The 72,089-nt window shown below is 39.3% G+C and overlaps 2 protein-coding genes and 1 long non-coding RNA gene across 3 annotated transcripts; 1 reads left to right on the top strand and 2 right to left on the bottom strand.

Moving 5' to 3' along the window:
- Positions 1–13,908: 13,908 nt before the first annotated feature.
- Positions 13,909–15,936, bottom strand: ZNF146 (zinc finger protein 146). The gene has a single exon (XM_052656438.1). The coding sequence runs from the start codon at positions 15,775–15,777 to the stop codon at positions 14,899–14,901; it is 879 nt and encodes a 292-aa protein (XP_052512398.1). The 5' UTR covers positions 15,778–15,936; the 3' UTR covers positions 13,909–14,898.
- Positions 15,937–16,448: 512 nt separating this feature from the next.
- Positions 16,449–34,301, bottom strand: LOC128063637 (uncharacterized). Its single transcript, XR_008200907.1, has 3 exons — positions 34,249–34,301; positions 26,183–26,404; positions 16,449–16,542 (listed from the first exon to the last, which is right to left on the bottom strand). It is a non-coding gene; the product is annotated as an uncharacterized LOC128063637 (long non-coding RNA).
- Positions 34,302–34,795: 494 nt separating this feature from the next.
- On the top strand, positions 34,796–62,321 carry ZNF565 (zinc finger protein 565). The gene is made up of 8 exons (XM_052656437.1): positions 34,796–34,826; positions 36,129–36,154; positions 43,957–44,049; positions 44,645–44,735; positions 49,070–49,143; positions 53,760–53,886; positions 54,733–54,828; positions 61,069–62,321. Exons 5-8 carry the CDS (start codon positions 49,135–49,137, stop codon positions 62,319–62,321), a joined length of 1,485 nt encoding a protein of 494 aa, XP_052512397.1. The 5' UTR covers positions 34,796–34,826; positions 36,129–36,154; positions 43,957–44,049; positions 44,645–44,735; positions 49,070–49,134.
- Positions 62,322–72,089: the final 9,768 nt, after the last annotated feature.

Genomic DNA, 72,089 nt, shown 5'->3' with positions numbered 1-72,089 from the left:
ATTTGCAGAGTCAGAAATGCCCCAGACTCCAGGGCGGTTCAGCCTATAGAAGTGCGCATGCACAGCCAGGTGTAGCCTGTTGAATGATGATGCCATAGCCGGAGAGAGGCCTGCAAAAGCCAAGGAGGAAACTAGGAATGTCAAGCCTGTGTGTGCCAAGTACCCGACTTTCATTCCAGGTAGGAATGCTGATGTCAACCCTGGATGTGACCTGGATGAGGTCTGTAGTCCAGGGTTGTGAGTAGGATGGGTTTTTATCCCTGGGGAAACCCTAGGGTGTGAAACTGGACCTAGCACACAACTAGTGGTGTAGTGTGTTTGTGTTTAAGTGTGTAGGGGCGGTTCTCTGTGCCTGACCTGATGTGTCTGACCTTGAGCTACTCTGTGCAACGATTGTGGCAGTGGATGGAGGCATGTTGCCCTGTAGTGTTTACTCTGGTGTGTCTATTTTTTTGGATTAGGTGTGAGTTGTGTTTGCACTTTATGTGACTGGAGAAGTAACAAGAAGTGGTTTGTGGGTATTTTCTGACTATGGAATTACTTATATGAGGTAGAGAATGATGTGGTGCCATAGGCTTGTGGTTTTGTTGGCTGAATGAGCTAGTAGGTAACTGTGAATATATCAGTTATTATAGATGTGTTGGTATTTATATGATGGTTATGGAACACTTGTGGTTCTCTTGTGTATCTGTTGCATGCTGCTACTGCTGCTAAGTCGCTTCAGTCGTGTCCAACTCTGTGCGACCCCATAGACGGCAGCCCACCCGGCTCTCCCGTCCCTGGGATTCTCAGGCAAGAATACTGGAGTGGGTTGCCATTTCCTCCTATGCATGAAAGTGAAAAGTGAAAGTGAAGTCGTGTCCGACTCCTAGCGATCCCGTGGACTGCAGCCTACCAGGCTCCTCCATCCATGGGACCTTCCCGGCAAGAGTACTGGAGTGGGTTGCATGGTAGCAGACTATTGAGCAACTCATAAAATGTACCTGGCTGTGACTAGCTGGGTATCTGATTTGTTGTTTAGTTGTTGTCATGTCTGACCAGGGTTTGAACCCATGTCTCCTGTTTGGAAGGCAGATTCTTTACCACTGAGCCACCTGGGAAGCCTGGGAATCTGATATTGGCTTTTATTTGAGCCTACAGAATTGTGATTGGCAATTAGGTAAGTAAAATAATTATAGATGTAAGAATTGAAAAGGAGGTGGTAAGACTATTGTAATTTCCAAATGATAGCACTGTATAGCCAGAAACTCCATATCAACTAATAACAAATACAGTAAATTGAATAAGATGCCACACATTGCTTGCAAACTACCACTGTGAATACACCTGTGTGTTCTCTTTCTGCTCCTGGATGAAATCTTGGGGGTTCCTAGGTGGCACTAATGGTAAAGAATCTGCCTGCCAATGCAGGAGACTCAGGAGACACCGGTTCGATCCCTGGGTCAGGGAAGATCCCCTGGAGTAGGAAGTGGCAACCCACTCCACTATTCTTGCCTGGAAAATTCCATGGACAGAGGAGCCTGGAGGGCTACAATCCATGGGGTCACAAAGAGTCAGACACAACTGAGTACGGATGAAATCTTGGCAGGTTGAATAACTTCTTCAGTCACTGTAAGATAATAAATCTGAGATCATTGGAAGAAGTCACTACTTCATAGTTCTTCTAAATCAAAAACTTTCCACCTTCTGCAACTTGGAAAGAATAAAAAATGTTTATTTTCTGATATACCAGTCTGTTATTTGACTCCTTTACTTTATCCCTCTCTGTAGGTGGTCTCTGGCTCACCTGGAATTGAACCAGGGGAAGAGAAAAATAAGGAGCAAGAAAAATCTCACTTGATTGGGATTGCAGTAATATAACTAAAGTTATATCTTGCCTGGTGGCATTCAAAGATAACTTTTAAAAATCTCTTTGTTTTCCAATAGTTTAATGAGAAATTTCAAACATACAGCCAACTTGAGAGAGTTCTACACTGAACATATGCTCACCACCTATATCCTATCCTTCACATTTTATTACACTAGCTTTGTCGTATATCTGTCCATTTCTCTATGCACCCATTAATCCATCTAATTATTATATGCACTTCACAGTGAAATGTAGACATCAGTACAGTATCTCCTAAATGCTTTAGCAAGCATATTAATGAGTTCAATCTTTGCTGTTTCAATGTACATACAGGAAAAAGGCAGAAATTTTTGAGTGTACTTTCTTGGTTTTGACCAATGTGTATATGTAATCCAAACTTTCATCAAAATACAGAAGTTTACTATCTCCTTAAGAATTGCCTTCATGTCTCAGATGTCATAAAAACTCACACCCAGCCATCCAGAGGCAAATACCGTTCTTTTTTAGAGGGGGGCGGCTGGTTAATTTTGCCTCTTTAGTTTCATATAAATGAAATCACACAAAATATACTTGTTTGTGTAAGTGTTCTTTCAATGAGCATGTTTTTGAAATTTTATATATATATATAAATAAAATATTGTTGGAGCTATCAGAAATTCATTCCTTTTTATCACTGGGTAGTGTTTTATTGTATTACTAACCTATGGGCTTCCCTGGTGGCTTAGACGGTAAAGAATCCGCCTGCAATGCAGGAGACTTGGGTTCGATCCCTGGGTCAGGAAGATCCCCTGGAGGAGGGCATGGCAACCGACTCCAGTATTCTTGCCTGGAGAATCCCATGGACAGAGGAGCCTAACAAGCTATATAGTCCATGGGGTCGCAAAGAATCGGACATGACTGAGCAGCTAAGCACAGCATGCAACCTATGGTTTATCAGTTCTCATAAAGATGTATACTTGGGTTGTTTTGGCTAAAAACTTCAGTAGCATTCTTTTACAAGTCTGTGATTATGGTTTTCATTCATGTATGCTAAGTCGCTTCAGTGTGTCCAACTCTTTTGCGACCCCATGGACCCCTGGCTACATCCCACTAGGCTCCTCTGTCCATGAGACTCTCTAGGCAAGAGTGAGTTGCCATGCTCTCGTCTGGGGGATCTTCCAGACCCAGGGATAAAACCCACGTCTCTTACATCTTCTGCATTGGCAGGCAGATTGTTTACCACTTAGAGACACCTGGGAAGCCCCTGGTTTTCAGACTCTTGGGTAAAGAGCCAGGAGTGGCATTGTTGAGTCATAAAATGATGTATATTTATTTTTATAAGAAACTTTCCAGATCTTCCTCCATTTTACAGCCACACCAACAATATCTGAGAGTACCAGTTCTACAAAAATCCAATTTTAGGAGTTATTAGCCTTTTAAATTTTAACCATTCTGGTATGTGTGCAGTGGCATTTTAGTGGTTTTAATTTGCATCTGCCTGCTAATTAATGATGTTGCATTCTTTCATAAGATTTTTGGCTGTTTGCATATTTTTACAAAATATACAAATCTTTTGACCATTTTTTATTGGATTTTTAAATATTGAGTTGTAGAGTTCTTTATGTATCCTCTTTACCAGTCCTTTGTCATGTATCAATATATGTTTTGTGAATATTTTCTCCTAGTCTGTTCCTTGCCTATTCTCCTAAAGATGTCTTTTGGTGACAAGTTTTTAATTTTGATGAACTCTTTATCACTTTTAACCTTTAATGTTTTTTGTCTTCTGTGATCTAAGAAACACTTGCCTGTCCCTAAATCACAAAACTCTTATGTTTGCCAACAATCACTCTTTGGTTTTGGCGTTTATATTTAAGTGTATGACCAAACTTGTTTTCATTTTTTTTTTTTTTGGTTTGACAGATAAGGTAAATAATCAAATATCTCTGCAAAAAGATAGTTTTCCTTCTAATCTATATGCCTTTTATTTCTGTTTTTGTTTTATTACAATGGCTAAGACCTCTAATATAATTGCTCAATGTAAGTGATGACAGTGGGCATTGTTGCCTTGCTCCCAATCTTAAGAGGAAATTATTCAATATTTTACCATTAAGCATGATGTCAAGAGTGTATTTGTTTTGGTGGGGGTGGTCTGATGAAACAGTTTGAAGACGCTGTCTTCTATACCTAGATTCCTAGTTTGGTGGGAAAAAAAGTACTAATACAAGTGGTTTTAAACTTTGTGGGATGCTTTGTTTAAAAATATATTTATTTGGCTGCTCTAGCTGTCAGTTGGTGCACTCAGGATCTTTGATCTTCATTGCACTATGTGGATCTTTAGCTTCAGCTTGTGAACACTTAGTTGCAGCATGTGGGTTCTAGTTCCCTGACCACAGATTGAACCCGGGCCCCCTGCACTGGGAGTGTGGAATCGCAGCCACTGAACCACCAGGGAGGTCCCTCTTTCATAATTTCAATGTCATTTTTTTTGCAAACCTTATCAAGCTGTTATGATTAATTCATTTGGTACTCTGCCAGATCCATCTTGCTAATTATAGTTGCTGAGTCCAATTGCTTTATTGGCCTCTGTTCACTTAGAAAGGGATTGGAATAGCCTTTAGCTTCCCAATTTATCTCTAAAGATGCACTATTACAATAATGGTTTGAAAACTAATGGTTAATTCCTAACTATGTAAATTTCTATTTTCCATCTGTAAAAAAATTAATAAAAATGATTACTAGCTATGTAAATTGTTTCCTCATCTGTAAAATGGAAATAAGTATCTACACTTCATAAACTTGATGTGAACTTTGACATATAGAAGACTCAATTACTGGTAACCTATGATTTCTGAGAGAAAAAAGGCAGAGAGGACTAAGGCAGGCTCGATGGAACAGTGATAGCTGATCTCAGGCTTTGATGAATATATTTTGATAGCTGGTAACTGAGAATTATAATGGGTGGACATTCCAAAAACAGGAAAAGGCATGAGAAACATTGCTAACGTGGAAAACAGCAAAGCAAGTCCTGGGAATATTAAGCAATCTATGTTCAGTTGACATATAAAGTATATGCTCTAAGTTAGTGATAGATTAAACTTGAAAAGTAGAAAGTGAACAAAATATGAAAGACCTTGAATAATACAGTAAGAAGTTCAGACTGTTCAGGAACTGAAGAATGATAGACATTTATTCTTCATGCAACAATGAGATAACCAAAATTATCATTCAGATTTTTCTGGGAGATATAAATAGGGACTGCATGTTTATCCAAAGACCACATTCTGCATCACTCCATGATCTCAAAAAATTTGCTCTTTGGCAATCTCCTTACTGGATTATGTATCAGACTGGCATTTCCCAATTCACTCAGCAACCCAGGCAACCATTTAACTGTTCCCATTAAATGAAGTTAGGGAGAATAAAAACTGGTTCTTGTTGGGACTTCCCTGGTGGTGCAGAGGTGAAGAATCTGCCTCACAATGCAGGGGATGTAGGTTTGATCCCTGGTCAGGGAACTAAGATCCAATTGCATGACACAGAGCAACCAAGGCCGCGCGCTACACAGTCTGTGTGTGCATGATGCAATAAACATCCGATGTGCTGTGACTAAGACCTGATGCAGCCAGATACATTGTTTTTTTAGTGATTCTGGTTACATGTGAAACAGATGGATGTCTGCAAAGGGTAGATGACAGCCCTACTTTTCGGCCGTCAGTGCAACCACTGGTCAAACGTCCTAACCCGCTCTCTGCTCTACTTCTGTGCTTATATTTCATTTTGCCCTTGGAAATGGCAGATGTGTCACGAACACTGCAAATGTGTTAAACCCCAACTCTAAAGGTTCTGCCTCCATTTTTTGCCTTAATTTAACCATGCTTTTTCTAAGGATTTTTCTTCCTCTCTACGCCTCTAGAGTTGATGTTGCATATTTCCCATGCTTCACATCCATGGAGCCCAGAGAAATGGTGGGTGCTATTTTTTATTACCTACCTACACATTTGTATCCCTCATTCTTTTAAATTTATTTAATTGTAGGCTACTTTACAATATTGTAGTGGTTTTTGCCATACATTGACATAAATCAGCCATGGATGTACATGTGTTCCCCATCCTGAACCCCCCTCCCACCTCCATCCCCATCCCATCCCTCTGGGTCATCCCAGTGCAGCAGCCCTGAGCATCCTGTCTCATGCACTGAACCTGGACTGGTGGACTGTTTCACATATGATAATATACATGGTTCTATGCTATTCTCTCAGATCATCCCACCCTTGCCTGCTCCCACAGAGTCCAATAGACTGTTCTATACATCTGTGTCTCTTTTGCTGTCTCACATATAGGGTTATCATTACCATCGTTCCAAATTCCATATATATGCGTAAGTATACTGTATTGGTGTTTTTCTTTCTTACTTACTTCATTCTATATAATAGGCTCCAGTTTCATCCACCTCATTAGAACTGATTCAAATGTGTTCTTTTTAATGGCTGAGGAATTTTCATATATTAATAAGTCTTTCAGTGTGAGACCTATGTCATATGCTTATATCCCTTCCTGTACTTCAAACTACTGTAACCTGTTGAAAACTCATTTTGGGAATATAGTTTTGAAAAAATCTTACGGATCTAAGCTTTTTTTTTTTTTTTTAAAGAAACTTGCATTTCAGCTAGACTTACTCTAACTCGTGCTGGTAGTTTTAGGACATATGTATCTAAGATCATTTTCACAAAAACTGTTTCAACCAGGTTTACTGGTTTCCAGGTTGTGGGTTAGAGTATGCCTCTCCAAAAGATATGGTTTTTTTAATTAAAAAATATTTATTTTGGCTGCACTGGGTCATTGTTGACGCACACAGGCTTTTCTCTAGTTCTCTAGTGGTGCGTGGGGCTTGTTTTGTTGAGGAGCATGGGCTCAGTAGTTGTGGCATATGGGCTTAGTTGCCCTGCAGTGTGGGATCTTCCTGGGCAAGGGAAAGCACCTGTGTCCTCTGTGTTGGCAGATGGATTCCCAACCACTGGACCACCAGGGAAGCCCCTGAAAAGATATGTTTAAGTCCTGACCCAGTAGTTATGAGACTTTATTTGGAAACAGGAACAGGGTTTTTGCAGATATCATCAAGCTAAGCTGGGATCACACTGGATGAGGGTGGGCTCTCCATCTAGTAACTCCTGTCACATAGAGACAAAGGGCATAGGATCATGTGAAGAGACTGGCGTGATGCAACTACAAGTCAAGGAATGCCTGGGGCTACAAAAGCTGTATGAGGCAGGGATTCGTCCCTAGGACCCTCAGAGGGAGCAGGGTGCTGATCACACCTGTGGGTTTTGGACTTTCTAGCCTCCATAACTGTGAGAGAAGAGCAAAACACCAGACTTGGTGGCTTATCAAAATACTTGGTGGCCTAAGTTTTGTGGTGTTTTGCTATGGCATATCTAGGAAATAAACACAGTCCTCAGTCACTGAAAATTTCAACAGCAGTTTTTGAATTTTCTCTCTAGTTTCCATTATGGTTACCTGCATGGAAAACTTACCCAGTTGGCTGGTCCACCTCTTCTGTCATATACTGTTGCAATGGTAGAGAACAATGAAAGAACATATATCATGTGTGTTATAAACTTAAGTTGAAAAGGGAAAGTATGTCTTTTTCATTTACGCAGTCAGATTTGAAAGCTTAAATTCTACCAAACTTACTACAGTAGGACTCCAGCTAGGCCAAGCAGGAATTCTACAAGGAATGCAGTATGTGGACTTTCGTTGTTCACTTTTATTACACAGCACACCTACACTTCTTGAAAGAGAAAAGGTGAAGGGAAAAAAACCCAAACCATCCATAATCCCAGCTCTTCAGGATTATCCCTCTGACATTTGCTAACCATTCTTCATATTTTATTCTGAATTTGTACAAAAAGTGTATTTGTTTAGAAATGGTTACTTTACACCTTGTTTTGTTAGCTTCCCTATCACACTGTAGAAGATGATGTATTTTTATTGCACATAAAAACACCCAAAGGGCAGTGGAGAAAGTGACCTGAGGGTAATGAAATGTGCCATGTGCTTTCCCATCCCACTCTATTCATGCTTTTGGCACTCTCCAGAGTTATAGAGGACAGATTCCTACTTGAAAGTACTTCAGGTAAAAGGATTCTCAAAAGCCTTCCAGCTTACACTTAACACTACAAGGCGGCCAGGCCTGAATGGTTATCCGTAATTGATGGGTGAGGAAATAATTCCTAGAGTAGAAAGAGCCAGATCTAGGCCATGACACAGTTTGGGCCATCCCCCATCCCTTAGGCCATTCGATCATAAGGGATTTAAAAAATAACAAAAATGATTATTTCTCTCAAATTGACTTTGCTAATAGTTTTAAAATACCTGGTGAATGTGTCAGTTTCTCTGTAGTTCTTTATTAATAATCTCAGGCTATATTATTCAGCAAAATACAAAACTAGAATTTTATCTTCTTAGTGAACTGAAATGTTTATCACTCTCTGGTGACTTTATCTCTAGTAATGTTTTCCTTAAAGACTATTTTGTCTGGAATTTAAATAAAACAGCTTTCTTTTGGATAGTGGTTTGGTGATTTAGTCGCTAAGTCGTGTCCCACTCTTGCGAGCCCATGGACTGTAGCCTGAAGGCTTCTCTGTCCATGGTTCTCCAGCCAAGAATATTGGAGTCGGTTGCCATTTCCCATGTGCCTAATATATCTTTTTCTGTATTTTTCACTTTTCTGTCCTTATCTTTTTAGGTTTCCCTTGCAAATAGCCTATAGCTGCTTTTAAAAAAGAATCCTATTTCATGATCCTTAATTTTAACTGAAAAGTTGAGCCTTTTACATTTACTGGATTCTTAGATTTATTTCCACTCTGCATGATGTGATCTCTACTTACCTTCCATTTTGGTTTTGTTGTTTCCTCCTCACATTCCTGCCTTTCTTTGGATTGGGTTTTGTGTGTGTGTGTTTTCCTTACTCCCATTATCTTCCTCTAGTTTTTCCTCTCCCCCTGCCACCCATGCTTCCTTTTCTTAGTGGCTACCCTGGTTGTTTTCAGCATGTACACTTAAACATCTAGCATCTTCCTGAAATATAAGGATCTTACAGTGCTTTAACCCAATAACTCAGTCACAAAAGTTTGTCTCTCAAAATCTGAGTTCTTTTAACTCCACAAAGTAGACTATATCATGGTTTTCAGTCACTATTCCTTAATAAAAACATTTATATTAAACATCGTGTAAATGTTTAACCTTCAGTGTATTTTAGTTTGGTCTCTGGTGTTTTCTCCTGTTTTAGACATTTTCTAAAAGATTCTATTTTCTAAGATTCCTGGTGCAGCATTGCTAGGAACTCCCTGGCTGCCTATGCTAATTAATTAACTCTACCCAGCTAAAGCAGACGTGCCCTGGAGTTCACTCATTATATAGAACTTTTATAGGGCTTTCCTGGTGGCTCAGATGGTAAAGAATCTGCTTGCAATGCAGGACACCCAGGTTTGATCCCTGGGTCGGGAAGATCCCCTGGAGAAGGAAACAGCAACTCGCTGCAATTCTTGCCTGAATTCCACAGACAGAGGAGCTTGGTGGGTTACAGTCCATAACGTCACAGAAGAGTTGGACACAACTGAGCGACTAGCACTTTCTTACAGAACTTTCATTCAATAACACACACTCAAAATTCCCATTCATGTGGCAGGATATCTGAATAAAGTCTCTCCTGATCTTCTAAAGGTAGAAAAATAATTAGAGAAAAGCCATCCCCAGGGCATGCAGTGCAAACTGGACATATCTTAGGAATGTCTGAAATGAGGGGTGACTGTTGAGGGAAAAGGAATTTTTACTGAAATATTCCAGAGCATTAAGACAGTTTATTGGGGACCTATAAGCATGCTTCAGTTATTCAGTATGACAGACTTCCTTTGATCTCAAATCTTGCACATTCCCTCCTCTTTCATTCTAACCAGTTTCATCTGATATTCCACTGAGAAAATACAGTTAACCAAACAGGAACTCCTTTTATTCTCCCTACCACCAAATTCTCAGATCTGCTTGCTTTGACACCTGTATTCTCTTCCCTCCTGTTCAGAGAAAGTACCACTTACTGAGTCATCTGTGTAACAACTCATCTTCTCCCGTCTTCTCAAATACTTCCGTCCCGAAGTCACCTTCCAGTTTACAAATATACTGTACCCAGTTTTAATAACAAACCAAAACCAAAGAACCAAACTCCCTTTACCTCACATTTGCCTCACACTAACCAACCTCTGGGCTTCCAGTGAAACATTTAAAGGGCCTACACGTGCTGCCTCTCTTCCTATGTTTTCCTTTACCCTTTAACTCTAGGAATGATAAACATCTGTTAAGCACTCTAGGGATGACAAACATCTGTTAAGCACTTATGTGCTGAATACTTAAAAATGTGAATTATTACTTACTCCTTACAACTTTATGAGATGATATACAGATAAGGCAGCTGAGGTACAAATGTTACAAAACTTGCAGAAAGCCTCAAAAATAGTGGCAGTAACAGTTTTTAAACCTGGTAACAGATCCAGGTTCTTATCAGTCTACCTTATGCTAAACCAATCTGATTTATGACCGCCCACAATCCACTAAAAAGGTTTTTGAACAGGTTTACAGTGGCCTGTATACTGCAAGTTTTAAGGACACTGGCTCATTTAATTTGTGGTAAAGTCAACACAATGATCATCTCTATCTACTTGGCTTCTAAGACACCACACTCTAGATAGGCTTGTAGTACCTCATTAGCAAAGGACATCAGCTGATTTTCTTTCCTCTGACTTAGGAGAGTACCAAGGCTCAAATCTAGCTTTCTTGCTTCCTCTAAATACTATACTTTACCTCAAGGATCTTATCCTATCACCTGTCATTAATACTGTTTGAAGGCTTCTGGTGCAAAACTTAAAGTTGCTCTGATTCCCACTTATTGTCAAACAAGCTATACAGATCTAACATACCTCAAATTCTTGATTCTGTTCCCTCCTAAACTGCTTCTCCATGGCCCCTATCTTAATCAGCTAGCCTTACACATTAAAAGTTGGCACAGTATTTGATGTCTTCCTGTTATCATGCACCTCATAAGTCAACTCATTTCCAAATAAAAACCAGAACTATCCATTTCCACCCATCTCAAATGTTAACATGTCTTAAACTTTTATCACCTTGCTTTAGTGATTACTCAAGCCTCTAAAATGGCCACTCTGACTCTATACTCCTGCTCCCATTTCAACCCACTCTTCACAAAGCATCAAATGGTCTTATCAAAATATCAATTACACTGCCGTACTTAAGTCTTCTTTGGCAGATTCTCATGGCACTTAAGAACAAATCAAGTCTTTGACACAATGGCCTATGACTCTCACATCATATGCTCCGTACCTGTATCTTCAACTACATCCTACACCACCTTCCCCCAACCCCACCCAGCACACACAAAAGCACTGGTAAGACCTTAAAAGGATAGCAGTATGTTGTTTTGATATTCATTATATATCTAATGACCAGCGTGTAAGAGGTAGTAAGCGAATATTTGCCAAAGTCTGCAAAAGCCATCTCTCCCATCTATTACACTGAAATAATCACAAGCCATAAAATAGACATAACACACCAAGTTCGTCACTTGCCTCTCATTTTTTCTAGATATAAAATGAGGAACTTATATGCATTCTCTCTACTACCCAGTGGAGCTGTTCTGAAGATAAAATGGTTTAGACTGTAAGTTCTCATAGTGTGGTCTGTGGCACAGCAGCCCCAGCATCACCTGGGAACTGGTTGGAAATACAAATTCTAAGCCCCCATCAACACTGATTTCCTGAATCAGGAACTCTGGAAATGGGACCCAACAATAAGCCCTCATTAAGCCCAATTAGAGATTCTAGTGTACACTAAAGTTTAAAATTTTTACATGAAAACACTGTAAAAAATAGAACTAAACACCAGATTACCGACTTGTATGACAAAATCACCTTTGCTGTTCACCAATGGTACACAGTAAAATTACAAAGTGGGGTTTTTCATAAAATAGTTTGTGTTGGCCCAGTATTTTAAAACAGAACACCTTAAATGTGAACTACATATGCAGTATCTAAGCAAGAAAAGCAGAGATAGTATTGCTTAAACAGACATAACTAAGGAATACCTCAAACAGTAGATGAAAGGTTGTAACTGAAAATTAGGATAATTTATTTTGTTGGGTTTGGGGAGAGATGTTTTATGGTGCCTCACATGGTTTGGGTATAAGGGAACTAATATGTATGTGGGCAAAGTGGGATTAACCATAATTTATCTTATACATCTTGACTAACAATGATTCAGGTTCCCAACAAACTACTTTATTAGGATGGAGTAAGATAGATGTTCAGGTCATCTGCCTCCTGACATGTTAAATAAAATGACAATTGTGATTTTCAGATCTGACTTCCCTCTTTGGATCAACACTGCCAAGCTCGGTGGGAGTGGGGGATATCCTACGCCACAGTCAACAGATACATTAATGTATTCTCTTAGTTTTGTCTTAGCGTTTCAGGCTTTATTTACTGACTCCAAAGCTGCAAAAACAGAGCCGAGTTAAGACCTAAATGAAGCATGAGATTAAGAAAATGCCTTATGACTAAAATCTTTATGGGGAATGTTCTTCCTACTGTGATTGATAAGTAGAGACACTTTTTTTTTTTGGCTGCACCCAACCCCCAACCAGGGACTGAACCCACACCCTTGACAGTGCTAAGTGCAGAGTCCTAATCACTGGACCACTAGTGAATCCCCTGGAGGCAGTTTTTAAACGGTGTACAAACAACTGGTGTAATTCCCTAGTAAATTAGTACATAACAACACAGTAACGTTGTGGGTTTTCTTCCTTTCTGGACATGCAGCATGCAGGATCTTAGTTTCCCAGACCAGGATTGAATCCCAGACCAGGGATAGAACCTGTGCCCCCTGCATTGGGAGCATGGAGTATTCCCTGCATTGCGAGGGAAGTCCTTAAGAGCTTTATAAAAAGCAGTTTTAAGTCAACCTCAAATGCTGTATTTCTGATGTTCACCATTCAAGAAAATCTTAAAATATTATTTATATCAACTTATATTGTGATAAGGGAATAAAAAGTACCTTCAGGAAGGATTGGTTTACACAATAGAATCCTGCCCAGAGTATGAACCACTTTTTCCATACCCATCCCATCCTCTCCACCTTTGTAAAAGAAAACAGTAACCTGACAGGGAGACTCCCTTCACAATGTCTACCAAATCATCACGCAGTATGTTTCAAATGTCTTACAATTTTGTCAGTTATACCTCAGAAGAGCTGGGAAAAACAAAAACAAAAATGATGTGTTTGTCAAAGTAGGGGAAGAATGAAATAACCTGCAGATTAAGACTGAGATCCAAGCGTTGACATTTAATTCAAATTGTGGATGTTCTGGGATGCTGATTTTCTCTTTTCAAAAATAAAATAATCAAAAACTTTCTTGTTAACACATATGCTGTTTCCACAGAAATGTACAAGATGTAAAATGGTCATTCCAAAGTCAGTTTATCTGAAAAAAGACAAATTATATGAAGTCTATGTTTATCTTTATTTAACTAAATGTTCTTAAAACTTCCTAAGCTCAAATGATATGTCACAAAATAGTGTCAGAAACATGAAGATATAAATAAATTAAAACATTTGGATTATACTGTCAGTTTTAATTTTAATAAAATAGATAATTTCCTACTACATAGAGAGCAAGTCCATCCACTCATTGATAAAATTTTAGAAATATTTCCTATAAAAAGTTTAGTAGTTGATTGGGAATGAATCCATTAGAACATAATTTCTATAGGTACAGAGTGTTCCCATCCTCACCCCCATACTTACTAATTTTGAGAAAATTTAAAAATACAGAAAAGTACAAAAAATAAGACAAGATATCCATATACCACAATCCAGAATTAACCAGTATCTCAATATATTTTTTGCAGTCTTTTTTTTAAGAGAAATTGATGTTTATATATAAAACTGAAGTCCCCCTCTAACAGCCCCCTCCCCCACACGCATTCCCTTCCCTTCTCCACTCTTCACAGGCAACCACTATCAAGAGTTTGGTCTGTATCCTTCCAACCCATTTCAAAAACACTTAAAAAACATACATACATGTTATGTATCCATTACCAATATATAGCACTGAAATTCTGTGAGGAAGTTTTCATTCAAATTTACAAAAATGTCATCGTATTATGTCATTCTGCAACTTTCTTTCCCCCTCAACATGACTTTTGAGATCTTTCTAATACATATAGATCTCATTTATTACACTTTACAGATATACATTATTCCATCATAAGTATTTTCCATTTTGTTCCTGATGCGCATTTGTTTCCAATTAATGAGTACTACAAATCATGCCACAGTAAATAGTCTGGTACATAATTTCCTGAGCATACAAACTCAGAGTAGAATTGCTAGATATTTTTCAATTTCCATAAGGAATGTTTCCCATTCCCAAGGTCATAACCATTTTACTATATAGCTTTCTCATACTTCTGCTTTTAACCCAATCCCCTTATCTTTGTGTATAGTTCATGTTTTATTTTTCCCCCCCTTGGAGAACAAATTACCTCCAAAGCACTTTTTAAAATAGTCTCATTAGCTTCTCAGCTCCTGATGCCTTTTCTATATTATAAATTCTAATAAATGCATAGGTTTTTGCAGAATCTCTTCTGTTCTGCTAAATCAATACCATAGAAGTCTCTTTCTTTCTAATACTTATAGCTTTGTTTTTATTACACTGGTGAATATCTCCAAATTCATGCAGATGGCAATCATAAAAATGTTTTCCACTCCCAATTTTAGTGGAAATGCATCTAAAGTTTTCAGTATTACCTTTGCAGTATGTTTTTTATTGGATACAGGATTTTAATCACACAAATGTCTTTCTCTTCAAGATGAATTCTCTGGTGTCCTTTAAGTTTTTAGCTTTTGCTTCCCTCATTTGTGATGCCTTCCTTCAGAATGATTATTTCTGATGTGTTATAAGGTGTAAATTCCTGATGAACACCTTTCATGATATCCACAGGATTTTAATGGGTATGAATTTTCTGGTGTCTAATGTGGTGTGACTTCTGGCTGAAAGCTTTCCCACATTCACTACACTGATAAGGCTTCTTACCTGTGTGTATTCTCAAATGTAGAGCAAGGGTTGAGAACTGCGAGAAAGCTTTCCCACACTCATTACAACCATAGGGTTTCTCACCTGTATGGCTTCTCACATGTACAGTAAGAGATGAACTTTGAGAGAAGGCTTTTCCACATACATTGCATTCATACGGCTTATCACCTGAATGAATTCTCACATGTACAATAAGTGATGTTCGCTGAGAGAAGGCTTTTCCACATTCATTACATTCATAAGGTTTCTCTCCAGTGTGAATATTTTGATGTTTTATGAGGTACTTCTTCTGACCAAAAGCTGTTCCACATTCATTACACTTGAAGGGTTTCTCTCCGATATGAATTTTCTCATGCTCAGTAAGGTTTGATTTGCCACTGAAGGTTTTCCCACACTCCTTACATATAAAGGGCTTCTCTCCTGTGTGAGTTCTCTGGTGCCTGATGAGGTTTGACTTCTGAATGAAAGCTTTCCCACAGTCCTTACACTCAAAAGGTTTTTCTCCAGTGTGAATTTTCTGATGGGTAAGAAGGTTTTCCTTCTGGCTAAAGGATTTTCCACATTCATTACATTCAAAAAGCTTCTCTCCAGTATGGGTGTTCTGATGTTTAATGACATACTGCTTTTGGCTGAATGCTTTTCCACATTCATTACATTCAAAAGGTTTCTCTCTATTATGAAAATGCTCATGCTCAGTAAGAGTTGATTTGTGGCTGAAGATTTTCCCACATACCTTACAGGCAAAGGGGTTTTCCCCACTACAAATTCTCTGCTGACTGAGGTGTGACATCTGAATGGAAGCTTTCCCACATTCACAAGGTTTCTTTCCTGTATGAATTTTTTGATGAATGAAAATTTACTTTTAGCTGAAGGTATTTCCACATTTCTTACATGTGCTGGGCTTCTCTGTGTATGGCCTTTCAAATGTAGAGTAAGAGATAAGGTTCGAGAGAAAACTTTATCATCATCAGTACATTCAGAGCTTTCTAACTCTAAATTTTCTAAATATTCAGTGAAATTTATAACCTTCACTGATTTCTCTCCAGTATGAATTTTCTTCTGCTCAATGAGATGTTATCTAGGTAAAGGATTTTCAATATTCTTTAGAAGCACAGGATTTCTCTCCAGCCTGACTTCAACATTGAATGAGGTGCAACATACAAATGAAAGTTTTCCCACATTCAGCAAATTCATAGGTTTTCTCTCCAGTATGAATGCTCTGATATCATGTGGGGTTCAAATTTTTAATGAAGGCATTTCCACACTGATTTTATACCCTTTTACAAAAAGGGTTATCACTACAAGGAGTAAGCTGTGGAAGATTTCCACACTATTTAAATCGATGATTCTTTCCTACACAACTAACTCTAAATTGTGTTTCAAACTCTAGGTTGAAAAGGCTGTTGCCTTAAAAGATAGTCTGATATCAAAGGAAGCACTTTTCCAATTTTCTTAGTCACTGCTTTTTTCTGTCTGTACTTTATTGAAGCTGGATGCAACTTGTCTCCCAAGTCTTGTTGCCAATCTATCTGTTCATCATCTTCTCAAGCTTCTTCTAAATAAAATGGAGTACAAAGAATCATCATTTAAAGCAGTCAGTGTATAACGTGCTTAGAACTGTGGCTGGCACATGGTAAGCACCCATAAATGTTAGCTTTATGTTATCATTATTTATGAATTTTCCCATTATTAGTAATGAAATTTCAGATTGTGCTTTGGGGGATGAACTAGCTCAAAGTATGAAAGAATCCTCATGATCAATGTCTTCAACTAAATTTGAGATGGAAACCCTTGAATAGGACACCTGGTTGAAAATTAAACATTCACATATATACAAACAGCTCAGAAAACTCTTGAAAAATAACAACTTCATAATCCAGCAAATTGAATATAACAAAAAATGAGGGATTAACAAACAGGATAAAAAGATAACCACATAAAATTGAGAAAGTCTACCAGGGATTCTGAAAAAGAGAAAGGAAAAGCCAACTGCTTCCTTCTAAAATTCCATTCAAAGGACAAGAAAAGGGAAAATGGCACAAACTCACAAGAAAGAAGAATGACAGGCAACATCAATACACACAGGTATTAACATTTTTTTTAATAACAAAGTACATGGAGGATTTTCGACAGAAGAGCTGAGGAAGTTCAAATAACATAAAGGCACTGCAGAAGAGGACAATGAGGTTAAGCAAGCAAACCTGTGCCACAAAATATCATAAAGACTCAGAAAATGAAGGGAAATTTTAAGCACCTCAAAAGAAGGAATAGTATTTGCTGTAAAAATAAAATTTGTTTAAGTTGCAGCTGGCCCCTTACTGTCAGTCATGAGGACAAAGGGCCACTCCTTTCACAAAGTCAAAGTTATTCTTTGCAGGAATTTAATCACAGAAGCCTCAGTCTCAGGGACACTCAACAAATGAGATGACAGGTGCTATACTGAAAGCAATGGGATGTATATGTAATATGGTGAGACCCCAGCTCCATTCTGTAGTTGATGCCAAAAGTGTTGGAAACTTTGAGTAGGATATGAAAGGACCCTTTTCTGGACAAACTAAAAGGCCAGTGAAAAACTTAAATAGGATGCCTCCCATCTAAGATGATACTTATTTGTGGTCATTTTTTTCTGGTGAAACAAAGGACCTGGCCACATCTGATCATGAGAGTAAGACAGTGTAACTCAGAAGGAGACCCCCAAGTCCATGAGGCATTCTAGGCTCTACTCTTTATCCACTGACTAGAAGCACCCAGGAACAAAAGAGCTTACCTTTTAGTGAATCACTCTTAAACATGACTGTTTAGCCAATACTCCACACACAGGAGAGAAACCCCACTAACATGAAAGATCAACATTGAAAGACAGTAAGAAACTCTAAGGAAATAAAGGTAAGGCACAGCAAACAAAACCCTGAAACCAACTGCAGACAGTTATGAGAAGATATTTTATCAGTGAAACAGTAACAGCATTCTGGAAGCAAGAAACAGAAAAAGTTCCCTCAGAAACTAAGACTGGGGACAATGGGGTGGGGTGAGAGGTAAGGTAAGGGTAACTGTATTACCATTCACCAATAACAGGGTTTCCATAGTGCAGAAGGATTGCACTGCTTCACTCTAGCAAACTCAGGCATGGCCAGGTGCCTTGTTTGGTCAATGACATATAAGCACAGGTGACAACTGTCATTTCCTGATAGAAGTTATAAGAAGACACATTGAAGGATAAACCAAAGTAATAAAATAGCCAAGTAAAAGAAGTTCCAGAAAATGAAAGGGGGAAACTGGCTTAGAGGAAATATTCAAAGAACAAAAAAATGTCCTCTCCTCTAAGTCATGACTCTCCAGACGTCTTGAAAGGTGCACTTGGTACCCTGCACAATGAATAATAAAAGATGAATATCTAGACACATTACTGGGACATTTCAAAACAGCAAGGAGGCAAAAAATGCTTTCAAAAGAAAGAACATACATCATTCAAAGAAAAGAGAATAAAATTTCCCAACAGAATGACAGGAAGCTAGAAGACAGAATTCTGATTGAAAAAAATCTAAGCTTAGACTATCAATCTAATGAGACAGTCAAGTACAGGCATTTTTCAGTTATGCAAATGCCCAAAATGCACCTCTTCTCCCAGGATGCTATTAGAAGATGTGTTCCACCAAAATCAGTAGACAGAGATGGTAACAGATATAGAATCCAAAAATGAGGGGATGTACAGGGGGGTAAAAAATGAAGTCATTTCTATGTTAATAGTGATGAAAAGCTACAAGGTAAGAGATGACTATCAGGTCAGAGTACAGCCTGGTCTACACTGAAGTAAGAGGACAAGAATTCTAGACTTATTGTCCCCAAAGGGAAAAATGGAGATTTCCCAATGCATGTAACAACGTGGAAACTAGTACTGAGAAGGCTTTGAACTATTCTGAATAGGAAATCTGTGCTTTAGTATAGGAAAATCAAGCAAACAAAAAGTGTAGTGAGTATCAAATCCATGAAAAGCAAAAACTATAAAGAATATTAATTTTATACATATACACATATACTTCTGTTGTACACAAGAGGATGACAGTTGTCTCAAGGGAAAGCACTTGGGCAAACAAATTAAGTTGTGAGCTAAACCTAGCCACTTTACCCATGAAGCACCATTTTTTACTTTATTTCATGCTGTACCATTAATTTGCTTTAAACAATTAATAAATGCTTTACCAACTATGGTTATTAAGACTTGGGCATTGTTTGGCACAAACTTTCTTCAGACAAAAAGAGAATCATCTCAAGGAAAATAATTGATAGTATATGCTGCCAATGATAGAATTTAAGTTCTCAAACAGAAGTAAAAATCAGGATTTTGGAAAACCTGTTTCCTCCACCATGTGATTGAAACTTCCAAAGACTTTTCTAATGAGACTGGTAATGTTAACAAAATATGACGTTTTGATATTGTATGAGTTACATCAACACTTGTGTGTTCAGTCGTGTCTGACTCTTTGCAACCCCATGGACTGTAGCCCACCAGACTCCTCTGTCCATGGAATTTTCCAGGCAAGCATACAGAAGCAAGTTGCCATTTCCTTCTCCAGAGGATCTTCCTGACCCAGGGATTGAACTGGTGATCTCTTGTGTCTCCTGCACTGGCAAGCAGGTTCTTTACCAGCTAAGTCACCCAGGAAGGTCCCCATGTCAACATTTGAAAGAGCTGCAGTTCAACTGGCTAGTGCATGATGGGTTTCCCTGGTGGCTCAGAGGGTAAAGTATCTGCCTGCAATGTGGGACACCTGAGTTCAATCCCTGGATTGGGATGATCCCCTGGAGGAGGGCATGGCAGCCCACTCCAGTATTCTTGCCTGGAGAATCCCCATGGACAGAGGAGCCTGGTGGGCTACAGTCCACGGGATCACAAAGAGTCAGACACAACTGAGCAACTAAGCACATAATGCATGATGTTACAAAATCACGCATGGGTCAGAAATCCATTCAAAGTTTAAGATAAATGGATACTGTGTAAGAGAACAGAAAAATCTGTTATAATTTCAAATTTCACATTGTGGCTAATCTTGAAAAAATTACCACTTGTGAAGTGTTAGTATAGTACCAAAGAATATTCACAATTATCTGAAAAGGCTATTAAAACACTGCTCCACAAACATGCAAACAATGCCACTCTTCTCACTAAACTCTTATTTCGGAAAACTGTTACTTAAGAATTGTAATTTAAGTAAATTAAAAAAAAAAAAGAATTGTAATTTAAGTAAATTTATCTGTAATGAGATTATTATTTGAGTTTTTTAAATTAATAAATGTTTTCAAAAGTTTCTCAATTTTACATTAAATAAACATAAACGTCCACATAATAAACCAAAGCCCTTTGGAGGGCCTCAAGTTTTAGGACTGACTATAAATGCTACTGTTCATGGGTAATGGGTTACATTCTGTGATGAGGAAAATGTGATAATGGTGATAATTACACAACTTTGTGAATATACTAAAAAACACTGAACTGTATATTCCCAAAAGGGTAAATTTTATGTTATCTGAAATACATCTCAATAAAGCTGTTTTTTTAATTAAAAAAGAAAATGTGAAGAGTTCCTAAGACCAAAAAGTTTGGGAATTGATGCTCAAAACATTTCTCATTATTCATTCAACAAATACCTTCTTCTACCTTCTTCTTACTGTGAGTCTGGCATAGTTCTAAGCTCCAAGGATAAAAAGCACTGAACAACACTGACAAAACTTTCTGCACCCATCAAGTTTACATTCTAGTGGACAGAAAAAAAAAAAAAAGAGAAGGTTTGTTAACAAGTTTTAACTGCTATGGAAGAAAATTAGGGAATGGATAAAGAGTTATAGTTTCAGACAGAACAGCTTCTGAGAAGGTTAAGATTCATGACCTGAAGGAACAAAGAGAGTGATCCTTACAGATGTGTGGAGGAAGAGCATTCTAAGTAATGGTTAAGTTCAGAGGCCCTGAGAAAAAGCCTACCAAGCATGTTAGGTATGCAATCAATGAATCACAGTTAGGCATATTACGTTCCTTATATCCCTCGGTTTAACCCAACCCCTTCCTATATCTTAGGCTTCTTATAATCTATAGAACCTCCTGGAATCAGCTCCAGTAACAGGCTCCTAAAGACTTCTCCAATCTTGTCTTGTACTTCTAAACATCTTTCCCTTAACTTCTATTCACAATCACACTTCACTTTTCTTAAAATAAGTGTTTCATATGAAGTATTTCTAAACCCAAATTTCTGCATAGCTAAGTCAGTATACTAACTATAATCTGAGATGCTGGACTGCAGTAATGGCTGTACTCCTTTTTTCTTTGGATGGCTGACAATTTTTTTAAATACAAGGGGCAAAATCAAGGGGGAAATAAAGGAGAGGACAGTTTACCATTTAAAGATTAAAAAGACAATAACCAGATCCAACATTTAAACCTTGACTGGATTCTGGCATTAAAGACAAAAAAGCTATACAAGGTATTTTGGAGGCAACTGGGGAAATCTAAATATTATTACATAATATTAATCATCTAAAGTATAGGGAAACAGTGGAAACAGTGGTTGACTTTATTTTGGGGGGCTCCGAAATCACTGCAGATGGTGATTGCAGCCATGAAATTAAATGACGCTTACTCCTTGGAAGGAAAGTTATGACCAACCTAGACAGCATATTAAAAAGCAGAGACATTACTTTGTCAAACAAAGGTCCGTATAGTCAAGGCTATGGTTTTCCCAGTAGTCATGTATGGATATGAGAGCTGGACTATAAAGAAGACTGAGTGCCAAGGACTTGATGCTTTTGAACTGTGGTGTTGGAGAAAACTCTTGAGAATCTCTTGGACTGCAAGGAGATCCAACCAGTCCATCCTAAAGGAGATCAGCCCTGGGTGTTCACTGTTAGGACTGATGTTGAAGCTGAAGCTCCAATACTTTGGCCACCTGATGTGAAGAGCTGACTCATTTGAAAAGACCCTGATGCTGGGAAAGATTGAAGGTTGGAGGAGAAGGGGATGACAGAGGATGAGATGGTTGGATGGCATCACCAACTCAGTGGACATGGGTTTGGGTAAACTCCAGGAGTTGGTGATGGACAGGGAGGCCTGGCGTGCTGCAGTTCATGGGGTTGCAAAGAGTCAGACACAACTGAGTGACTGAAGTGAACTGAAGGTATGATAACAGTATTTCTGTTATGCGGACCCCCCCCGTTAACATTATTTTTAGAAAATGCAAACTTCATTATTTAGGAGTTAAATGTCATGCTGTTTCAATGCACACAATACTCATGCACTAGGAAACAGATACATCAAACATGGCAAAATACATATTACTGAATCTATGTGGTGGATATACAGTAGATCAATGTACTCTTCTTTCAATGTTTTTACTGTTTGAAGATGTTAAGAACAGATCTAAAAAAATCTTTCTACAATAATTCAGACTATTTAATAAGTTACTGCATGTGTAATCAAAATTTCAGACAGAAAAAATAAAATACTGCCCTTCCTTTCAACAGATCCATATGATAGATTCCACACATAAAAGTAAAAAACATGTAAGATGTTTACTACAGACTTTTGAATTTCTGTGCAAAATGTGAAGCAGGATGGACAATCATATGGTAGATCGATAGAAGAGGAATTAAATAACAGGTTTAAATAATCAGGAAATGAAAAAGTAGGGAATTTTATAATCAAAGGCCAAGATTCAAATAATTTTATATAGAGAAGGAAATATGTTCACATTACACCCACAGGCTTAATATGTCCTCTCCTGATTAAACTGTATCTTTTAAAAGGCTTGACTGACCATGTCACAAGGACCAAGAGAAAGGAAATGATCTAGACCTAATTTGATGTGACATCTGGACCTGAAATAATGAGCTGAAACCTCTGTCTAACACAATGAAAATGAAGTCACAATTGGATAATTGTTTATCCCATAAATAGGTAAAATTATGGTGGACAAGACAGAAAGGCTGGAAGTGGAAAAATAAAGATATTTATAGAAAGCTTGGGACTTCCCTGGTGGCTCAGATGGTAAAGTATCTGCCCTACAATGGGGGAGACCTGGGTTGGGAAGATCCCCTGGAGAAGGAAATGGCAACCTACTCCAGTACTCTTGTGTGGAAAATCCCATGGATGGAGAAGCCTGGTAGGCATCGCAAAGAGTCAACACACAACTGAGCGACTTCACTTTACTTTCCTTTTACTTCTAACTTCAGAATGAATGAGTCATTTCTGAGAATTAATTTATAAAAGGAAAGAGGAAAGGCAGAATGCAGAATTCCAGAAGACATGTCCAATAAGAGGATAGAGTGAAGGGGGAGAAAAAAGCAAAAGATGGGGAAACACTTAGATAAAGCAACAAAAGCACCCATAAAGCTGAATCTGGAAAGAACTCCTAGAAGAGTGACTCAATCATAAGCAGATCTTTTCCTCTAAAACGGTAAAATAAAGACATGTTGGGATTTCCCTGATGGTCCAGGGGTTAGGACTCCGCCCTCTCACTGCCAAGGGCCCAGGTTCAATCCCTGGCTGGGGAACTAAGGTCCCATAAGCCTCAAAGTACAGCCAAAAAAACCAAAAAGACATCTCTGCTCACTTTGTCTGAGAAGGAGAAAGATAAAGACAAAAAGGAAAAACTGCATTGTTGGTAAAAGTAGGAAATAGCTATAATTCTAATGTCCTACTAGGAAGAATATGAGTAGGCAGCTGTCACTGCTGTTTTTAGGAAGAGCTCTTATGCACAACACTCTCCAAAATCAAACGGCACAGTCTCAGGGGGTCACATCACCACCTCCTAGTTTCTAACAACAGAATCTAGGAATGCAGGCTGGATGCAGGAGACTTGGACACAATGGCATCTCTGAGTGGTAAGAAAAGTAGAACTGAGCAAGGATATACAGACACCACCACTGATTAAAGCAGCTTGTCAGTATAGCAAAATATACATCTCAACTTTCTAGGTTCCCTAAATTCCTGACTTTCCAGCTCCCTAGATTCCTGACTGCCTACCTGAATATGCACTTAGATGATGGATAGGTAGACAGGACACAATTAACAAGTCCATAAGAAAATCCTTGCTCGGTCTCCCAAAATTCCTGAAGTCTTCTTGTCTCATCCTCGTCTAGTTAAGTCGTCAGTAACTTCTCTTTCTCTCATATCCAACATATAATTAGTCAATCTTTCAACTATTCCTTTAACTATTACCTAGATCACTGCAGTAGTGATCACTCACATTAATCTCCTAGCCTTGGCCCCCTATACTATATTTCTTTATAGCGGCTCAAATTTAATTCTGATCTTTTCACTCCTCACCTCAAAAACCTTTGATGGCCTCTCAAATCACTCAGAATAAAGGCCAAAGTCTTTGATTTGGCCTGTTACCTAACCAAACCCTTTATCACTCTGCTCAAGCCCACTGCCCTCATCACTATTTCTTTAAGAGGAAGCTCCAGCCTCAGGGCTTTTAAGACTTTTTGTTCCTTTTGGCTGAATGCTCTTCCACCAAATACTGCATACTGCACTCTCATACTCTTAAATGTTACTCTCTTAATGAGACCTTTCCCTAACTTATTTAAAGTTATAACCTCCAACTGGCCCTCACTATGCAAGTTTTCCTTGCTTTATTCTTCTTCATAGGACTCACCACCATCTCATAGAATACATTTTTTACCTATTTACTCATAGTCTGTCTTCCCCAATTAGAATGTAGACCTCAAGAGGGAGGAATTTTTGACTGCTTGGTTCACTAACATTTCCCTAGTACCTGAAATGGTGCTAAATATAAATCATGCAGGAAATACTTATTGAATATATCAATATACCATGTTGGTAGACATGTAAATTGGTTTACTTCTTTTCAGAACAATGTGCCTATTTCTATCAAATCTATAAATAAACTTAACTTTGACTGAGCATTTCTACTTAAATTAGGATGTAACTGTATCTGCACATCTCTGCAAAGCAATATAAACAAGTATACTGACTTGCATCTTCACTCACACAAGTCTGGAAACAACCTAAATGTCCATTAGAGGCAGGTTAAATGAATTAAGTGTTGATGGAGAAAAGAAGAAAACTATGTACACAATAGAATACATACCATCATTTAAATGAAAAGACTGAGTGCTTATATATATATTTGTATTTGTACCACAGATACATTAATATATGCTTATTTATCCACAGACTACCTCAAGAAGAATCCATGTGAAACTCTTAAGTGATTGCAGCTTTGAGAAAGAACTATAGGACCAAAGGTCAGATATTTTCACTGATGTTCAAAAATTTTTTACAAATTCATGTACTGTGTTAAATAATAAATACAGACTCATCCATCCATTCATCTATACACACACACATAGCAAAAAAGCAGAACTGATTTCTACAGCAGAAACTTCTGAAAAGAGGTACACTGGGGCAGAAGGGAAGGAGGCAGGAGTTTATTGATACAATAATAGGGGAACTAGATAAGAAGACAACAGGAAGTGTGATTACAGATGTAAAATAGGATGCTGAAGCATTTAACCACTGAAAAATGAGAGAAATTGGTAAGTAATAAAAAGGAAACTGGAGAAGGCAATGGCACCCCATTCCAGTACTCTTGCTTGGAAAATCCCATGGACAGAGGAGCCTGGCGGGCTGCAGTCCATGGGATCGCAAAGAGTCGGACACAATTGAACAACTTCATTTTTACTTTTCACTGTCATGCATTGGAGAAGGAAATGGCAACCCACTCCAGTGTTCTTGCCTGGAGAATCCCAGGGACAGAAGAGCCTGGTAGGCTGCCATCTCTGGGGTCGCACAGAGTCGGACACAACTGAAGCGACTTAGCAGCAGCAGCAGCAAAAAGGAAACTAAATATCAGACAATATGTAAACCTAACATTAAAAGACAACTCACAAGGAAAAGAGACTATACACACCAGGAGATATGAGACCGAGGCTATCATGGAAGACAGAGCAATCACAGAGAGGCAGAGGGAATGAAGTGTGAAGGGCTGACACGCAGAATAAAAATAAGAAGGGCACCTGGCCCTCTAGAATCTGATTAAAGGGATCGACTACTAAAAGAAAAAATAATGACTGGAAATGTCCTTCAGGTTTCTAAAGACTCACTCTAAGACTAGGGCTGGTAACAAAGCTTTTCAGAAGCGCTGACTGAACAATTGTGATGTGCCTGGTTGTGATGCACTCACCTGAACAAACTTCCTTTCCACTTCTTTCTCCACCATCCAGAGTTCGTCTTCGTGCTTCAACAGAGGATCACATCCAGCCTGATCAGTTCACAACCTGCTACTGGGGAAATGACACAGCACTAGAATGTTAATGCTGGAGCCAAAGTTCTCTCCTAGAACTTGGCTGAGCCCTGGGGCCTCCCGGCCTTCTGAAGGATGAGGACGGTGCACAAGGAAGTGACCCTGTGAAAAAGAATAAAGTAATAACTTTTTGCCTTAAGAGCTTAAAGCATATACAACTATATGAGAAAAGGTACTATCTGGATCCAGAATTTCAAAGCCATATACCCATTAAACCATTTAAGGCTCCACACACTGAGAAATGGAGGAAGAAAGGGGCAATTCATTTTGAGAATTTGACTTACATAAGAAAAGCTGTTCACATCTTACATGACTGGCTGCTACTATTCTCTAGCACCACACTTCTACGTAGGTTCCTAAGTATGATTTTAACTGTGACCCTGACTCTTGGATGAAATTTAATATTCATTATCTAGAACAACATATGCCTATCACAACTAAGTCACATGGATAAAGTTGTTCTTAACAGTATTTAGGAACAAAAACTGAAAAAGCGTTCCTGGATTCCTAATATTTGATTGCAATATACTCTAAATGAAACTATATATTAAAAATGTCCCATAAATATGTTCACCCACACATTCAAAACAACAACAACAAAGAGTTATGAACATTATTGGAACAATAGACAAAAATCTGAATATAGACTTTGAAATAATAGTATTAATATTATATTTTCTGATTTTGATTACTATACCACGATGATGTATAAGAATGTCCTTGTTCTTAGAAAATTTATGCTGAAGTATTTATAGATAAAGGGAGCAGTATACAACTTAGTCTCAAATAGTGCAAAAGAACCTACACATTTCTGGAGAATTAGAGAAGGAAAAATAAGGCAATTTAAAAAGTAAATGGTGAATTTGGGTAAAGTGTATATGGGACTTCTCTGTACATTGCACTCTTCTCTAGAAAGGGTACGTGCAGCTTTTCTATAAAGTTGAAATTACTTAAAAAAAAAAAAGCAAAATCCTAAAAAATACAAGTTACTACTTATACACTCTATCTACCATGCATGGTGAAAAAGCACAGTCACCAACTTGTACTGGGGTATGGCAGATGGAAGGCTCAGAGCATGACTTAAATAGTAATGTACACAGAGATAAACATGAGAGTGTGGGCTGCCTAGAAACAACCTGCAAGAAGATCAAGTTTGATCTGGACATTCAGAGTGTCAGGTTTCTAAGGAACATGCAGGCAAATATATCCATTAGGCAACTGCATACATAAACAGGGAGCTCAGAACAGCCTAGAATGGAAATGGCAATCTGTCAGCTGTCAGACTATAACTGCTGCAGAAGATAGGTGGAATGTTATGTGATTGCTTATAGAGAACATACACAGTATGTGAATGGTCAAGGACAGAATCCTAGGAACACCAATGGTCAAGGAGACAAGGAAACATTTCACAGGAGCAAGGTGACTGCTTAGTTTCAATCTTTTAAGTACTTTTCCTTAAAACCATACAAAATATTAAGCAAAATGGGTTAATGGGAAGAGGAGAGTAAGGGGCAAGCAGCTACCCATACATTACACCTGTACTGAAAGTAGTAGAGAGAATTTAACTCTAAATTATATGTCAGTGTGGCCCCAAAACCTAAAATAGCAGAGGTGGTACAGGAAGGACAATAATGTGTGACAGCGTAGCAAGAGAGACTAAGATAATGGTGAGAGTTCCTTAAGGTAGCAGACTTCAGAAATAACCAGGAAAGATTCATTCTCAGAATGAGGAATTCACCCTGAGTGAGAACTGTGGTCATCAACAAGACTCATGACAAAAAAACCCAACAACACCCAAACTCCATGTTATCTCTACCAAAGGAAAACCCACATAGGGGGCCTACAGAGTGAGTTGCAAAAAAGCCTATGAAGAACTAGGAATGCTGAGGGAGAGTCTAAGGACTTAGCGAGTTCAGAAATCCACAGCTAATATTTCCTTACAGAGTGAGTCTTACTCTAAGACAGAATCAATGAGAGTAAAACCTAGATTAAACTGAAAAAGACTGCAGGGGAAGCAGAACAGACTTAAAAAGCACTTAGGCGTGGGGTGACCCCAGATTTAGAAACCTCTAAAAGTAAATGCATCATCCTGGAAGGCAACTACTATGAAGATTTATGGGAAACAGAAAAGAGAAAGATAGAGGTCGGCCTCAACCAAGTTAGGGTCAGCTAGCCAAAGAACAGGAGGAAGCTTTTAAACACTAGAAGAGGCAGGAGAGCCTTGAAGTACAGAATGCTACTATGTTTCTCTTTTCCTGGTACTTGTCTAGGAAAATCTACCTCCTACAAACATGGCAAATACTTTGTGTCTATACAAGGAGGCTTTAAGAAAAACAGTGGCAATCAACAGCAGAATTTTCCAACAATTAAACTCACCTGAAAATTACTGCCACAAATACATAAAAAAAGAAAAATAATGTAACAAAATTATTTTTTGAAAAAGACAAAAACTTTAAGCAAACAAAAGCTATAAAAAGAACACAAAAGATAAATGGAGAAAGTGAGTTACAAAACGGTCACCCAAAAGCAGGAAATGGAAAAACAGAATATGAATGGGTATCTTATTTTTGTTCTGTTTGATATTTCAAAGACTGTAGTTATCAGAGTTTAGAGAGATTTTTATTTCCTTGATTAATGTGATCTTTCCTGGTTGTTGTATGAGGCTTGGCAGTGGTCTCAGTTTTAAACTTTTTATTTCTACTCACACCCCCAGAGATCCAGGCAGGAGGAGTAATATTTACACATATAGGTCATCATAATCTACATCTGACCACAAAAGCCAGCATCTTATCTAATGCAAAAACATTGAGGGCATTTCTATTAAATTCTAAATAAAGATAAGGATGCCCAAAGTCTCGTTTTAAATAATTACATTTAAATGTAATTATAAACAATAATAGGTTGAGCAGGGAATAAAATTAACTTACAGAAACCAACAAGCTTTATATTATATACCACAACAAAGACTCCATTCATAACAGCAATGTAATAAAGGACCTAGAAATAAATTAAGTAAAAAGTGTCTAAAATTTATATGAAGAAAATTTTAAGACACTCTACAAGACCCAAAAGGAAACTAGCATATATACAACACACAATATGTACACACACAGGAATATCCAACACTATAGTGCCTTTCCCTAAAATTATTTTACAAAATTTAATGCAATATCAATTAGCTTTTTCCTAGAACTGGACAAGCTTATTCTAAAGTTTACATAGAAAAATAAATGAGAATAGTTAAGAAACTGAAAGAGATAAGCAATAACAGGAGACCAACTATACTAGATATTAAAACAAAATCATAAAGCTCACACACTAAAAAGATAAATATGGGTACATGAATACAGACTAGAAGATGGATGAGCATATAAAGTCCAGAAACAGACCAAATACATGAAAATTTACTATATGATCAAAATAAAGAATCTTAAAATAGTAGAGTTAAAGGTCTTTTAACATTAATAAATGGTGTTGAAGTACTGGGTAGCCTACTGGAAAAAAATATAAACCTGGATGCATACCTAAATATCATATGCTAGGATATGAAAACCCATAAAAATTACAACCCTGTAAGGATTTGAAAGTAAAGATGAAACTTGGAGTGAGAAAGGCTTTCTATGACCATAAATGGGAGAAGGCAATGGCACCCCACTCCAGTACTCTTGCCTGGAGAATCCTATGGATGGAGGAGCCTGGTAGGCTGCCATCCATGGGGTCGCTAAGAGTCAGATATAACTGAGCGACTTCACTTTCACTTTTCACTTTGATGCACTGGAGAAGGAAATGGCAACCCACTCCAGTGTTCTTGCCTGGAGAATCCCAGGGACAGCGGAGCCTGGTGGGCTGCTGTCTATGGGGTCGCACAGAGTCGGACACGACTGAAGTGACTTAGCAGCATGACCATAAATGAAAAGACCAATTAACTAACATCATTTTAACTAACTGATAAATCTAACATAAAAACAAAAACTTCCTGATTCCACATGATTCTTAAAAAGAAACAACCACTGAACAATATCAAAACACAAATTTAAAACGTGAAAAAAACCTGCAACTCATCTCACATAGGACTAACCTTTCTAATGTAATTTAACAGTTCCTAGAAGGAAGAGGCACTCTATAGTAAAACGAGGAAAAGGATATGGACAGTTCCCTTATAAGTACATGTGGCCTTTAAAGGTACTCAACCGCACCCATAATAGAGATGTAAATTAAATCTACATTTAGATATCAATTTTCACTCATACTTTTGGCAAAAAAATAAAACATTCAACACTACACTCTGACGGTAAGGTTCTAGGAAGAGAAGTGTTCTTGCAGATAAGAACAAAAGGGCTAAGAAACTACTTAGCCCTATGTGCAATTCCACTTGCAGCAATCCACTTTAGATAATCAAGGGCCTTCCCAAGTGGCGCTAGTGGTGGTAAAGAATCCTCCTGCCAACGCCGGAGAACCTTTCATAAGCACAAAATGACAGAGGTGAAAAATTACTCATTACTGCCAAGTAATTAGTAACAGCAAAAGATTAGGAATAACCCAAATGTCCAACAGCAGAATCAACTACAGTACACACACACACACACACACACACACAAGGCAGTTAAAAATCATGTATATGATTAAGAAAGGGTATCTCCGGGATATACTGTGAAGTGACAAAAAAGAGGAATGTACAGAATCCATCTTTTACATAAGGACTGGGGACAGGAGGGAAGAATAAATATACACGAATGGCCCACCAAATACAGACTCTATTTGAAAGATAAACAACAAAAAAAAACTATTTTTTAAAAAATTGGGACAGAGATGAATGTGACAGGGAGGAGAGCAAAATGAGATCTCTCTATGAGATAGAGTTTTTGTTGAAATGCATTATCTACTTTTTTATATAATCAAATTCATTTCTTAAAAAGCAGTCCCTAAACTGGAAACAAATTGAAATACATGAACTCAACTGTGCATTAACTTGTAAATTAACATAATTCCTCAAAACAAGGATTTATTTCCAATGACTTTAAAACAGAGAACTTTGACTCTACATCTTTAGTGTACTCAGTGGAAGGGCAAAAACAGCCACAAAGAAAATTTTCACAGGATACAGTACATTTATGGTTATTACACTACCAACATTATTATAACTATTTTCAGTTATTTTGAAATTGCAGAGTAAAGCAAATAAGCCCATACTTGTATTAACCTACTCCAAAATTTTTTTACCATAAAATACAATTAGGAGCTATTGAGGTAAAAATCCTGAAACATTTAAACTGAATTAGAAATACTAGTATGAACTCATGATTTTTAAAAATGGGTTTACTCATTCTGTCTATGAAATGGCCTTGAAACAATGTTACCTCTGCAGCAATGAGAGCATCTAGCATCCAGATCTTGGTGTCCAATACCATTCTCCAGTAAAAGGAACCAGAGCTCCTTGGAGAAATGGCCAATTCCAAGTTTGGGAGAAAAGGTACAAGGTGGGCCTGGAGTGGAAGAAGCTTTCAAAGTTAAATGGTGGCAAGTTAAAATGAGACAGGAGTTAGCAAGAAGGAAGGCCCACTGACTAAAATTGTGATACTATGACTATCAGAAAGAAACCTAGCTATAAGAGGACAACTTTAAAATGATGATTAAGGAAGAAAAAAACAGGATAAATTTGATACAATTTGAGGTACCAATCAAATAAAAGTAAAAGTAATGAAAAAACTAGAAAATCATCACTTTGCAAGCCTGAAGAAATTACTGCTGATTCAGCTAAAGGATTATTTATTGGTGTTAAAACCATTCATTAAATGATCGACGAGAATGAGCAAATTATGAAACCATAAAGATTACATTTTGGTCATAAAGGAGAAAATATAATCGCTAGTGGTGGATCAATCATATATTTCTCTCCTGATGTTATTATGTATGCAATTTGAAGATCACCTCTGATGTAGTCTGACCCAAAATAACTCACAATTAGGATCTGTAAAAAATATCACCAGAAGCTCTGTCTTAACCATGAAACCATGGGAAAATAACCATCATGGAAATCAAAGAACAAAATCTCATAAAGGAGGCAGTGATGAGTTGCTAAAGATGAGTGTAACCTGAACAAAGAATTCTAACTTCCTCATTCCAGTTATAAAAGGAAATGTCAAAAAAAAAAAGCTTAAACACAGCAATTTCAAAAGAGCATCTGCATATCTGAATCTTTCAGAAATTTTTACCAGGAACAGTAAGAATAACTATACTATTTCTATTTCTGAGGAATTTTTTTCTCTCTTTCTGTATTTTTAAATTGTTATTTTATATTGGAGTATAGGTGGACTATCAATGACATGTTAGTTAAAGATGAACAGCAAAGAAATTCAGTTATGCCCATAGACCTAGCCATTCTTTTTCAAATTCAATCTCCTACTGATGGACATGCATTGTTCCTAATCTTTTCCTATGTGAAACACTGTACCTGTATCACTTCATGTAAATTCAGGTACATTTGTAGAATGAATTTCCATCTGTAAAATAACTAGGTCAAAAAGAAAAGTAGTTATTATATATACTGCTGAATTACCCTTCATAGGCCTGTTTCCTTCTAATACCAATACTATTTTAATTTCTGAGGATTTAAAATGTTATACCATCAGGGGAAGTCCCTGGTAGTCCAGCAGTTAGGACTCCGGGCTTTCACTGCCCAGGGTGTGGGTTCAATCCACACCCTGGCTGGGGAACTAACAAACTCAGCAGTGCGCCAAAAAAAAAAAAGGCTAAAATGTTACTGTTGGGTTCCCACACCCCAACTGCTTTTCTTTTTGAGTTTTACTGGCTATTCTAGCTTGTCTATTTTTCCATATGAAGTCCAGAATCAGCTTAATCTAGGTCCCCCTCCTAAAAAAAAAATTTGTGGATACTTTTATTGGGATAACATGAAAAACACTATTTTTGTTCCTATCTTACAATACGCCCTTCAGCAGTATTTTAAAGTTCTTTTCCGGTAGTTTCTTAAGCTTATTCCTCAATTTTAAAAAACTGTTGTTGTAAATACTGATTTTCCTCTATCATACCTTGTAACTGGCAGTTGTTTGCCTATCTGAAAGCTACTGATGTGTAGGTATTGATTTGGTACCCAATTATTTAAAATACAAGAAGGATAACTGTAGGAGATTTCTCAGAAAAAGTACCTTTGTTACTTCACAAAATCCATAACCCGGGAAAACGCATTTAGCAGTCAGGATATTTAACTGGTCCAGATTCATGGATAAACATTGCAGGAATTAGTTTTTTCAAAGAACGAAGATAACAGTGCCGAATCTAGAACCTCAAACCCTTGAATCCCCAGTTCTCGGCTTCTGCGCAATAGGACACTGCTTCTAAAAACGGAACGCTGATATTTTACTCTAAGACTTAACAGGAGTCCTATTAAAGGACCCCAAAGATCAGGACATTGGAGACCATTTGAAGCAGGCTCCCTCTAACAAAATTATCCTTTAAAATATTGTTTAAAAAAAAAAACCAGTGATTTGCCTTCTCCCCAATTAAAAGGAAAAGCACTTTTATACCAAAACCCATTTTAAAATTATTTACCACTTAGCTTTGATAGACCTTCAATCTTCAAGTAAAGAAGATGTTCCAGAAAGATGGCACCGTTAATCATCAGCACTTTCGACAAGGGAAGTGCCGCTCGGATGTTATTCTCTCAGTGCCGGTCTCCTACATCTCTGAGAAGCAGCCATACAATCCCGTACCCCGTTTCTCCCTCAACAATCTCAAACATCCGGTCAAATTTGCGGTCAAACTCAGGGTCACGCATCGCTCGAACCCTCCCCAGAGGCCCCCACCCCCACCCTACATGTAGGCCAGCAGCTCTTAAACCCACTCCACACTCTCGCACCGCACCCCAATAGATCCGGAATCCTTCCCTTCAACCTCCCCGACCCCATCGGCCCAAGACGCCCACATCCCACCTCCTATTTTCGCGCCACGTGGACCCAGGGGCCGGACTGACCCGCGGACAAAGACCAAAATGTCCACTCGATGCGCTGCGCCTGCGCACTCCGAGGGCGAGTGAGCACTCCCAGAAGTCTTCACGACGCGGCCCGCACGGTCACGGTGGCCGAGCACAGGCTGGTATCTGATTACCTTCTGTCAACAGCAACCGCGCTTTCCCGGCCTTGGACTACATTTCCCTTAAGGCTTTGCTAGTTGACACTACGTCTCTCTGTCTCTTTCCCCCAGCCAACTTGGCAGGCTCTTCCTGTGATTATGAGGCTCTCAGAGTGAGTAATCCTGACTTGGAGAAAGATAAATTCAGGCATGGTGGAAGGTTTGGAGAGGGAACCCCTTTCTTTGAAGGCTTTCGAGGGCAGTGTCAAACGGGCCAAGCCCAGCCTGTGGGTATGAGGACGCCATCTTGTCTGTGGCTGAACTAGCTCTGGACTACGTTTCCCAGAGTCCACAGTGGCCCAGCGTTAGGTCTCTCTTGACGTCGTGGCGAGATCTTTAGCTCCGCAGGGACCCGGACGCGACCAAGGGAAGGCAGAAGGTGAGGGGTCTGGGACTCTGGGGCGGGGACTGGGCGTGTCCAGAGAGCCTTGGGTTTTTGCGCGCTGGCTGCTGAGGATGCGAGAATCTTTATGTGGCTTTGTGTGTCATAGTGTGAGCAGATTGTGCGACTGTGTGTGCCTTACTGGGTGTGAAATTGTGACTGTGTATAAAGATGTGGAGGTGTCTCATTCTGTGGTTGTGTCCTTGTGTGTCCTAAGAGCGAATATCTGGTTGTATTTGTGTGATAACTGACCATTTGTTCAGCACCAAGTGTGTAGCTGTGAGGCGCCTGTGACTCCAGTGCTCTGACAGATTGTGACCCCAGACAGTAATTATAACCTCAGCTTTCCCGTGTAACACGGGGATGGGGCATGAGGTCCATTCTTCTCTGCTCACCCTTGCCTGTGCGGGAGAGTTGGGCGATGAACCTTTAAAAATGACCTGATCCCTCACGATTGTTTTTTCTTGATTCTTCTCCAAGAGATATATTGAGAGAACTACTGTTGAACATTAAAAAGCCAGGTTCTGCGTCCATCAGTTTTTCTTCTTTCCCTGAAACCCTTGTTTTTCGAGATGTGTGGTTAAACACATACACAAGTAATTCAGCCAAATGTGAGGACTAATTGGCTTTATTCAACTTCTGAATCCGGCAGTATCCCATCTACCAAGTAGCTACTCCAAAGGGTTGTACAAAATGGAAGTTTTTTACAGGCAGTAGGAAAGTGGGACAAGGAAGTTATTAGCAAAAGAAAAGAAACGATTGTTTTAGGCCCGGACATCTTTTAGGGGAAGGGAATGGCAGGGGTCTTATCATGCAGATTAGCTCACAGGTGCCAAGCAGGAAATTTCAGATCGATTTGTTTAAAGAGCATCTTTTCTTGAGAAACATTTAAACTGGAATTAAGTCTTGGTTTGTTGTTATGGGACACATGACTCCATTTTAGGCTTTTTTTTTTTTAACACGTGCTTTCCTTTTCTTCTGAAACTTCTTGCCTAACAAAGCCCCACACCACCATTCACCTCCAAGTGAACTGGAGTCCTGTATTTGCCGTTGGAGTCAATTACTGAGTGCCATGAAGGTAAACTGAAAGGCCCACACTTTCCATATTCCCTGCACACCTAGTGTTCATCTAAATGTTTTAAACTTTTCATTTTAAATACTAAAAAATAAAAATAAATACTTAAAACTGTTGCAAAAATAGAATTCCCAAATACTCTTAACCCAGCTTCTCTATCAAGACCAGGAGATTAACAGATACACTAATAGATACTGATATTGTTGTTGTTGTTTTTTTACCAGGTGCAAGCTTGCTCTGCTCACCACAGGTAGGTCAATGAATCCAGGAGACGAGGTGCTGAGGCAAGGAAGAGACTTTAAATCAGGGAGCAGACCAACCGAGAAGATGGCAAGCTAGCGCCTCAAAATAACCATCTTATTGGGGTCTGGATGCCAGGTTCTTTCATAGATCAGAGAGAAAGAAGCGATGAGGAACTAAAGTCCAAAGACAGAATAGAAACGAGATGCAGGGGGGAAGTAAACTGAAAGGGTCTTCAGTCTTGCAAAACATCTCCAAGGGAATGTTCAGCCTTCAGAAGTGAAAGTGAAGTCGCTCACTCGTGTCTGACTCTTTGTGACCCGTGAACTGTAGCCCACCAAGCTCCTCCGTCCATGGGATTCTCCAGGCAAGAATACGGGAGTGGGTTGCCATTTCTTTCTCCAGGGGATCTTTCCCACCCAGGGCTCGAACCTAGGTCTCCCACCTTGCAGGCAGATGCTTTAACCTCTGCACCACCAGGGAAGCCCTTAAATACAAGAATACAGTCTCTCAGAAAACCTCCTATAGAGACACAGAACTTAAGATCCAAGTACTGACATCAAAGATTTCAAGGGAAAGGAAGCCAGGTTGAAAGAAGGGGGAGGAGGCGGGAGAGGGCGAAAGGGGTGGCCTTACAGTCGTCTCCTGCCACCTACAGATACTCAGGCCTTATGGGACTTTTCCCTGGGCCTCCAGAGAAGGGAGGCCTGGAACTTGGCCCTACCAGAAATCAGACCAGACCAGAACCAGAATTCGAGTTCTCTGCCAAGAGGAGGTGATCAGTCTCCAATCCTCAGCTCAGGCTGAGGGCCCTTCGACCAGATTCCTGCGTCCAAGACCGGGGGACTAGAAAAATGGGAAAGGATAGGAAGGGTTAAGGGGAGGAAAGAGGGAAGGGGAGAGAGGTCAATAAAGTCTCTTGTTCCTTACCGGGTCGGGGCACTCTGGCCAGTTGTCCACATCAGGAGGAGACCAGGGACAAAAGGGTCCCAGTTGTGGCCGCTGGGTCTGGTCCATTGGCAGGCAAGGTGGCCCCTGAGTACCCCGAGTGGTCAGGATGTCAGTCTCAGCAAAGAAGAATCCCACCAGAGTCGCCATTTGTTGCAGGAAGGAGGACCCCTTCCAGGGCCCGAAAATGGGCTCTTGTTTAACACTCGGAAATGAATTGTCCGAGCAGAAATAAATTGTCCAAGGAGACACGTGCTGACAAAGCAAGAGACTTTATTGGGAAAGTGCACCCGGGCGGAGAGCAGTAGGGTAAGGGAACCCAGGAGAATGTGTTAATCTCTTCTATTCACAGGTGGGCAGGGAGAAACTATCTCTGTCAGCTGAACAAAGGCACTTTAGTTTACAGTCAAGCAGAGGGGCAGGGTCCTCCAGGCAAGCCATTGAGTATGATTATAATAATAAAAACAAGTCAGAGAAACAGTTTCCAACATGAAGTCAGAATCGGCTTCCTCCCTGCAACAGTTGTTGTTCGGTTGCCCAGTCATGTCCGACTCTTTGTGACCCCATGGACTGCAACATGCCAGGCCTCCCTGTCCCTCACCATCTCCCAGAGTTTGCCCAAGTTCATGTTCAGTTATAGTTAGTTAAGTAGCTCAGTCGTGTACGACTCTTAGCGACCTGTGGATTGTGGGGCTCCCTCCTCCATGGGAGCTACCGGGCTCCTCCCTCCATGGGATTCTCCAGGCAAGAATACTGGAGTGGGTTGCCATTTCCTTCTCCAGGGGATCTTCCCAACCCAGGGATGGAACCTGGGTCTCCCACATTGCAGGCAGACTCTAACCTCTGAGCCAAGAGTTAATAACTAATCTACAGCTTTTGCTCAGATTTCATCAATGTGGCTTAACTGTTCTGTTTCTGGGCAAGGATCCAATCCAGGATCATATGTTATAGTTAAGTTGGTAACTCTCCTTAATCTTCTCTTTTAATTTTATTGTATTATTTTTATTATTTAAAAAATGTTTTGCTGCACTGCATAGCACATGGGACCTTAGACTAGGGATCAAATCCCCTGTATTGGACACATGCAGTCTTAATGACTGGACTGTGGGGGTGGGGGTGAGTTACTTACTAGGGCTTCCCAGGTGGCTCAGATGGTAAAGTGTCTACCTGCAATGTGGGAAACCTGGGTTCAATCCCTGGGTTCGGAAGATCCCCTGGAGAAGGAAATGGCAACCCACTCCAATACCTTTGCCTGGAAAATCCAGTGGACAGAGGAGCCCTGTAGGCTACAGTCCATGGGGTTGCAGAGTCAGACATGACTTAGTCTTTCATGACCTTGACACTTTTGAAGAGAACTGGCAATTTATTTTGTAAATTCTGCAATGTAGAATTTACAGCCTCAATTTGAAGTTGTCTGACACTTTCTCATAATTAAATTCAGAGTATGCAGTTGAGGCAAAATGAAAGTCACTCAGTCGTGAAAGTCGCTCCATCGTGTCCAACTCTTTGTGACCCCATGGACTGTACAGTCTCTGGAATTCTCCAGAACAGAATAGTGGAGTGGGTAGCCGCCATTCTCTTCTCCAGGGGATCTTCCCAACCCAGGGATCAAGCCCAGGTCTCCTGCATTGCAGGCAGATTCTTTACCAACTGAGCCACCAGGAAAGCTCTATTGGGAGACATAAGATCAATTTGTCTCATTATTAGCAATGTTAACTTTAATTTGCCAGGTTTCTTCACTGCAAAGTCATTCTTTTTTAATTACAGTTAATGTGTCTTATGGAGAATTGCTTTTTAGTCTATATGCTGTTTCTTATCCCACTTTAACCTACTACGTCAATTGATAATTCTTGCCTGAAAATTTATTACCAGGTATTTTCCAAATGCTTTTTTTTTCAGATTCTGTTATTCATTCTATATTTATTCATTATAATTTTGTTAGAAATAAAATTTCCTTCTCTCCATTTAACTTAACCAACTCTCTGGATTTAAGTACTGTAGGTTATAATCTATTACTATCACTATTTTATTGCTGAATTATCCCAAATTTGACCACTGGAAAATCCTTTGGATTGGCTTCTGTATCCTTTCAGTGTGTCTGCTTGATGCGTTTATTTATTTTTAGTATTTCCTTATTTTCCTGCACTACAACATGTTCCAGGTTGATACTGTACCTTCCCAGCCCCAGTCCTGAAATCAGCAAATTTCTGAGGGATCTCTGGCTCCTTTCATGTGAAAATTTTACTTAGAAACCAGGATTAGATGTACTCATTGCAAATGGGATGCTCTTGCTTCTTGACTTTCTCAGATATGAAATACATGCATTTGTACTCACATATCTGTATTTGTCTTTATGAAGTGACTTAGCAGCAGCAGCAGCATACTTTTATATAGATAATCCGTGATTTCATATGATCTCTCCAGTTCAGTACCACAGCACTTCTTCTAGCCTTCTCCATTTCCTTTTCTGGAATTCCTTTCTCTGACAGTAAAAAAACTTGGCTTTCATTAACTACATATATTTCTTTATTTTCTCAGTCTTAAGTAGAAAGTAGTTTAAGAATTGCTAACCCATATCCCCAAACCTCATACAGTACTTTTTGTACTTAGTCTTACAGTCCATAGTAAAAATACAGTTGTTGTTTATTCACTAAGTCTTGCCCAGCTTCTGTCCATGGTATTTCCCAGGCAAGAATACTGGAGTGGGTTGCCATTTTCTTCTCTGGGGGATCATCCCGACTCAGGAATCGAACCCACATCTCCTGCATTGGCAGGTAGCTTCTTTACCACTGAGCTACCAGGGAAATCTCCCAAAATACAGTACCTAACCCAAAAAATGAATAAAAATAGTTTTCCCTGTACCTTTCTACATTACTCGTTTGTAATATACTTGAGTTCATTTGATACTGTATTTTATTTGGGGTTCCCAAACACACATCACACATCTTGGTTGATTTTAATTATTTTTTGAGTATGTGAAACTTTAACATATTGTGAAAGACAGAATTAGATCAAAAGGTCTACTGAGTTATTCCTCCATCATTCCATCTCTTCCAATTCCATTCTCCCATTCTTTCCACACTGTTCCCAGTCACCCATTGTAGGTAACCAACCAATCTCAGTTTGTTGGGGGTTTAATGGTTTAATATACATAACATAAAATTTTCATTTTAATTCTGCTGTTCAGTAACATTAAGTGCATTTACATTGTACATATATACCACATTATGTTTATTGGTTTATCTATCCATGAACACTTAGGTAACTAACATCTTTTCACTTTTGTGAATAATGCTGCTGTGAACATGGGTTTACAATTATCTGTTCAGGTCCCTGCTTTTCCTTCTTTTGGTTATATATCCAGAAGTTGAATTGCTGGATCACATAGTATGTTTATTATTTTGAGGAATCACCATACCATTTTCTAAAAGAGCTGCACTGTTTTATTAATACAGTCCCACTGGCAGTGCACAAGGGTTCTGATATCTCTACATCCTTGCCAGTGCCTGTTTCTTTCTGATTTTTCTTTCTTTTTTTTTTAAATAATACCCATCCTAATGAGTGTGAAGTGGTATCTCATTACGGTTTTGATTTTTGTGAACTGTCCATCTCTTTTTCCTGTTTACTTTCATGGTGCTTTTTTGTTTGTTGGTTTGGGGATTATTTTTTATGCTTTGTCACATGTTTAAGAATTCTTTACACATTAGGAATATTAATTCCTCATCTGTGACGTGTGATGCAAATGTTCAATATTTTCTCCCTGTTTGACAGCTGTCTTTTGACTTTGCTTCCCTGGTGGCTCAGCAGTAAAGAAGCTGTCTGCAATGCAGGAAACCCGGGTTCTGTCCCTCGGTCAGGAAGATCCTCTGGAGAAGGGAATGGCAACCCACTCCAGTATTCTGGCCTGGGAAATCCCATGGACAGAAGAGCCTGGCCAGCTACAGTCCAAGGGGTCGAAGAGTTGGATACTACTGAGTGACTAACACATACTTTTGACTCTGTTTATGTTATTTTTTTTCCCATTGAATGTTTTTATTTTTATATAGTTAAATTACCAGTATTTTCCTTTATTGCTTCTAGATTTTGAAAGCCTTTCTTGATCTCAGAATTAAAGGAAAATTTACATGTGTTATCTTCTAATAATTGTAGGATTTCATCTTTTACATCAAGCACCCTGATCCATTTGGAGTTTAATCTTGGGGTATGGATTTAATTTTGTATTTTCTAAAGGGCTCTATAGTTTTCCTAGCACCATTTATTAAAAATTTTCTTTGCTCCAGTGATTCGAAATGTGATCTCTATCATATACTAAATGTCCATATATACTTGGTTCTCTTTATAGGCCTTTGGGTCTCTTCCCCTGGTTTGTCTGTTTATGAACTACTGCCATACTTTTTTTAATTAAAGAGGCTTTATGGTACATTTTAATATCTAGTACAGTTACTTTCCTGATGTTCATTTTTTTACTGTCAAATTGTTCTGTTTCTCTTTTATACCATCTCTGCAGCAAAGAGTTCTGTTAGCATAGACCTACATCTCTCGTTTTTTGATAGATCATATGATAATTCTATTTTTATTTATTTATTTTAAATTAACTTTTATTGGAATATAGTTGCTTTACAATGTGTTAGTTGTACAGCAAAATGAATCAGCCATACATACACATATATCCTCCCCCATTTGGACTTTTTATAATGAATTCCTTTGGGTCAGACATTAGACATTTATTAAGAATTGCAAATATGCAAAATCCTAATCTAGAACACAGGGAGACAAAATACTTTTAAAAAGTGAGTCTCTATTTTTAGATTACAGATAATGTAATATGGGAAATAAAACTGGTATACAAATGTCCAAAGCAAAGGATGATAAAGGGCACTAGTTCACTCTGCTATTACACTGTGAATTCTTAGGAGGAAGATATTTGTATGACCAGAGAGCAGTCATTGTCATGTCATCATATCTAAGTCAAACTGATCCCATAAGAACTCTGAGGAGGTGAACTGAGTCACCTGTATTTCCTGCAATTTTCATTCTAATCTTCAGAAATCCAAAATATGACAAGTGGAGCAAGGTGCCTCTATAGATGTTCAGAGAACCCTGAGGCCAATAGGGCAGGTTACAAAAACATCATAAACCCATCTGGCAAGAAGAGCTGAAAGGAAGCATCACTTATACACAGGACTTGGCCTCAGTGACTTTTAGTTCTTTTCCAGCCACATAAATGTAGTTACCAAATCAAGAAGTTTGCAACTATTGGGAACTGACCAAGTAAAAATAACAAAAGCCATTCTGTGAAAGAGAACTACTTTTGAATATACTAAACTATTGTTTCATGTTCAAAGGAAGATTCTTAGGAAAGTACTTTCTTTTTCATCTGCTACTTGTCAGAGAAGGCGATGGCACCCCACTCCAGTACTCTTGCCTGGAAAATCCCATGGATGGAGGAGCCTGGTAGGCTGTAGTCCATGGGGTCACGAAGAGTTGGACACGACTGAGCGACTTCACTTTCACTGTTCACTTTCATGCTTTAGAGAAGGAAATGGCAACCCACTCCAGTGTTCTTGCCTGGAGAATCCCAGGGACGGGGGAGTGTAGGTTATATTTAAAAATTAATGCGTGGTTATTGAAAAAATACACTTAAGTAAAACTAATAAAATTGAAGAACACAACCCAGAAATAACCAAAGTAATCTGTAAGGATAAAAATTTCCAGAGGGACTTCTACTGGCTGTCTAGTAGTTAAGATTCCACACTTCTAGTGCCTCCACTGCAAGGGGTGCAGGTTTGATCCCTGGTCAAGGAACTAAGATCCCACATGCCTCACATGGCATAGCCAAAAAACAAAACACACAAAAATTCCCAGATGTGTTCAGTCTGGTTTTTCTATCTTGTCTACTTTGATATATACACCACATGATACCCAGTTGTTTTGTAATCTTTTATTTCACTAGCCATATCTTGAATATTTTCTATGTTATGAACTACTTCATCACTACTAAATTTGTGAGTACTCAGCATTACCATTTTATAGAAATCTTCCACTTATTTAATATGCTGTTGTCTGACTCAGAATCTTGACCATTGCCCAAGAATGTATATACCTCTCAGTGTGTAGATTTTGGGTTGATTTTAGACTGGAAAAATTTATGTTTATGTCCATAAAGCTCAATACATATAAAAATATGACATATAGGGAAAGTTTCAAGTTACATCAGAAATTCACTTAGTAAAATATCGGTGTTATGTGAGTATTTTGACAGAGGTATAAATTGGCTTGTCAACAAAAGGAATAACTAGTTGTCAATAGCCATAATAATCAGTGATCAGGAAGTGATGTTTTAAGAAATTTTCATCTTAATACAGTAGTTTCTTATTTATGTGTAGGGTTTTTTTGTGTTTAATTATGTTTAGAAATTATTGGGGGGCTTTGTGTTAAAAAGTGGTACATTTTATTTTTCCAAATTTTAAATATTGGGAAAGATGCTCCTAGTTAGAGTTTTTACTCAGGATGATTGCTTTTTCAGGAGTAGGTTACTGATGTTAAGGTGACAGCACCTATATAGATCTACTCATGACTGGCAACATCTCCCACTACCCCTACCCAGGTGCTGGCAATCCAGTCCAGTATTCTTGCCTGGGAAATCCCACGGATAGAGGAGCCTGGATGACTAGTGTCCATGGGGGTGTCAGAGTCACGACTTGGTGACTAAACAACAGCTACAGGGGACTGGAAAATGTCATCTGTGTGCCCAAAAGAGAGGAAAACTGGATGCTTGAAAAACTGGATAATGGTGAAACTTTAGTAATTAAATTAGTAAGGTCTACCACACTGGCTAAGACCCATTTCTTTTTCTGTGTATAGAAAATTGCTTCTGGATATTAGGTGTGAATTCTTTTTAGAACAAGGAAGACATCCTGGGCTGTGGAGAGAGACTGACAAAAGGCCTGTGCATAGGTGAGTGAGTATGTGCGTGCATGGTCACTTCAGTCGTGTCCAACTCTTTGCAACCCTATGGACTGTAGCCAACCAGGCTCCTCTTTCCATGGGGATTTTTCAGGCAAGAATACTGCCATCAGTTGCCATGTTCTCCACCAGGGGATCTTCCTGACCCAGGGACTGACTCCTCCTGCTTATGCATCCTGCACTGGCAGGCATTTTCTTTACCACTAACACCACCTGGGAAGCCCAGGTGAGTGAGGAGATGCAGACAACAGGAAGCCTTTTATATGAAAGCTTACGTCCTCTGTGGGAACCAGGAGCTCTAAGTCAGTCCCTCAGTGGCTCTAGAACTCCATGGATTAAGCTCCTTCAGTATACACGTTCCCAAAGGCACTTCACTGTCACTCATATCATAGTTTATACATACTTTAGGTCTTCTGGATCTCTCTTCCATATCTCTGTCCTTTATCTTCAGAATTCATCTTATCTTCAGGTCTTCTACCTTTTTTATCCCTTCCTTTCACTCTTCGGTAGGCAGTCTTATTTAGTATCAGAGCTTTAAATATCAACTGAACATCAGTAACTTCCAGTTTTATATTCTTGCATTTAGACTTTCTCTGAACTCCAAGATCAAACAGCTAATGGACATTTGGCATTTCCACTCGGATGTATAATCATCATCTCAAGGATTGACGTAAAAGGTAAAACAGAACCCGTAACTGGTCCAGCCAAACCCGCTTCTGTCATAGTCCATTGTGTTAAAGAATGGCAACTTCATGAGAATTCCTTGGTGGTTCAGCCGTTAAGCCTTGGGCTTTCACTGCTGTGGGCCTGGGTTCGATCCCTGGTTGGAGAACTAAGATTCTCACAAGTCACATGGAGCAGTCAAAAAAAGGGCAACTTTATACTTCTAGTTGCTCAAGCTAAAAACCTTAGCATCTTCTTGGCCTCTTTTTTTTGTTTGTTTTAATACCTAAAGTCAGCGAATCCTGTTAACTCTTCCTACAGAAAATATCTAGATTTTGATCAGTTCTCATCACCTCCCCTGCAACCATACCACCCTAACACAAGCCCTTCATCCCTTGCCAGGATTACTGCAGTAACCTTTTAACTGGTCTCCCTGCTTTGGCAACCTCACACACACACCCCTACCCCCCTACCCCCGTTGTCTTAGTCCATTTTTCCATGAATGATCCCTTTTTAAAATATATACATATATACTTACTTATTTATTTATTTATTTATCTGGCTTCTCTGGGTCTTAGTTGTGGCATGTGGGATATAGTTCCCTGACCAGGAATCGAACCAGGCCTCCTGCATTAGGAGCCTGGAGTCTTGGCCACTGGACCACCAGGGAAGTCCTGAGTGATCCTTTTAAATGAAAATTAGATTATGTCAATCCTTGGCTTGAAATGTTTCAGTGGCTTCCTGTCTTTACTCAAGAATAAAAATCAAAGTTCTTACAGTGGCCTATAAGCCCCATGTGATCCAACTTCCATCTTCCTCTCTGGCCCTCTCTTTCTCACTCACCCCATTCCGGCCACTCTAGTCTCCTTCCTCTTTGTTGTCAGAGAAACCGGCTCTTGTCTTGAGGCCCCTGCATTTGTTTTTCCCTCTGCTAGTACTGCACTTCCCCTAGATATCTGTGTACCACGTGTCATCTTCCTAGTAAAAAGCGTCCTCGGGCTGCCCTTCATTCCCCCAACGCTCCCTGTCTCTCCTTAACTGTTTTATTTCCCTCCACAGAACTTTGACCTCTTTACATATAAACAGGAATATCAATGTCAGTGTATCAATATTTGTTACTTTTTCCATTAGAATCTGAGATCCGTGGGAGAGGGGCTGGATTTGTTATCTTCCTTACATGTAGAACCATGCCAACTGAGGGAGGAACTCAGTAGATAGGAAAGAATTCCTGACTCCTTTTTCTCTCTCTGCGTGAATATTCAATCAGATGCCAGAGCCTGTTGATTTTACTTCTCCAACATCTTGAATTCATCCCCTTCCTGTTTCCGCTGTCACTGTCTTGGGTCAGACCCTTTGTTTGGGAAAGGACAATCACCTTTCAGCTGATCTCCCTGACTCCAGTTTTACTCCTCTCCACGAAAATAATCTGGCCATATTGGCCCTATCACTTCCTTCTTTAAGTTCTTCAGTGGCCTTCCATTAATTTCTGGTGAAAACCAAACTTTTATATATTTGATCAGTACTCATTGGTCACCTTTACCCTTCAGTCACTGTGGCAGGTGCCATTCACAGTGATGATGAGACCTGTCCTCATAGTTAATGTAAGCATTATCTACATGCATTATGTAGTGCATGCATGCTCAGTCACTTCGGTTGTGTCCAGTTCTTTGCGACACTATGGACGGTAGCCCACCAGGCTCCTCTGTCCATGAAAGTTCTCCAGGCAAGAATACTGGAGTGGGTTGCCATTTCCTACTCTAGGGGGTCTTCCTGACCCAGGGATTGAACTTAGGTCTTTTGCAACTCCTGCATTGTAGGGAGATTCTTGACCGCTAAGCCATCTTCCTCTAGATTCTAGAATTAATTAAATTTAAATTCAGATTAACTAAAATTAAATTAAGAACTCAGTTCCTGGGTCAGACTAGCCACATTGCAAAGGCTTAGTTTGCCACATGTGGCTATTGGCTGTGTTACTGACAGAACAAGCTGTGTAGATTTCCCCCATCACAAAGGTTCTATAAGACAGCACTGGTCTGAACTCTGCCCCAAACTATACAAGTTATTCCCAGTATTCTCTACTCTCCAAACACACCATCTACATTTGGTCCACTGTTTTTTGCCACTACTCTTCACTCTGCTCAGAGTGCTCTTCTGCCCCTTTCCATGTGTGTGCCCTCAATCATGACCAACTCTGTGTCACTCCATGGATTGGAGCCCGCTGGGCTCCTCTGTCCATGGCATTTCCAGGAAAGACTACTGGAGTGGGTTGCCATCTCCTTCTCCAGAGGATCTTCCCAACCCAGGGATTGAACCCATGTCTCCTGCTTGGCAGGTGGATTCTTTACCACTGAGCCACCTGTCCTTTTTTTCTCTATTAAATTCTCTGATTTTTAGGCCCCAGATCACATTCTGAAATCTTCTTGACATCACCCCCCAATGATTTAGTCTTCCTTCTGGCTCTCCTCACCATAGTAAGCTCTTTGCCCCTCTAATTAGAACCAGCCTCTTAAAAAAAAAAAAAAAAAGAAAACCTGAATTATGGGACTTCCCTGCAGTTCAGTCATTAAGAATTAGAGCTTCCATCCAACTGCCATATACTCTTTACTGCAGCTGTCTTGCAGAGCACTTAAGAGTTACTAAGTACATATTTGTATAATGCTAGATGAGGTTATAATAATTCTTCACATGAGATTATAAATTTTAGGTATGCAATGACTATATCCCCCAATGCTGAGCACATAGTATGTGATCTATAACTATTTGTGAATAAATGAATAATTTTAACTTCAATAAAAAAATAATCTGAAAGTAAAGATAATTTAAAAAAAAAAAAAAAAGAATCTGAGTTTCCACTGTAGGGGTTGCAGGTTTGGTCCTTGGTCAGGAAACTAAGATTCTGCATGCTGCTCAGTGTGGCAAAAAAAAAAAAAAAAGAAAAAACAGACCAAAAAACCCCCTGCATTCTCCTAATTTTGAAGTAGGCTGCTCTCCCACCAGCCTCAGCAGCTGCCAGCCACAGAAGGAATCTTATTCTTCAGGAAAGTAGTGGAGAGGGCTTAGGTGGAAAATAAGGATTGCCTGGCCAAGAGGCTTCTAGGAACTGAGTTCTCACTCAGGTCAGTACTCTGGATGTGCCCGTATGCTTGTAAGATGCCTGTATTACTGTGGTTTCCTTGCTCCTATCTGGTTAGTCCAGCTCTGGCTGGAAGCTTTGACAGAGCCCCTCGTATGGATGGTGTGGCCCCTGTTTGGACTTGGAAGGAGAACGCAGAGCCAGGGACATACCCAAGAGGTTTTGCCTGTTGAGCCCAGAAAAGCTGGAAGACTTTGTTTAAGGATGTCTTTTTCATACGGTTTGGCCTGCACAGGTATGCTCTGCTCCTAGCCTGTAGGTCCCAGCCTGTAGGTACTGTCCTCACATGAAGGTTGAGTGAGTCTGTGTTGCAATCTTCCTTGCCTCAGCCACAAAGGAAGGTCTGCTTGGAACAACTGGGAGCTGTCTAGGCCCCATCTGGGGTATAGATTAGCATTAACAATAGATGATGCTATCCCAGTCTCTGGGACAGAGACTGTCCCAGCCGGAACCCCACCTGCTGAGATGCTTGGATTCTGTGTGAATGATGGAGCACGTTCACCTTGATTCCATCTTTCAGTTTCCCTATGGTCTAGGAAAGGGCTGGGTTTTGTTAACTCATTAGTTCTTGGTATTAGTGTTGTGTGGGGGATCAAGGAGGTGGCAAAAGAAGCCAAGCAGGGACCCCGGAAGTACAGTTGTTTTAAGCTTGTCTGTTTAGGTGGTTTATGGCTAAATTAAAAAAAAAGTCACTCAGTTGTGTCCGACTCTTTTGAGACCCCATGGACTGTACAGCCGGCCACACTCCTTTGTCCATGGAATTTTCCAGGCAAGGATACTGGAGTGGGTTGCCATTTCCTTCTCCAGGGAATCTTCCCAACCCAGGGATCAACCTTTGGTCTCCTGCATTGCCGGCAGATGCTTTACCATCAGAGCTGTTGCTGCTGCTGTTAAGTCGCTTCAGTCGTGTCTGACTATGTGCGACCCCATAGATGGCAGCCCACCAGGCTCCCCCGTCCCTGGGATTCTCCAGGCAAGAACACTGGAGTGGGTTGCCGTTTCCTTCTCTAATGCAGGAAAGTGAAAAGTGAAAGTGAAATTGCTCAGTCATGTCCGACTACAGCCCACTGGGCTCCTCCGTCCATGGGATTTTCCAGGCAAGAGTAGTGGAGTGGGGTGCCATTGCCTTCTCCGGTCAGAGGTACTAGAGAAGCCTAAATAAATGCTGTCTCTAATTAAGCTCAGTTTATGAGATGTGCCCCTTCTCTTTTTCAGGACTCTTCACTTGTTCAATAGAATAATCTAAAGAAATCCAAGCAGGACAGGTGGTTCTAAAAGCCATGATCCAGGTAAGTGGAAATTTCCTCTATTCTTGAAATAATATCGACATTTGTGTTCCTTATCCTGAAATTTTCCTGTCTCGCTTGAGCCCCATTCAATAACCTGCTCTCAGTTCCTCCAATGCAGGGAATGAACAATGATGCCCCCCCACCCCCACTTCTGATGGCCCTCTTTTCTCCATCAGTGTTCTTACCAGAGCACCAATGGAGCAGAAGTATATTCTCTTGAGAGAAATACGAGAGCTGCCCTTATCAGAACCATGGCTAAATAGAGCCAAAAAGAAGATAACCTTGACCTTTTTCATTAACCCAAGTAGTTTCTTTTTTTCTCTTTGATTTTTAAATGTCACCCCCCATAAGAATCATAAAAAATTTCACATTATCAAAGAATATATATGAAAACGTATCTATAACATGCATGTGATATAAAGAATAATAAAGTGAATGTTGATATATTCATCACTCAGCTTAATGTACCATCTGAGGAACCCCTCCCACATCCCTTCACATATACTGCCTTGCCAGTGTTTTTTAATTTATTTATTATCTGTGGCTGCGCTAGATCTTCGTTTTTATGTGAGGGCTTTTCTTTAGTTGTGACAAGTGGAGCTACTCTGGAGTCGTGCACAGGCTTCTCACTGCGGTGTCTCCTCTTATTGCAAAGCACAGGTTCTAGGGCTCAGGCTTCAGTAGTTGTGGCACAGGGGCTTAGTTGCCCGGCAGCATGTGGGATCTTCCTGGATCAGGGACTGAACCGGTGTCCCCTGCATTACAAGGTGGATTCTTAACCACTGGACCACCAGGGAAGGCCTGCCTTGCCAGTGTTAATGGCTATGTTTAATTTTGTGTTTGTTGGTACTTTGATTTTTTTTTTTACTTTGATTCTTATAATAATTTTGCCATACATAGATTCATGCATGCGTGTGTGCTGAGTCCCTTCAGACGTGTCTGACTCTTTGCGACCCCATGGACTGTAGCCTGCCAGACTTCTCTCTCCGTGGTATTCTTCAAGCAAGAGTACCGGAGTGGGTTGCCATGCCCTCTTCCAGGGGATCTTCCCAACTCAGGCGCCAAATCCGCGTTTCTTATGTCTCCTGCATTGGCAGACGGATTCTTTACTACTAGTGCCACCTGGGAAACCCACATGGATGCCTACTAAACAATTTACTTTTGAGTTTTTACTTTTTACTTGTATTAGAGTTTGCCATTTTCAAATTTGATGTACACTTACCGTACTCTCCCTGGGGAAGGAAATGGCAATCCACTCCAGTACTCTTGCCTGGAAAATCCCAAGGACAGAGGAGCCTGGTAGGCTACAGTCCATGGGGTCGCAAAGAGTCGGACACGACTGAGTGACTTCACTTCACTTATCATACTCTATTTTTTACCAGATTTTTTTTTTTTACTCAGCACAGTGTATTTTCAAGTCTTTCATGTTAATGTAGCGCTAGGTCAGCAGTTCTTAAAGTGGTCCAGGAAGACTTTGAGACCCTTTCAGGAGGTCTAGGGGCCAAAATTACTTCAATAATAATACTAACACATTATTTCCTTTTTTCACTCACAACTCTAATGAGTGTACAGTGGAATTTCCCAGAAACTATATGAAATGTGTTATCCTAACAGACTGGGGAATTCCCTGGTGGCCCAATGGTTAGGATTGCAAGCTTTCACTACCGTGGCCCAGGTTCAGTCCCTGGGTGGGAAGCTAAGATCCTGCAAGCCATGTGGCATGGACAAAAAATAAAATAAAGTTAAGTTGACCAACAGGTTGAATACAGAAGGTATGAAAATCTCTTTGATTCAGCCAGTCATTAAAGAGATTTGCAAAAATATAACACTGTACTACTAAATGCTTTTTTATTTTGACGGTTCTTTTCCATCAAATGTGTTATTTATATTAACATGCAACAGGCTTATTATTAGTTATTTAAATAAATTAATAATAATTTAAACATTTTCTCTCTTTTAATTTCTAATATGGTATATATTAGTAGATTTAACCAGCATTAACAAAAGCCTTCAGTTGCACTAACAGCTTTATTTATTATACATATATATAGAATTCACATACAATGAAAGTCATCCATATAAGTGTACTGTTCAGTGGTTTTTAGTATATTTGCAGAGTTGTACAACTGTCAGCACAAGCCATTTTAGAACATTTATATCACTACCAAAAAATAATAATCCTGTTTGCATTAGCCATCACTCCCAAACTCCCCTCCTCTTGCCCTGACAACCACTAATTTACTTTCTGTCTCTATGAAATTGCCTATTCTGGACTTTTTGTATAAAGGAGTCATTCAATATTTGTTCTTTTATGTGTGATATTTTTTCTCAGTATGTTTTCAAACTTCTATGATACAGCGTGTATTCGTACTTTGTTAATTTTTATAGCAAGCAACATTCCATGGACATTGTAGACCACATTTTGTTCATCAACTCATCAGTCTTTGGACATTTGAGTTGCTTCTGCTTTTTGGCTATCATGAATAATGCTGCTGTAAACATCAGTATTTACCAGTGTTTTTAGGTGGACGTTTTTCTCTCTACCTAGGAGTGGAACTTCTGAGTAGCTTGATAACTCTCTAACATTTTGAGGAACTATCACAATTGTTTTCCAAAGTGGCTACCCCATTTTAGATTCCTACCAGCAACGTAAGAGCTTTCTAGTTTCTCCACATCTTCACCGAAATGTGTTTTTGGAAGTTTTATTTTTTTGTTTTCTTCTGTTTTTCATAATAGCCATCCTAATGGATGTGAAGTACCATTTTATTGTGATTCTGATTTGCATTTGCCCAATGATCAGTGATGTTGAGCATCTTTTCATATGCTTATTGGCCATTTGTATATCTTCTTGGGAGAAATCTCTTCAGATTCTTTGGCTAGTTTAAAATTAGGTTGTCCTTTTTATTATTGAGTTGCTAAGAGTTCTTTATATATTCTGGATTCAAGTCTCTTATCTGATATACAAATTGCCAGTATTTTCTCTCAGTTTTGTGGGTTAGATTTTCACTTTCTTTATGAAATTATTTGCAGAACAGAAGTTTTTAATTTTGATGAAATTTATTTTATCTTCTTGTTCTTTTGTTCTTTTTGTTTATTTTTGGTGGTTGGTGCCATGCCTAAGAAACCATTGCTTGACCAAGGCTGTGAAGATGTACTCCTATGTTTTCTTCTAAAAGTTTTATGATTTTAGCATTTACATTTATATCTACAATCTATTTTGAGTTAATTTGTATTTAATACTCACTTATTCCAGCACTATTTGTTAACAGACTAATCTTTCCCCATTGAATTAACTTAATTGGTTTGATATGTGGTAGTCCTTAGGGAACTGGTAGAAGGTACCTTTCTTCAAAGAGGCTTTATACCTAGGAATGTCTTACTGACTCAGTGGACATGAGTTTGAGCAAACTCCAGGAGATGGTAAAGGACAGGGAAGCCTGGTGTGGTGCAGTCCATGGGGTCACAAAGAGTCAGACACGACTGAGAGACTGAACAAGAAGATGCCTTTCTTCAGAAGGGCTTTGTACCTAGGACTGTCTCACATTGGGCAGACTAATTTTTCTATTTCCCCCAACTGCATGAATTTTAACCTCATTAAAAATGAGACAACCAGTCATTATGTGCCTCCTAATGAGACGCTACAGGAAGAACACAGTACAACCTCTGACATATTTATGACCCTTAAAAAAATATGGAAGTAGAGCAGCATATTAAACACTACCATGAAGATGTGATGAGCCAAATTCAGAATCTGGGAGATGCTACTGATTCAAATGTTTCTTTAATGAATAAATAGCAAGAAAACTTTTTAAAGGGGCTGTTACAGATTTGAGAGATACAGGAAGTCTGTAAACTAGTTTCAAGGGGTGGATTTTGTTTGAATCCTGATTTCAACAAACCAACCATCAAAAATCATTTCTGGAAAAAAAAATATCTTCTGAGAAAATTAAGGCAATTTGAAACTTGAAACTTGATCTAGTTATTAGGAAACTGTTGTTAATTTTATTCCATGTGATAGTGATATTCTGGTTATTCCCTGGTGGGCCAGTGGTTAAGAATCTGCCTTGCAATGTGAGGGACACCAGTTCAATCCCTGGTCTGGGATGATCCCATATGCCATGAAGCAGCTAAGCCCGTGTGCCACAATTGCTAAACCAGTGCTCTAGAGCCTGTGTGCTGCAACTACTGAAGCCCGCATGCCCTGGAGCCCCTGCTCTGCTCCAAGAGAAGCCATCAGAATGAGAAGCCCATGCACCACGACAAGGAGGGTCCCCCACCCACCGTAACTAGAGAAAGCCCACGCTCAGCAACGAAGACCCAGCACAGCCAAAACATATATAAATAAATCTTAAAAAAAATTTTTTTAAGTCTAATATGTTAGACACTAAAGTATTTGTGAGTGAAATACTATAATTTTGTATGTGGGATTCACCTCAGAAAACACCAAGGGTAAAAAATGGAAATGTGTAAGGTCCTCTTAAATGACTGAAGCAGAGTAATGGACGCATGGAGGCCATTATACTATACTCTATACTTCTGTGGATTTTGAAAAATTTTGTAACTTAAAAAATAAAAGTCATTTCATTTACTGGTAGTGCGTGGGTTTATCGTTTCAGGGATTGGTGACATTTAGGGATGTGGCTGTAGAGTTCTCTCAGGAAGAATGGAAGTGCCTAGAACCTGCCCAGAGGGACCTGTACAGGGAGGTGACTTTGGAAAACTTTGGCAACTTGGTCTCACTAGGTAAGGACATTGTATAATACAGGAGCAGCCAGGAAAGATGGCTGCCCGGGACTACAGCAATGGGAGGCTGTTACCCTCTCTGGCTGGAGGGGGTCAAGGGAGGAAAGACTGCCACTGGAAGATGGTGAGAGCACAAGCCATGGAGAAGGGCTGGCTAGCAGCAGGTGTAGCTGTATCCAGAACTCCTGGGTCAGAGGAGGTTGGGAGAGGAGAAAGAAATATGCTGGACTGTCTCTTCCTGCCCACTGAGGCTTTCCACCTACCAAACCCAGTGAGAAATGATAAGACCACCGTAATACAGTCCTTATGTTCCAGGTGGATCAGTGGTAAAGAATGCGGGATACATGGGTTTGATCCCTGGGTTGGGAACATCCCCTGGAGGAAGAAATGGCAACCCACTCCAGTATTCTTTCATGGAAAATTCCATGGACAGAGGGGCCTGAAGGGCCACAGTCCATGCGATTGCAGAGTCAGACATGACTGAGTGACTGAGCACTCACACAAGCACACACATGCAATAGAGGTAAACTAGGGCACAGCTGGGCATAGAGCAGGGCCAGGAAGGGTGAGGACTGGGAAGAAGGCGAGAGCAAGTGGAGAATGCAGTTTCTGGTTTCTTCATGGTGAATTTCTACGAAGACTTACAAGTGGCTCTCTGTCTCCAAGGGAATTGTTTAGTGCTTCATCGAAGTGCAAACGGATAGTGCCTTGGCACCTCCACCTTCCTAACCTGCGGACAGCCTCACACCTCCCTTTGTGTAACTGCCTCTCTTCCTCAGCAACTGAGGGACTGGGTTGGAGTTTGGAAACAGCATGATCATGCCCCATTTCTTTTCCTATAAACAGGACTTTCCATTTCTAAGCCCGATGTTGTCTCCTTACTGGAGCAAGGGAAAGAACCCTGGATGGTTGTGAATGATAGGACAGGACCATGGTGCCCAGGTGAGTGAGGGCTGATCCAATGGTGGGAAGTCACTGTCAATGACAGCCCTGCAGGAGTGTTAACTCATCACAGGAACTTGAGTTATTGTCCCGAAACTCCCTCAAAACCTTGAAAAGCCTGAGACATGAGGCCCTGAAGAACAGAGCATCCACTTCCAAGGGAACTTCATCCTTATCCCCATTAACTCCTTCTTGTTCTTTCTTCTCTCATGTTTCATCTCATTTCAAAAAGGAATGTGCCCCTCTTTCTTCTCCAGGGGCACCTGTTTCACCTGTTCTTAGCATCATTTTTTCTGCAGATGTCTTCATTCCTTAAGAAATACTTATTTTCTTAAAACAGCTTCTTGCTTTACCTAATTTAGCAATCCATTTATTCTCTTACCTTTTGAGAGGTTAGGATGTAGAGTGACTGAGGGAATACTCTAGAATCAGATTTTGTGAGTTCACATCCTGGCTCAGTCACTTACTAGATCTGTGAGTTTAGGTCAGTTACTTCAATTCTCCTCTGCAAATATGATTAAAAATAGTGCCTTCCTTGTGTAGTTATTGTGGCTTCTTTATGAGTTAGTATGTGAAAATGCCCAGAACAATGCCATAAGAATCACTAAATAAATGTTAGCAAGTATTTGTAACTGGCACTTGCTCGATAGAGTTGGAGTCTTTGAATATTTGGTTATCAGTTACAAACTCCTGACTTCTTTGTATTGTTGTCATTTATTTCCCTCTGGGAGCATTTTTTTCTCTATCTGAAGAACACCCTTAAGATTTCCTTTTGTGTAGGTCTGCTGTGACAAATTCTCTCAGTTTCTGACCACATGAAAATGTCTTTATTCTACCTTCTTTCTTGTAGGATATTTTCACTGAGTATGGAATTCTGTGTTGGCAAGAGTTTTTTCTCAGCCCAAAGAACTCATTCCACTGCCTTTTTTCTTCCAGTGTTGTCAATAAGTCAAGTTGTTCCAGTTTGGGGAAATGCTCCATGTGTATTTAAAACTAGTGTTCTTTGGATGGTGCATTCACCTCTTTAAGCCTTTTTATTATATGGTTTAGAGTCTTTATGTCCTTTTAACGTTCTCTGTACTTGTACTGTCAAATTCGGAAAGCTGTTAATTGTATTAACAGCAAAATTGTATTTTGCTACTACATACAATATTTTTATTAATAGAAAGGGGAAGTGTAGATCCTTGTTGCAAATTGTATTTGCAGTACAGTCCATCCTTCATTTTGCCACTTAGTGCTTTTAATCTTGAATTCTAGTTTTTCTGATATTAAGTGCCCTGTTGTTGTTAGTTTAAAAAATTATGGTGTATCTTTGCTTATCCTTTTTAAAAATCGCCATTTTAGGTTGTGTCACTGTAATCAGAATTAGTTTCCTTTTTTAATCAATTTTAATAGAATTTAATCCATTCTCATTTGTGATCATTCATATGTCTGTTCTTATTCCTGCTGTCTTATTTTATATTTTCTGTTCCTCATTCTTTTTATTTGTTTCCCTCACATTTTATTGCCTTTCAAGCAGTTTAGAAGTACAATAACCTTTAACTTGACTTTTAAAAAATGTGCTTAAACCTGCATTTCTCTTCCCACCTAAAGACTGAAATAGGATTTTTTTCTGTTTAGTAAAAATTTTGTTTTTAAATATTTATTTGTTTATTTAATTATTTGGCTGCACAGGATCTTTAATTGGCAGTACAGGAGCTCTTAACTGCAGCATGTGAGATCTAACCCAGGGATTGAACCAGGCCCCCTGCACTGGGAGCTCAGAGTCCTAGCCACTGGACCATCAGGGCAGTCCTTCTTTCTGGTAAAGTTTTTTTCCGAAATATTTTTATTTTGAAATCATATTAGTTTACACTTGTGGAAAATTTGCAGAATTATTACAGGGAATTCCCAAATACTCTCCACTCAGTTTCCTAGTGTTAAAACTTTATATAATCATAGTATAGTTATCAAAACCAGGAAATTAACATTGGTATAGTACTATTAACTGATCTACAGATCTTATTAGAATTTCATCAGTTTTTCCCCTGATGTCCTCCTTCTATACCAGGATCTAGTCTGGGATCCCACATTGCATTTAATTGTTGTGTCTCCTTAGCATCCTCCACTCTGTGACAATTCCTATCTTTCATGAGCTTGATCCTTTTGATGAGTTCTCTTTTGGAGAATGTCTCTCACTTGTGTTTGTCGGATATTTTCTACAGTTAGATTGAGGTTATGCATCTTTGGCAGGAATACCACAGAAGTGATATTGTGTCCTTCTCTGCAACCCCCAATATGATGTTAATATTACTGGTAGTGTTAACCTGATCAACTTGGTTAAGGTTTCTTCCATATTTCTTTCCTGTAAGGTTACTACTTTTTCAACTGTAATTGGTAATTATCTTGGAGGGAGATACTTCGCAGCTACATGGATATGCTATTTCTCCTCACTTTGCCCACTATAATTTTAGTATCCATCTTGTCTATAACAGTTAATACAGTAGTGTTGCTGTGTGTTGATTTTGTGTCCCTTACTGCCCCTGCATTTATTAATTGGAATTCTTCTGTATGGGAGGGCTTTCCCTACCCCCTTTCCCATTCATCTGCTTATTCAGAGATTTACTTCTATCAGTATAGGCTATTTATTTATTTATGTATCCTATGAGTTGTAGTTCAGAAATACCATTGTTTATTTTGTTGTTCAAATTGCTCATTGGGAAAGCTTTGGCCATTTGGGAACACCTTCAGGTTGACTCCTATGTTCTTTTGGCATTCCCTCTTCCTGTTTTCACTACTTCCTTATTTTCTGGTGCTTACAACATATTCTGGGTTTATCCTGTATCTTTCTTGCCTCACTCCTGAAATCAGCCACTCCTCAAAGGAGAGCTGGTTTCTTTTATTGGTGGATGGTATGAAATAGTATCTTTGAAATTCTTTTTCTGAGCAAAGTAAGACCTTAAGACCTTTACCATCTTTTACTCTGCTATGCCCTAGACTAGGGGTTGGCATACTACAGTCTATGGGTCATGTCCAGCTTGTGGCCAGTTTTTGTACCATCCACAAGCTAACAATGGCTTACACATTTCATAAGAGTTTAAAATTATATTTATGTGACAGAGACTTGATGTAGTCCATAAAGCCTAAAAAAAATTTACTATGTAGGCCTTTACAGAAAAAGTTTGCTGACCTCTGCTTGGATTCACCCCACTCTAATCTTGTTTTAGGGATCTGAAATTCTTGCTTCATACTGTCATTTTTATAATTTATAAATGTATAGTTTACATTATTCTTAACTAATGATATAAATCAGTCATCTGTAGTCTATGAACTGTGGGCTAAATCTGTCCTGCTACCTGCCTTTATATAGCCTATGAGCCTGTCGAATTCTGTAAATGCCTTGTAAGAGAGGGCATATAAATAATTCAAATCATATGCTTATGGATTTATATCAGTATTTGGCAGTACTGTCTATATGAAACATTTTCAAAAGTGAAATACATAAAATCTGATTACAGATCAGCACTAACTGATGCTGGAGAACAATAACCTTGAATTCCAGTTAAGTGAAATGTTACCTCCCGCAGAAAAGAATTCTGTGCTTCTCATTCTTTGACCTGTATTACCAAAAAAAAAAAAATTATTATGCTTTGAATTTCATCAATAAAAAATATGTAGCAATTTGTTTTCTCTCTTATTACATAAGTGCCTACATAACATCCTTATTTGTGTCTCCTGAACCACAGAGCCTAAAATAATTATCAGTTCAGTTCAGTTCAGTCGCTCAGTCATGTCCTACTCTTTGCGACCCCATGAATCGCAGCACTCCAGGCCTCACTGTCCATCACCAACTCCCGGGGTTCACTCAGACTCATGTCCATCGAGTCAGTGATGCCATCCAGCCATCTCATCCTCTGTCGTCCCCTTCTCCTCCTGCCCCCAATCCCTCCCAGCATCAGAGTCTTTTCCAATGAGTCAGCTCTTCGCATGAGGTGGCCAAAGTACTGGAGTTTCAGCTTTAGCATCATTCCTTCCAAAGAACACCGAGGGCTGATCTCCTTCAGAATGGACTGGTTGGATCTCCTTGCAGTCCAAGGGACTCTCAAGAGTCTTCTCCAACACCACAGTTCAAAAGCATCAATTCTTCGGCGCTCAGCTTTCTTCACAGTCCAACTCTCACATCCATACATGACTACTGGAAAACCATAGCCTTGACTAGACGGACCTTAGTCGGCAAAGTAATATCTCTGCTTTTGAATATGCTATCTAGGTTGGTCATAACTTTTCTTCCAAGGAGTAAGCGTCTTTTAATTTCATGGCTGCAATCACCATCTGCAGTGATTTCATCTGGTCTTATAAAGAAAATCCAACCCCTGATTCAGAGATGCAATTGAAAGTCCATGTTTAAGGACAAAAGTATATATAATCAAAACTATATTTGCCATGGACTTAAATTAGCCTTAAATTACCAAGACATCTGTACTTTAAAGCTCAGAGACCAAGAACCAGATTTCTGGTTTTCTTTGTACTTGGCTCTATCTTACATTTCCCTGGAAGACTGGACTCCAGAGTTAAGACTGAATAGTCATGATACATTGAGTTACTCAGTGTTTTCTTTCTGTGTGTATTAGTTTCCTACGCTTGTATAACACATTACCACAAACTTAGTGGTTTAAAGCAACACGTGTATTTTCTCACAGTCCTAGAGATTAGAAATCCAAAATATATCTCACTGGGGTAAATTCAGGGTGTCCAAAGGGCTTATTCCTTTTTGTAGGCTCTAGGTAAAGATCGGTTTTCTTGCCCTTTTCCAGCTTCAAGAGGCACCTGCATTTCTTGGATCATAGCCCCCTTCCATCTTCTTCTTCTTTTTTTTTTTAATGGCTACACCACACAGCTTGCAGGATTGACCAGGGAAACCCACACCCTGGGCAGTGAAAGTGCTGAGAGCTTTTTGAAAGTGTGTTTTAATCTGAAACCTGAAGAGAAAATCAGCCATGTAAAGGGTCCAGGACAGGATTCCTGACAGAGATCTAAGATGGAAAAGACCTAGATTTATTCTAGATGCTCAAAGGAGGGCTGTGGTGCTCAAAGGAGGGATGCTCAAAGGAGGGCTGAGAGTACGCAATTTGAAGATGCATTGTCCTTGGTGGAGATAGAGCAACAGAATGACTACAAAGACAAGCAGGGACCTGCTTTGCCAAAAGCCTGTGAACCATGGCATTGAATTTGAAATTTATTCTAAGTGCAGTGGGGAGGCTATGAAAAAGTTTAAGCAGAGATTTTCATTTAATTGACACTAGCATCACATGGTGGAAAGTGTTAAAAATATAGATGCCTTATTTGTATGAAATGCCCTGAAAAGGCAAATCCATAGACAGAGAATTAGTATTGCTCTGCCATTAGTGATTGCCAGGGGCTGGAGGGACTGGAGAATGGGGAGTGGCTGCTTAATGGGCACAGGGTTTCTTTCTTTTCATTGAAATACAGTTGATTTACATGTTTTGTTTCTGCTGTACAGTAGAGTGATTCTGTTATATATATGTCTGTGTGTATATTCTTTTTCATATTCTTTTCCATTATGGTTTATTATAGGAAATTGAATATAGTGCTATACAGTAGGACCTTGTTCTTTATCCATCTTATATATAACAGTTTGCATCTGCTAGTCCCAAACTCCCAACCAAACCCTCCCCCGCTCCCCCTCCATCTCAGCAACCACAAGTCTCTTCTCTGTGTCTGTGAGTCTGTGGCATAGCGTTTTTATTTGGAATGATGAGAGTGTTCTGGAGCTAGCCAGTGACAGTGATTGCATGACACTGGAAATGCACTCTAAACCACTGAATTGTACACTTTAAAATGATTAGATGAGAAATTTCACTTTATGTGAATCTTAACTTTGTATTTCAAGAAGTATCTACACACATGTCTTGTGCCTACACCTGAAGATTTTGATTCAGTGTGAGGTGGTTCTTGAAGAACATTTCGTTACAAGGCTTTCTGGATGATTCTGTCCTCTGGCAGAACTAAGAACCACTGGTTTAACTTGTTTTCTTATTCCTTTCTGGCACCGTGTGAGGTCTCATCATATCTGTGCCTTCATGTGCTTTTTAGACATTGCACAGCAATATTTGAGGCTTACACAAGCAGTTCACCAATTATGGTGATTATTTTCATTTTTTCTCTCTAATCTACTGGAGAATTTTTAAATTTCTCTAAGAGGGAGAGAACAAGTTGTATTTACTTTTTTTCATTTTGCAGACTTGGAGTCAAGATGTAAGACCTTTCTGCAGAAAGATACCTTTGAAGTCATGTCATTCAATTGGGAGCTAATGGAAAGCCTTCAGTGCTATGATGAAGACTGGGCATACAAAGGCCAGTTTGAAAAACAACAAGTAAATCATGAGTGCTGTTTTAAGCAAGTGAAGATCACCTATGGCAACATGCCCACTTTTGAGTGTGGGCATACATCACTCACCCTACATCCCAGCGGTGAGACTGGTGAGAAATCAATTGAATGTAACGAATGTGGGAAAGCATTCAGCCGTGGCTCACACCTTATTCAACATCAGAAAACGCATACTGGTGAAAAACCCTTTGAATGCAGGGAATGTGGGAAGGCCTTCAGTCGTACCTCACACCTTGTTCAACATCAGAGAATTCATACAGGTGAGAAACCTTATGACTGCAAGGAGTGTGGGAAGGCCTTCGGTCGAACTTCAGAACTCATTCTCCATCAGAGACTTCATACAGGTGTCAAACCTTATGAATGTAAAGAATGTGGAAAGACCTTTCGACAGCATTCACAACTTATTCTGCATCATAGGACTCATACAGGTGAGAAACCCTACGTCTGTAAAGACTGTGGCAAGGCCTTTATTCGTGGCTCACAACTTACTGTTCATCGGCGAATTCATACAGGTGCTAGACCCTATCAGTGTAAAGAATGTGGGAAGGCCTTTAGACAGCATTCACAACTTACTGTACATCAGAGAATTCATACCGGGGAGAAACCCTATGAATGTAAGGAATGTGGCAAGGGCTTTATTCATAGCTCAGAAGTTACTCGACATCAAAGAATTCATTCTGGGGAGAAACCCTATGAATGTAAAGAATGTGGGAAGGCCTTTAGACAGCATGCACAGCTTACACGACATCAGAGAGTTCATACAGGTGACAGACCCTATGAGTGTAAGGACTGTGGAAAGGCCTTCAGTCGTAGTTCATACCTTATTCAACATCAAAGAATTCATACAGGTGACAAGCCCTATGAATGCAAGGAATGTGGGAAAGCCTTTATTCGTGTTTCGCAACTGACTCATCACCAGCGAATTCATACTTGTGAGAAACCCTATCAATGTAGGGAATGTGGAATGGCCTTCATTCGTAGTTCACAACTTACTGAACATCAAAGAATTCATCCTGGTATCAAACCTTATGAATGTAGAGAATGTGGGCAGGCCTTTATTCTTGGCTCACAGCTCATCGAACACTACAGAATTCATACTGGCTAGAAAGCCTTGGTGTTAGGGATATAGGGAAGCTTTATGTGGAATTCATGCCTCACTCAGTAGTAAATGCATAATGTAATTATTGTCAGAGAACCTTCATTTGTCACTTCCATTATGGAACATCAGGTAACTCATACCACAAGGAAATTCAATAAATGTGGGAATTCTTTTTGCCTCATACTCACTGTTTACTAAGGGAATCAGGGAGCTTATAATGAAAAAAATTTAATATGAATATAGAAAAGCCTCATATTACCACTCAAATTATGATAATTCCTAATAGAAAATGACCCTATTAAAGTATTTTATGGCTGTGCCTTTTGCCATTTACCGTATTTAATTAACATTATCTCACTTCCACCAATTATTGACTATACAACATTGCACAAATTATGCAGTGTCTGAGTTCCTCAGTTTATTTATTTTTAAGCAGTGATAATTATGTGTATCTAATAGAGTTTTTGTGATGACTGTCAGAAATTTTAATAAGCCCATGCTCAATAAATACTATTGTCATTAATTAATAACAGTATTACTGTTAAGGACATAAGTCTGGGTGGCTCAGATGGTAAAGAATCTGTCTGCAATGCCAGAGACCCGGGTTCAATCCCCAGGTCAGGAATATCCCCTGGAGAAGGGAATGGCAACCCACTCCAGTATTCTTGCCTGGAGAACCCCATGGACAGAGGAGCCTGGTGGGCTACAGTCCATGGGGTCTCAAAGAGTTGGACATGACTGAGCAATTAAGCATACATACGTGTTACTGTTAAGGAGTTAGGAGTTCATGTAAGAGGTGGGCCTTATGAATGTATCAAATGTGAAAAAACCTTCAAAACCACCTCTTCTGAAAAACAGTAGCAAAGTAATTATCATGAGAAGATGTTCATTTCAAGGGTTGTAAAATTTGAAGATTAGAAATGGAACAGAAGAGTAGTCAAAGAAATCTGTCCAATTAAGGAATCTGAAACCACCTCCAAGTATAACTTCAAGAGAATCAAAACTAAAACTACAAACTAGAAGTGAATGGCACTGAATTCTGCATAGCAAAACCAGTTCATGGGACTTCCTCGGTGATCCAGTGGTTAAGAACCTGTACTTGCACTGCAGGAGGCAGTTTGATCCAGGAGGCATGGGTTTGATCCTGCATGATGCCTGATATGGTCAATAAATAAATTAACAGTTCAGTGTAACCAAAGCTGTACTCCTATCAGAACCCAAGGTATAAAGGTAGATTAAAGGATCCAAGTAAATCTCCAGCATCTACTCCTTGCCAATCACATACTAAACACATTAAGTGAATGGTCAACTAAAAGGGAAATTATCACATCAACCCAAGTTAACAGTAAGAATGATTAGTAAAAAGAAAAGAAAAAGCCAATAAAATCAGAAACAGTAGTAGACCTAAACTGAAAGTTAACAATAGACCTTCCCTGGTGGTCCAGTGGTAAAGAATCCACCTTTCGGTGTAGGGAACATGGATTTGATCCCTGATCCAGGAGGATACTACATGCCCCAAGGCAACTAAGCCAGTGTGCCACAACTACTGAGCAGCCCATGCACCGCAACTAGAGAAAGCCCATGTGCAACAATGAAGACTCAGCACAGCCAAAAATTTTTAAATGCATAAAATTGTCAAAAAAGAAGTTTTAATAGACAATTGAGAATGCTGATGTAGGAAGAAAAAGACATTTAGCAGTATGAATGAGGAAGAGGTATTTTTTAAAAATAGCTACTGTGCATGACTATTTAGAAATCTAGAAAGAATGGATTTTTGTAAAAATATCAAAATTGATTTAAGAAAATATGGGATTTCTGAACAATCAGTGATTGTGGAAGAACATAAAAAGTCATCCAACCTCTGTCTCTTTAGAGAAAACAATTTAACCTACAAAACCCTAAAGAACAAATAATCCCTGAGAGAAGCTTGCCAATTTATCATCAAGGCTAAATAAAATTATGATTAAAGAAATACAACAAGGATAGCTCCCGAAGAACAAACTGTAGGTAATTATCATTTGTGAAGATAAATAGAATTCCAGTTAATTTGATCCAGTTTATCATAATTAATTTTAGATAGGGTGTCTGGAATTGTACCCAGATATTTCTGGATTAAATATTCAATTCAGTTCAGTTGCTCAGTCGTGTCAACTCTGCAACCCCATCAACTGCAGCACACCAGGCCTCCCTGTCCATCACCAGCTCCTGGAGTCCAACCAAACCCATGTCCATTGAGTTGGTGATGCCATCCAACCATCTCATCCTCTGTCGTCCCCGTCTCCTCCTGCCCTCAATCTTTCCCAGCATCAGGGTCTTTTCCAGTGAGTCACCTCTTCGCATCAGGTGGCCAAAGTATTGGAGTTTCAGCTTCAACATCAGTCCTTCCAATGAACGCCCAGGACTGATCTTCAGAATGGACTGGTTGGATCTCCTTGCAGTCCAAGGGACTCTCAAGAGTCTTCTCCAATACCACAGTTCAAAAGCATCAATTCTTTGGCAATTCTAAGATTCTCAGCTTTCTTTAAATATTAGAATTTTGATATTGTAACTGCAGGATATGATGGTGATGGGGGAAAAGGCCTTGATCCAACTCCAGGGACATCCAGGTCAGGGCTTGTGAATGAATCTGAGAATCTTAGAAAACACATCCCCTCAGACCTTGTGGTAGCCTGGGGCAGAATACCCATTGCACCCAGTGTCTGGGGCAGAATACCCATTGCACCCTGATGCCATCCATCTTCTCAGTCATCCTGAGTGTTCAGCCAAAATACCTGCATTTTCTGCATATACCACTGCCTACAAAGGGTTTAGAAAGCAGTGTGCTGTGTGTCATTTTTCTTTAAGTGGCTTAATGATTAGGATGTACTATTGGAAGGGCTCAAAGCTATGACATTAAGAATTATCTCTCATGGGACTTCCCTGGTGGGATGGGGCTTCCCTCATAGCCCAGTTGGTAAAGAATCCGCCTGCAGTGCAGGAGACCTGGGTTCGATACCTGGGTTGGGAAAAACCCCCGGAGAAGGGAAAGGCTACCCAGTCCAGTATTCTGGCATAGAGAATTCTATGGACTATACAGTCCATGGGGTCACAAAGAGTCGGACATGACTGAGCGACTTTCAGTGGATAAGACTCTGTGCTTCCACTGCAGGGGGCACAGGTACCATGCTTGGTCAAGGAACTAAGATGCTGCTTGCCAAGCAACACAGCCACAAAAAAGAAAAATAACTCTGAATAGTTTAAACGCAGGCACAGGATAAAAATTTTCAAGTTAAATCTTGTATTCACATAAGTGAATCTTCACACATTCTTCTCACCCTGTCGCCCTTCATGTAGCAATCACTGCTGTCAAGTTCGTGTATATACTTCCTGATTTCTCTGCTTAAGTGTAAACATACACATAACACTCTTTATAAAAATGTTTTATATAAGTGGTAGCAAATTTCTGTACATTTCTATGAATAGTTTTGCTTAGCCATATACCTTAAAGATTGGACCACATCAATACAAAGTGGCCTTATTCTTTTGTAACAGCTACATAGTATTCCATATATGTTTCATACTTCTTTAACTTCATCAGTTTAGTTTTTACTAATTTTTGCTCTTTCTAACAATCCAATAATATCCTTGCACATACATTATTTTATATATGTATAATATATCCTTAAGATGAATTTCTAAAAGTGGAAATGTTAGATCAAAATGTATATACTTTTTTAAAGCTTTCTATCCTCACAGACTCTTACAATGTATCCAGTGCTCCCATGACCAACTTCAATAATTACCATTTTATGGCCAGGCTTGTTTTATCTCTGTTTATTTCCACCAACTCCTCTAACTCCATGTTGTTTTTGAAATAAAACCCAGATATATCATTTCAACTATAAAAATTTTAATATGTATCTCTAAAATACATCACAATTTTACAAAAGATTTTCACACCTTAAAAAAAATTGAGAGTACTGCCTTAATGTTATTGCATATCTGATAGGCAGTGTTCCCTTCTGATTGTTTCATGAATGTCAGTTTTTTAAAAGTTAATCTGGGTCCAAATAATGTCCAGAAATTGCAGTTGATTGCTATGTTTTTTAAACCTCAGTCAATGCGTTCTCCTTTATCCTTGTTTTTGCCTCCAGCAATTTAATTTTTGAAAAAACTATTTTGTTTGCCTTACAGTTTCTTAGACCTTGGTTTTTGCTGGCAGATCCCAGTGGTCAGTTTAACCTGCTCCTCTATCCTTGGTTATTTCCTCTGAGCTGGTACTTGATATCAAGGATACATTGAGGTTCAATTTTTGTTGTTAAGATTTCTTATAAGTGGTTAATATTGAGAGGCATAATATTTAGATGTCTTTTTATGATGTAGCAGCCATTGATGTTCAGTTGGTAAATCTGTTAATAGGGACTACAAAATGATATATTATTTCTTTTTCCTTCTTTAGCTAGAATACTTCTATAAAGAAAAACATCCCCTAAACTGCTGTTCAGTTACCCATGTAAAGAAAGGCAAGTTTCCAAAATAATGAGCTGGTTCTCTGGCCTACTGCAAAGGTAATCAGTGAGTTTAGGGTGGTGTGTATGTGAAACATACTCAGTACATTTAAATCTATGTAAGCTGTATTCTCATTGATGCTCAGATTGTTCCCTGTGTGGTTTGACACAGGAAGTGTCAAAAAGGACACTTGTCTTTGATCACTGGCCTGGTGTCTGCAACAGTAGGATGTCCCGAGCTCGTCTTGTTCATTTCCCTAGTTCCCACCTTGATGTAGCCATTTTCTAAGGAGTCCTTTTTCTTTCTGGTATTTTGGTACTTTCCAAAATGGTATTTAGAAACCACAGTCACTAGTTGTATGTCATTCTGCTGTTTGGACATTTTCTTATATAAATACACATTTTAGGCCATTTTGTACAAATCACTCAAGTGCCTTCAGGAAGATTATGCATCTATGCATCTGCCCACTTTACATGAGATCCCAAAGCACCGCATGAATTCATCTAATATTTATTGAATGTTCACCATTGGCTGGGTGAAAAATGGAAAAGTCACTTTTGTTTTCTCTTTCATTCCTTTGATTATGATGAATAGTGATGACCATTGTTCACATATTTGTTGACCACTGGTTTTGCTTTCAGCATGGTGCCTAAAATATAGTAGGTGCTCAATAAATATTCATTAATTGGATAGATTAATTGTATGTTCATATGCTTTATTCACTTAATACTGAGGTAGTCATATTTTTCTTACTTAAAAGAACTATTTTTGAGAGGAATAAATGTGTACAAAATTCCTAGTACAATGCCTGAAATTCACCAAGTGTTAGTTCCCTGCCTTGTTGTTTGTGTCCATTGTCATTTGTGCCTCTGATTTGGCTTATTTTTCTACTTTAAGATAAAGAAATTGAGGGACTTCCCTGGTGGTCCAATGGCTAAGACTCCACACTCCCAGTGCACAGGGTCCAGTTCAATCCGTGGTCGGGGAACTAGATCCCACATGCTGCAACTAAGACCCAGTGCAGCCAAATAAATAAATAAAAATTTAATTAAAAGAAAGATAAGCTGAGAGTCAAAAAGACAAAGTAGTTTGCCCAAGGCCTCTTAAGTGGAAGATCCTAATTTCAAGGACAAGGGCAAGACAGGGTAGAGTTTCATGTGTACATATTTGAGTGTATGACTGAAAAGGAAAAAGATCAGTGTTTTTTCAGATAATCTATAAATTTCAGTCTGAAAAAACACTGGTGGCTCAGACGGTAAGGAATCCACTTGCAATGCGGGAGATCTGGGTTTGATCCCTGGGTTGGGAAGATCCCTTGGAGAAGGGAACAACTACCCACTCCAATATTATGGCCTGGAGAATTCCATGGACTGTATAGTCCATGGGGTTGCAAAGAGTCAGACACGACGGAGTGACTTTCACTTATAAATTGCAGTCAGTTCATGGCCCTAACACAGAAAGTAGAAATACTAGGAACAAAAGGATGAAAAAACTTAATAAGATTTTTGTTTGTTTTATCCTTATAAAAAAGTAAAAATGCCCAAATAGAATATAGAGAATATAGGAAAATGGGAGGGAAAAACATTCACCTTAAACATAAATGTTACCATTTTTGCATACTTCCTTCTAGCTTCTAAGTTTTTAAAAATTCAAACTTTGTCTTTACTATGGAACACTTCAAACGCAGAAGTAGAAAGTATAGTAGAATGAGCCCTCATATTCTCATTACCCTGCTATATAAACCATCAGCCCAGGGACTTCCCTGGTAGCCCAGTGGTTAAGACTTTGCTTTCCAATGCAAGGGGTACGGATTTGATCCCTGGTTGGAGAGCTGAGATCCCACATACCTTACAGCCAAGCAGAAGCAATATAGTAACAAATTCAATAACTTAAAAATAGTCCACATCAAAAAAAATCTGAAAAACCGTCAGTCCGTGGCCAGTGTTGTTTGTCTGTACTCACATCTACTTCCTGTTTCACTGGATTCTTTTGAAAGCTGATCTCAGATGTTATATGATGACATCTGAAAATGTTTCAGTAATTATCTCTTAAAGAGACTTTTTAAAAATATAAGTGACTTTTAAAAAATTCTAAAAAATTCGAATTTCTAATCCTGAGCCACTAGTAGAAAACAGTAAAATTTTCTACCAAATCCATTTTAGCTGATTCTCACTGTGATTGCAGAGAAAGTTGTTTCATATGCATTCTCTCCCAGATTCTCTCTTTTCTTTTCAAAAAGAAACATTTCACAGGTGTGATTGTGAAATGTGAAGGATTTTGTATTGTTTGTATTAGAAATAACTGACATGGTACAAGTCTTAACCATAATTCTAAATCTTTGATATGTTTAGAATTGCATTTGCTACTCTGTTCCTAGGAGGCAGTCAGATACCTGTTGAATGACTGAGTTAATAAAGTAGGCAAGTAATAGAATATTTTTATGGTGAGGAAAGATGTAGGTGGGGAAGTTCCCTTTACAAAAAAAATAAAAAAAAGTTTAAGATAAATATAGATGCGAAATTCCTCACTTAGAAGTCAGCATACCTTAAACCTTAGCTGAAGAATTTCACGAGTAATTTCAAAGAATTAACTTTTGGCGGGGGGGCGGGGGGGGGGGGCGGGCGCTGTGCTGTGTGGCTTGCAGGATCTTAGTTCCCTGCAGGGATCCAACCCAGGTCCCAGTAAAAGCACTAAGTTTTAATCACTGGACCACTAAGGAATTCCCAAGAATTCACATATTTTAATTTTGGAAATAAAGTTTGATATTTCATCTTTGTTAGATTCATAAGCAACATTAATTATGGACCAGGTTGCTTTACTATTCCAGCTAGGAATCCCTCAGGCATCTCAAGTGTGATATCTAAAGCCAGGTTTTCCTTTCCACCACCCCCACCTTACAGCTCCAAAATCCTCTTTTCCTTCCATGTTTCTAATATATCTTCTAACAATGTCCCAGTTAGCCTGGTCTCCCAAGCCATAAATAGACTATTGGCTATGAGTTCTGGTACCTTATCTTCCACATTTGAAATATTAGCTTTAGGATCAGGTCTGGACTCTATCACTAGATAGATATGATAACCTAGCTTCTCTAAGCATCTGTTTGGGGCTCATAATAGTACCTCATGGAGTTATCATGAAAACTTCAGTGTGAAAACCTAGCAGAGTTTCCAGCACAATAAAATCAGAAAGGAAAGTCTGATGTTTCATAACAATTCAAAGTTACTTTAGTAATTGCAGGCATACCTAAATTGACCCATTCCTAGTCATACAAATAAGCTCCTCTAATTCATTAAATGGGCTCCCCATTGCCCACCCTGATACCCAGGGACCCTCCTTGGCCTGCCTCTCCCTGGTTATTTTGAAATCTCTTTTGCTTCTACCACTGGGGCATTTCTGGAACACACACCCCTTTGGTGAGTACCATGAAGAGGTACTTTAGGGTGATAAGCCCTGGGCCAGAATTCCTGAGTTCAAGTCCAAGTCCAGGTGGCCTTGAACTAGCTTCATAATTTGTGTCTAGGTAGTAATTCTCATGTGAGGATACAAATAATATATGCTTAGAGCATGTCTGGAACATAGTAAAGGTTGAGTACATGTATTTTATTTTATTTTATTATTTTTTTTTTTTTGAGTACGTGTATTTTAATTCAGTTCAACTCTATTTATTGAGCACCTACTATATGTCAGGCACTATTCTAGGCCCTGGAGATACAGCAGTGAATAACACAGACAAAAAGCCCCTCCTTCCTGCAGGCTGTATTCCAAATAGGGGAAGAGAGACCAACATCATAAGTCAATTTTGTAGTATGTTGGAAGGTGTTATGCATTGAGGTGAAAAAAAGGGCAGGGTAAGGAGATCAGGAATGGGAGGGAGGTTGCAATACAGTGATTGCTAGTTATTGTCATCACCAAGTATTTAATAATTGTTCTTTTATATATGTTAATACATATATATATGTCTTATTAATTAATGAACTCATTACTGTTTATCATTTGTTGTTGTTGTTTAGCCACTGAGTCCTGTCTGACACTGCGACCCAATAGACTATATATAGACCACTAGGATCCTCTGTCCATGGAATTCTCCAGGCAGGAATACTGGAGTAGGTTGCCATTTCCTTCTCCGGGGGATCTTCCCAACCCAGAGATCAAACCCACAATCTCCTGCTTTGCAGGCAGGTTCTTTACCACTGAGCCACCTGGGAAACCCTTATTTATAGTTGTGCTGTGCTAAGTCACTTCAGTCGTGTCCGACTCTTTGCGACACTCTGGACTATAGCCCACCAGGCTCCTCTGTCCATGGGATTCTCCGGGCAAGAATACTGGAGTGGGTTGCCATGCCCACCTCCAGGGGATATTCCTAGGATCAAACCTGTGTCTCTTTCCTCTCCTGCACTGGCAGGTGGATTTTTTACCACTAGCGCCACCTAGAAAGCCCTTATTTATAGTTATTAAGTGCTAATTAAGTAGGGGGATTCCCTGGTGGCTCAGATGGTAAAACATCTACCCATAATGCGGGAGATCTGGGTTCGATCCCCGCCGGGAAGATCCCCTAGAGAAGGAAATGGCAACCCACTCCAGTACTCTTGCCTAGAAAATTCCATGGATGGAGGAGCCTGGTGGGCTACAGTCCATCAGTGATCATTGTTTATCATTGTTATAATTTTTATTATTGTCTTAAGTCAGCCCTCATCATCTCTTATCTTCCATCAGAAAGCTGTATGTAAAATCAAGTATAACTATGTTCCATCAATAGTCTTCACTCAAGGAATAGAGTAACCTCACTGAACCTTAGCTCTGCTTTGCTCACCAGCTCCAGCTCTTAGGCCTCCCTCTGGATCTATCTAAGTCACTTGTAGCTCATTCTCACAGCATATTGTGATTTCCTGTGACATAATGACATGAGAAAGGGACAGTGTCACTCTGTGACCAAATCTGAAATGAGAGACAGTAATGCTCTGCAACCACAAAAATCACATGGTTCATGCTACATGGTTCAGGGTCATGACTGTTCTTCTAGCTTCTAATACCCAAGGGGACGTGGGGACTTCCCTGGTAGCCCAGTAGCTAAGGCGCCACACTCCCAATGCAGGGGGCCTGGGTTCCATCCCTGGTCAGGGTTCCTGGATCCCACACACTGCAACTAAGAGTTTGCATGCCACAACTAAAGATCCTGCATGCTGCCACTAAGGCCCGGCAAGCCAAATGAATAAATATTTATTTTTAAAAAGCCTGACATGAAGGGGAAAGGTATCGGGAAAGACAGGAGATTTTCTTGGGCAGCTT

The sequence above is a fragment of the Budorcas taxicolor genome, chromosome 18 (genome assembly GCF_023091745.1).
Source record: "Budorcas taxicolor isolate Tak-1 chromosome 18, Takin1.1, whole genome shotgun sequence".
Lineage (NCBI taxonomy): Eukaryota > Metazoa > Chordata > Mammalia > Artiodactyla > Bovidae > Budorcas > Budorcas taxicolor.
The sequence above is the reverse complement of the archived record's forward strand: the minus strand, read 5'-3'. Positions and strand labels throughout refer to the sequence as shown.

Excerpts from the sequence above, each read along its gene's own strand:
- ZNF146 (XM_052656438.1), bottom strand. The coding sequence starts at position 15,777 with ATGTCACACCTCAGTCAGCAGAGAATTTGTAGTGGGGAAAACCCCTTT.
- ZNF565 (XM_052656437.1), top strand. Across the intron at positions 53,887-54,732 it reads TGGCAACTTGGTCTCACTAG|GACTTTCCATTTCTAAGCCC; the intron begins GTAAGGACATTG and ends TCCTATAAACAG. Across the intron at positions 54,829-61,068 it reads GACAGGACCATGGTGCCCAG|ACTTGGAGTCAAGATGTAAG; the intron begins GTGAGTGAGGGC and ends TTCATTTTGCAG.